Here is a 66589-nt window from a genome sequence, read left to right as displayed (position 1 = left end):
TTTCAAATCGAGGTCCACAAGTTTGAGCTCTTGCACCTCAAACCTTCATGCATCCACCATCTTGGATTGGAGTGGATGGCATCATTACTAACTACACCATTGAGGTGTCCCTGTATGTCACTCACTACAACTGTACCAAATTTGGTGCAAATCGGTTATACAGTCCTCAGCTTAGTGGACTTGTGCTATAAAAGTTCACACATCCACCATAGACTGTCCACAAGTTATTGCAATCACACCTCAAAAGTTCATGTGTCCTCCATCTTGGATTGGGGTGGATGACTTCATCACAATCTATGCCATTGAGGTGTCCCTATGTGTCCCTACAGCTCTAGCAAATTTGCTTCAGATTGGTTAAGCGTTTCCCAGGTTAGCCCACTTGCACCTCAAAAGATTACTCATGCGCCATCTTGGATCGATGTGGATGACATCATCACAAACTACGTCATTGAGGTGTCCCTCTGTGTCCCTACAACTGTACTCAACTGATTCATATTAGTCCAGGTGTTGCGAAGTTAATGGGGGGGGGGCACAGGGATGGACACACACATGCGTACAAACATGCGCACACACATAGCCCCAGTAACCCCCAGTTGCCACTTGGCATAATGCTCAATCCTCAAAGCTAGAACCAGAATTAGCAAGGCCTGCTGGAGAAGCGAATCGGGTTGCTGGTATATTACCTGCTACAGAAACTCACCATCAAGCATTATTGAGATCACTCAACTTCAAGCAAAATCCAAACATTGAAGCACGAACTGCCACTCTTCACAGCTTCACAAACCCATTGACTGAGGACAGTGATGATCTCTTCAATCTGGCCACAAAGGCAGTCCAGCCGAGAAAGTCAAAGAAGATACCTGTAAGCAAAGTGAAATTGGGAAGGAAGAAGCGACTTGAAAGTTTTGTATCTGAGTGAGTGTATGAAGCATGGAATCATCAACCTGTGGGCTCCAATGGGAAAATGGAAGCTGCAGACCTTTAAGGACATTGGCGGGCGGCGGGGGAATAAAAGTGATCGCGCTGGAGATAGCGCGATTGACCTGGAAGAAGACAAAAACCATTTTACTCGAGTGTTTTTGGTGACAAAATCCAGATCAGGAATAAATCTTGAAGAATTATGCAGCTGGATTTGAGGTGAGACTTGTAGATGGGATGACAGAACTCCAGTCACTTCATAAGTTGGACGGCATAAAAAACTTTGGCCAGCTTGCAGAACATTTTACAGATTATTTCCTATCAAAATAAAGAAACTATAATGAACGGCATGTGGTATTTGACCGCTAGGACATTGATATGTCACTCAATACAGCATCACGTGAAAGAAGACAAGGGCAACAACCGGTGATAGCTTACCACATCATGGATACATCAAACAAGCAGGGACAAATGTCCCTGGGCCCAGAGGGTCAGGGGGCCCCCAAAGGGCCTCCAAGCAGGCCACCCCACCTCTGCCTCTGTCTTGCCTACTGCCCCGCCCTGCCTCCACAGCCTCTGCCCTGCCTCTCTTTCTTATCTGTTGGCCTCCGGTGGTGTGTGTGAGCCGAGCGAGGCAGGCCACCCCCTGTGACAGCGGCAGGCACTGTGGCTGGCAGGCCTTTCTGGCCAAACTGCACTCCTGCACCATCCATATTTGAGCTGGGTGGTTGCGCAGGCTGCTCAGCTCACCCACCACCATGCAGAGGCCAAGATAAGAAGCAGTGGCAGGGTAGTGGCAGCGGCAAGGGCAGCGGTGGTGAGGGCGGGCAAGGAGGAGGTAGGAGCAGCGGCACGGAGATGCTGGTTGCCCCAGCCCTTGCACCTGATGTCAGATGCAGGGGGCGTGGCTTATGGAACTGGTGAACACGCGATCGTGAGCCCCATACCCATATTTTGTCCCCTGGCCCCTGGGGGTCTTGCTACGCCCCTGCACGGAGATGTGAATGGAGAGCCACACACAGAGAGATGAGCCATCGTCTAAGTGAGATATGAGCCATCTTCAGCACTTTACGCTTGCTTACACCAAGAAGTGGATACAAAGCTCTTGCTGCACGCTGCTGATGCAACAGATAAAGGGGCTTCCAGAATCAACATTCACTCACCAGACATTGATGTGTTTGTGCTAGCTCTTCGACGGTACCCAGAATTATGTGCTGACACAAATTTTATTCCTGGAAAAGGAGAGTTATATTGCACTGATCTTCTATTCCCCATATTTATTATTTATTTATTTGATTTATATACCGCCCTTCCAAAATGGCTCAGGGCGGCATATATGAAGCTCTTGGACCCAGCAAGGTTTCTGCTGTGCCTGGCTTACATGCTATATCAGTAGTGCAGACAATACTGGCGGTTTTGCAGGGAAAGGCAAACGAAGTTGCTGGAAAGCTTTCAAGAATGCCAGTGATCGTATTAGAAGTGCACTTGCAAGCCTGGGGAAGGATTTACTCCCCAGGGAGGGTACATTTGCTCTCCATGAGGACTGTATATGTCAGGTTTACTGGCCTCATACACAGATCTTACAGGTTGATCGGTCAAGGTGGTGGCTGTTCACCAAGAAACAAGCCCAGGGGATGGATGGCTTCCAGCGGCATCTGGTGGGCCACTTTGTGAAATAGGATGCTGGACTAGATGGGCCTTGGGCCTGATCCAGCAGGGCTGTTCTTATGTTCTTAGATGCCGCTGGAAGCCTACAGGCAGGAGTTGATAACTCCAAGTTATCCCTGCTAACTTGGCAAAGAGGCACCTTTCAATGTGGTGATTCCCTTTATTGAGCAGTGGGAGAGTAACTGGCCCTATCCACCCCCAGCACAGGACCTCCAGTGACTGTTGCTGGTGTCTATCTTGTGGGGGTTTTTTAGATTGTGATCCCTTTGGGGGCAGGGAGCCATCTTATTTATTTATTATTTCTCTGTGTAAACTGCCCTGAGCCGTTTTTGGAAGGGTGGTATAGAAATTGAATAAATAATGATGATAATAATAATAATAATGCCCCCTCTCCTGCTGTTACTTCCCTGCAACTGTTACTCAGAGGCATCCTGCCTTTAAGGCTGGAGGTGGCCTGTAGGCCTCCGACTTGTAGCCGTTGATACACCTCTCTTCCATGAAGTTATCCAAACCCCTCTTAAAGCCATCCAGGTTGTTGGCTGTCACCACACCTTGTGGCAGAGAATTCCACAAGTGGATTATGTGTTGTGTGAATAAGTACCTCCGTTTGTTGGTCCTAGATTTCCTGGCAATCAATTTCATGGGATGACCCCTGGTTCTAGTGTTATGGGAAAGAGAGAAGAATTTCTCCCAGGTTTTCCAAGGTTTCCAAAACTAGGCTTTCCAGAGTTCAATAAGACAACAATAAAACACCTATGGAACAGTGTGCAAATGCATGCTTGCATGTGTGCAAGCATATTTTAAATACAGTCCATCAGAAATGTCTAAAGGCATGGCAGAACAAATGCAACTTGGCCATTCAACAACGCACACATATCCAACTGTGTATGGCAGAAAGGGAGTCCGAGAAATTTGATGGGACCACAAACAGAGCATTGGTCTGGGTCACCATCAGTCTCAATCGCTGGAAAGAGTAATTCATGGAGCTAGACCTCATCAGGAAGTTGAGGGGATCATAGAGGAAGAGGTTTTCCCCAACTCCTTTTAAAAATCATTTTCAACATCCGCCTGCCCCACACAAGCAGTTTGATGCTGAGCCTTGAATGTTAGGCAATGGGGAAATCTAAAAATATGCTGATGAGTAATAGCTTCTATCACCACGTTTCGACATGGGGTGTCAAAACCCTAAACAGTCCCCTGAAGCAACTGTGTTCTGGCCCTTGGCTAACTTCCCAACTTACAAACTGCAACTTACAACAGAAAATGCCAAAGCCACTACAGTTTCCACTAATGCGCTTCAACAGACACCCTCCCAAAACCTAGTCTATCAAATCCTTCTATGTTTCATTCCCACTCGCACAGAACTAAATAGAGTCCAGGAGAGAGTTGCCTCCAGCTAAATGGGGATTAATAACCAAGATAGGAACATAGGAACCTGCCATATACTGAGTCAGACCATTGGTCTATCTAGCTCAGTATTGTCTTCACAGACTGGCAGCAGCTTCTCCAAGGTTGCAGGCAGGAATCTCTCAGCCCTATCTTGGAGAAGCCAGGGAGGGAACTTGAAACCTTCTGCTCTTGCCAGAGCGGCTTCATCCCCTGAGGGGAATATCTTGCAGTGCTCACACACATCACGTCTCCCATTCATATGCAACCAGGGCAGACCCTGCTTAGCTAAGCGGACAAGTCATGCTTGCTACCACAAGACCAGCTCTCCTCTCTTGAGTCTCCCTTGTGTTTCTTTTTAGATTGTGAGCCCCTTTGGGACAGACAACCATCTTATTTATTGTTCTATGGAAACCGCTTTGAGAACAGTTGAAAAGCATTGTTGATCTACAATCAGATCTACAATGGCCAATTACAGTGTAACCTTAGGCCCCCGACAAGAAGATTTCTGGCTGGCTGCAGGCACAGATACGCAGCAGGAAGAACCACCACCTCTGCTGTGGCCATGCAGATACTAACACTGCAGTTCCACACTGGTGGACAGAACTGGGGCAGATGTACAATGAAGTGCAATTCATGCCATTCTCTTCAGTTCAACAAGAAGCCAATCAAGGGTTTTATGCTGAAACCAACAAAGGCCTCGTTCCCACACTAAGAACAATCACAGTTAAAGAGTTAACTACGAATGGTGAGCCTCCCACACTCCAACAGAGCATGTCATGAGCAGTGTTCCCTGCAAGAGGGATTCCCAGATGCCGCCGACCACCATGCTTGGTGCTTGATGCTTGGTGACTCAATCAGAAGCTCACACCAGGGAAGAGTTGGATTGAAAGCACCAGGATCTCACTGCCAGGAAGTTCTGATGGGTCATCCCAGCAGGAGAGATGTGCACAAACGGCTCGTTCATGGGCTGGTGTGGCAAGGAGCGGATCCCTTAAGGAGCTGGTAAAGAGCTCCTTACCTGCTCCTCCATGCACTGCCGCTTTTCTGGGCATGGCATCTGATCCACAAATGGCCATGCAGCCTGCGGCATTGTTCCCTGCAGCCTCTGCAGCCTCAGCACACATATGGTGCAGTGCAGCATCAGCATGGCATCAGCACATGGCGTCTGCACGCACACGGCACAGTGTCAGCTTGGTGCTGCTGCACATGATTGAAACTAGGGAGCATGTCCTCCTACTGAGCATGTCCTCCTACACTGCTCATTCTATAGAGACATGTGTGCTTCTCTCGTTCTTATGCAACTTATAATTTGTACCTTATATTAGCGCTCTTAGTATCACTTTCTTTTAACTTGTAGTTTTATGCTGGTCTTTGACCGTAATAAAGGTTGATTGATTGATTGTGTTGGCACATGGCATCAGTGTCAGCACATAGTGTGGCACAGTACTGGCATGAACGTGGCCTCCACGCAGCATCACAGCTGGCCATTTGCATGCCGATGCTGCACAGAGGCTGCAGGGAACTGCGGGGACCAGGCACTGCACCCAGAAAGTGGCGGGGTGGTGAGGAGCAGAAAAGGAGCTCCTTACCAGCTCCTTAAGGGAATTGCTCCTCACCCCATTGAGCCAGCGCCCGATCCAGTTCGGCGCTTCCCAGAGGAGGCCCCAAATGAACCGGTTCGTGAGCATCCCTATCCACCAGGGATATTATCTCACCTAATGAAGCCACAGGTAGAGCCACTCCAAGGAGACTGACAAAAGGCGTGGCTGCTTCAATAGCACCATCACACTGTCTTTTGCACAATCAGAAATAGAGTGTCAACAGGAGAGATTTGGCAGTGTGTCCATGAACCTTGTGGCAGGTTTACAGATGCTACTGAGGGTGCTTTACCCAAAGCCCTTCACTTGGATCCAGCAGCATCCACTGCAACACTCTCCCGGAGCCTGCATTTGATTGCATGAATGCACCAGGGCAACACCAGTTTCCCACGAGAAAGGAGATCATGTTTCTAACATGAGGGAGCATTCAGCTATGCTATGGATTCTCCTGTAGTCTCGTTCTTTTCTCTGCATGTTTGATTTTAGAAGGCCTCTTCAACTACCAGATTTACAGTGTCTATGAAAGAGGAGCATTTCAGCACAACTCTGCACCTGTAACTTGGTGAAATTCTCTTTGCCACACGACAACCAAGCACACCCCAGGGTCCTTTGGCCATCTACGTGGGTTCTGATTCCAAGTCCTGCCTATATTACATGTCAGAAAGTAGAGAAAACATAATTTTAATCCTTTATTTTAATCCTTTATTTAAAATTGGAACATGGAAATAAACATAATACGGTTCATTCAATACTGAAAATTAAGAAGCATCAAAGGAACTTTGCTTTTGAGTCAGGAAAGGGGAGATAATTAATGCCTAAGATACCATAAAAACTTCCATTATAGATAGATACTTTATTTACGGCCAATGGCCCAAACAAAACAACAACACAAACAATAAACATCATTCCAGCATTCAACATTAACTTAATCATTAACTTTAGCATCAATCAATGAACTACGAATTCTAATTGCGATGTAACAAAATTTTACTACAACATGGGAGATGCAGAGTGCATTATCTTCAAGTAAAAATTTCACCAGCAAATCATCCGATTGATGTAGAAACCTAGAAAGAAGCGGCAGAATCAAATGACAACTAATATTACTGTAGAAACTACAGCGTCATAAAATGTGAGCAATTGATTCCAGTTCACCCAAACCACAAAGGCACAAGCGAGCCTCCAAGGGTAGATGTTGAAATCTCCCCATTAATATATCTGAAGGAAAGGCGTTAAAGCGTGCTCTTGAAAAAGCCCAGCAGAACTTTCTGACAGTAATGATGGACAAATATGAAGCCGGAAAAAACCCCACCCTGGCCTTAAACTGACTGTAAAATGCCAGCAGACAAGCCAACTCGTTCTGAAGCTCCATATCATTTAGACGTTGACCAACTAATTTTTTGGCATTTGCTAGGTCAGTTTCTAATAAAAATTCAGGATCTAGGCCAATACAGGAAAGTTTATCCATAATCATTACCAGCCAAATAGGCCGGGGTGTAGCCGAAAGAAACCCAGGCACAAGTCCCACTGGCCGGATGTGAAGCTTCAACCAGTAGAAAATAATCTGCAACCATGTCCTGGTCTCAATCCTATCAAACTATCAAAGGGGCCCAACTGAGCTCTATACAAAAGTTGAGGTACAGTTTTAGCGAGGAACAATTTACTGGCGGCAGGAATATATCCTCCACCCTGCGCATGGTGAAATCTCAGAATAGCTACCATGCTTTGTTGAGCCAAATCAGAAACCATTCTAGCACGAGCATGTTGCCTGTTGTTATATTGAAATATCACACCAAGATATTTGATTTGCTTTACTTGTTCGACTTGATGTCCTCCAACAGTCCATTTAAAACTCTTAGCTTTATTGTTAAAGCAAACTATTTTTGTTTTGGAATCATTGATGAGCAGATGTTCCTCCTGACAATGTGTTACCAAAGCCCCCAGAGCTCTCGTAAGGCCTGATCGAGTTTGGGAAATAATCACTGCATCGTCAGCATACAGCAACAGTGGCAGCCTTCTGTTTGCTAATATAGGGGCAAAAGTATCCAATTCCTGTAAACGTTTAATTATATCATTTACATGAAAATTAAACAAAAAAGGTGCAATTATACACCCTTGTCTCACACCTTTAGTAGCTGGAAATGCATTAGATAAGTGGCCAGTAGAGTTCAAACAAACACAGATAGAAGAGTTCTCATGTAATTTATAAAGTAACAGTAAAAGCCGCTTATCAATTGATGTATTAGCCAATTTTGCCCACAATAAATTTCTAGAAATAGAATCAAAGGCTGAACAAAAGTCAACAAATGTAGCAAAAAGCTATCATTTACCCAAGGAGATGTACTTTTCAATAAGATGTTGCAGGATTAAACAATTATCTATAACTGACCTGCCCTGTCTAAAGACGGCTTGCTCATCTTCTAATGAGCCTTCCAGCCAGGAACATAATTTTATGCATAGATGTTTTGCATATAATTTGCTTATTATATTTAAGAGGCTTATTGGTCTGTAGTTGGATGGATCTTCTCTTTTCCCTTTCTTGAAAATCAGAACCGCAATAGCCATACCCCAGTCCTTTGGGACGTGGGACGTCTGATCGATATAAGTGAATAAAGCAGACAGCACAGGAGCCCACCAGTCAACGTGATCCTTCAGAAGATCAGGAGGAATAAAGTCATTTCCTGGGGCTTTCCCACCTTTCAGTTGGGAAATCAGTTGCTTGATCTCTTGAGGAGATACACCAGGCCACTGAGGCAAATCTCCTGAAGGTAGATCCAAGCAAAAATGGGCACTCTGATCAGTATATAGACATGCAAAGTGAGACTCCCAAATTTCCTCTGGGATTATAGAATCCCTGCTATCACTGGGAGAATTGGCAGAAGCAGAAACTAGCCTCCAAAAATCCATTGAATCCTTATTCTTGACTGTATTAAGAAGCAATAGCCAATTTTCCTGCATGGAGGCTTTTTTCTTGCTCCTCAAGTGTGCCTTATAGGCTTTTTTCTGAAGGACATCTTCTTCCCTTTTATAACTTCCCTGACTCTATTGGTTAGTCATGCTGTCATCCTCCTGAACTTGGTGGTACCTTTCCTCCTTCTTGGTATGCATTCCAACTGAGTTTCTATTCTTGTGCTTTTAAAGGAGCTTCATGATTTCTGGAGTGATGGGACCCTCCCAACTTACCCTTTTAGCTTCCTTTGTATCAGTCCTCTCATTTTTCATGTCAACACACATCCAACAACCCTAACCCAAACTCTAACCCTAACCCACTGAAAGAATGCCGATTTTATTTTATGTATACATATATATTCCTCTCTTCCTTCAAGGATCCAAGAGCAGTGTACATGGTTATGTTTCTCCTCACAACAACTCTGTGAAGTAAGTTAAGCTGACTGACTCAGAGTAATATCATGAGTTTGATGGCTGAACAAGAATTCACACTCAGTTTGCCTAGTCCTGTAGCCAGGGTGGTATAGTGGCTAGAGTGCTGGACTAGGACCGGGGAGACCCGAGTTCAAATCCCCATTCAGCCATGAGACTAGCTGGGTGACTCTTGGCCAGTCACTTCTCTCTCAGCCTGACCTACTTCACAGGGTTGTTGTGAGGAGAAACCCAAGTATGTAGGACACCGTTCCGGGTTCCTAGGAGGAAGAGCGGGATATAAATGTAAAAAATAAAATAAAATAAAATAAATATTTCCTAGTCCAATGCTCTAGTGATTCTCATAAAAGGGGAGGCTGTGGTGCGGGGTGGGGAGGGGGAAGAGCATATCTAATTGGTAAAATAAAGAGGAAATAAACCCCAGAAGGGGGAAAGTAGAATAAAACTGACGTCCTTACAGTGCTGCTGCTTGGTGTTGTGTTCAACTCTGTGGGACTGCAGCTGTGTCTATCTCCCAAGCTGCCCTCACCCCAAGAGACAGGGGCTAAATCACAGCCTGTAGTCACACATCATAATATGTTCCTTTGGTCCACCTTATAAGGACCAAATGTGCCATCTGACTTGAATATGTAAACCAGTGAATGGCTGGATCATTTCTTGAGGTCATCATCAGGAGATTTAGACGTGCTTCTTGCTATTTACATTTGACAACAGAAACAACCAATTAGCAGCATTTGATATGTAAATCATATCAGATTTATGGAGAGATGTTTGTATTAGGCTGTATAGTAATATGATAATTAATGAATAAGATAAATAAATGAAGTGGGAGGGAAATTACAATCGGCTTCTTTTGTTGGCTTTTCAAAGAGAATTGCGGTGATAGAGCGAGCAGGGAAGAAGCTATGGTTAGATTTCATCAGTTGCCTCAAGCAATGGAACCGTTGCTCGGGCAATGTGAAAACTGGCTAATGACACAACTGACTTTGTGTCAGGGCGCCCTTCATCTGGGCAGCCGTTATTCTCTTCTCAGTGATTAGGGCTGTGCATCATCATCAGGACTGGGATCGGTATCAACCTGATATCAATAATGATCCAATTGGGCCTTCCATCACTGGGGGCCCCTGGATCACATCAAGCTGATACATCAGAATTGGCTCGAGAAGCAATGAGATGGGGGCAGGGATGGTATCTGTCTGCAGTCGTATCGGTCCAATAGAAATATCAGACCGATACTCCCAGTATCGGACCTTAACAGAAAGATTTCTAAAATGACAGCAGGGAGTCCCAAAAGTCACAACCCCAATGATCAATCAATCAATCAATCAATCAATCTGTATTACAGTCACAGACCAGCATAGGGAACTCCAGCTAAAATCCCTGTTGTCCTGCTGGCAATCTTTCTACTTCTGATATTTCTATCAGACCATAGCCAGCCTGGCAGCCAGATTGGAGAGACATTTCTGGCTCCAGGCATGGTTTTTAAGGATTGCACTCCTCAAATTGGGGGGCCCCAATGCCAATTTCAGGGGCTGCAGTCCTTACAGTCTACATGGGGAGACAGCGGGGAGAGACTTTGTCCTATGCTAGCTCCCAGGGTGTTTTTAAGTTCTGCACCTTTTAAGGATTGGGGCGGTGGGTCCTTTCTGAGATGGTTTGCCTAAAAATGCATGTCAGGAACTGGCTTGGAGAGCTCCTGACATGGATGGGGTGGATTTTAATGGCTGTACCCCTAAAATTGGGGGCTGGGCAAAGGTGACTGCCACAAAGGGCCCACTGGCATCTGGTGGGCCATGGTGTGCAACATGATGCTGGACTAGATGGGCCTTTTGCCTGATCCAGCAGCGCCGTCCTTGTGTTCTTATTGACCCGTGGATCATCCATCAGAGATTTCCTTTGCCCTACCCCCAATTTTGGGGGTCCATTCCTTAAAATAAATGGTAGTGTCTAAACTAAAGTAACTAAATGTAGCAGTGAATTTCCACTGAAGAGAGGAGATTCACAACTACAGCTCAAGAGTTCTGAAGGAACTCAAACGTGAAATTGCTGCTCTCCGAGCAAAAATATGTAACTTGTCCCAATAATCAGGCTCTGTACTGGAGGACTGCAAAGTAGCTAATACAACTCCGATTTCGAGAAAGGGATCGAAGAGGGATCCAAGAAGAATCTGGGAAATTACGTGCAAGTCAGCTTAACTTCAGTGCCAGGTAAATTGATGGAAAGCAGACTTGAGGACATAAGAACATAAGAACAGCCCTGCTGGATCAGGCCCAAGAAGGCCCATCTAGTCCAGCATCCTGTTTCGCACAGTGGCCCACAAGATGCCGCTGAAAGCCACAGGCAGGAGTTGGGGGCATGCCCTCTCTCCTGCTATTACTCCTCCGCAACTGGGACGCAGAGGCATCCTGCTTTGGAGGCTGGAGGTGGCCCACAGCCCTCCGACTAGTAGCCATTGGTAGACCTCTCCTCCATGAAGTTATCCAAACCCTTCTTAAAGCCATCCAGCTTGTTGCTTGTAACCACAACTTGTGGCAGAGAATTCCACAAGTGGATTATGCGTTGTGTGAAAAAGTACTTCCGTTTGTTGGTCCTAGAATTCCCGGCAATCAATTTCATGGCATGACCCCTGGTTCTAGTGTTATGTGAGAGGGAGAAGAATTTCTCTCTATCCACTTTTTCCACTCTTTGCATGATTTTATAGACCTCTATCATGTCTCCCCGCAGTCGTCTTTTCTCTAAACTAAAAAGCCCCAGGTGTTGTAGTCTTGCCTCATAAGAAAGGTGCTCTAGGCCCCTGATCATCTTGATTGCCATCTTCTGCACCTTTTTCAGTTCTACAATGTCCTTTTTTAGATGTGCTTACCAGAATTGTACGCAGTACTCCAAGTGTGGTGGCACCATAGTTTTGTATAAGGGCATTATAATATTAGCTGTTTTATTTTCAATCCCCTTCCTAATGATCCCTAGCATGGAATTGGCCTTTTTCACAGCTGCCACACATTCAGTTGACACTTTCAACGGGCTGTCCACCACGATCCCTCTTGATCCCTCTCTTGGTCAGTCACTGACAGCTCAGATCCCATCAGCATATACTTGAAGTTGGGGTTTTTCGTCCCAATGTGCATCACCTTGCTCTTGCCAACATTGAACTGCATTTGCTAGTTGGTTGCCCACTCCCCCCGTTTGGATAGATCCTTTAGGAGGTCCTCACAATCCATTTTGGATTTCACTACCCAAAAGAGTTTGGTATCATCTGCAAATCTGGCCATCTCACTGCTTACCCCTGCGTCAAGATCATTTACATTTATGAATAAATAAAAAAGCACCGGTCCCAGTATAGATCCCTGGGGGACTCCATTGTGAAAACTCTCCATTTATACCTACCCTCTGTTTCCTGTCTTTCAACCAGTTAGCAATCCACAGATGTACTTGTCCTCTTATCCCATGACCGCTAAGTTTCCTTAGGAGTCATTGATGAGGAACTTTGTCAAAAGCTTTTCGAAGTCCAGGTATACTATGTCAACTGGATCACCTTGATCCATACACTTGTTGACACTCTCAAAGAACTCCAAAAGTTTGGTGAGGCATGATTTACCTTTGCAGAAGCCATGCTGGTTCCATCTCGGATTGCTTTTTAAAGACCCTCAAGACACACCTGTTTTTTTCAGGCTCTTAACTGAAATTAATTTCAAACGGTTTCATTGTTTTTATCCCGTGAAACTGTTTTAACTCTTTCTACTCTGCTTTAGATTTCTTGTGCTTTAACTTGTGTACACCGCCTAGAGACACACAGATCAGGCGGTCCATCAATATGCTAAATAAATAATGAACCACAATGCTGCACTTCATGAGGTCTGAGGAGCGTAGAAGAGAGTGGAATGCTCTGGATGCCGTAAGGTCATCCACACAACCTCTGTTTCGGGGGCTGGGGAGGGTGGTGGGCGGCAGGCGGAAGGAAGGTGGAGGGAGGCAGGCTTGGTCCTACCTTCCCCGCCAGAAGATCAGAGCTCGTATTCAGACACACAGTTCGCACGCCCAGACGATGCAGACTGCAGCAAGTAGTGAGGCCATCGGGAGGCTGGGGAAACGGAGCCCGGCCTCCAGAAACCCCACAATGCACTGCCCTGCTGGGCACTCTTGCTGTCCAGCTCTATGAACGCTCGGGATGCAGGGAGTCTGACAGTAAGGACAGCCAATGAGTAGCCACTATGCCAAGCCAACATCTCTGGATTTCTGGAAGAGAGGAAGTTCTGAGAAGCCAACATATGTTCTTATGTATTTGATGGTGGGTGGCGGCGGGGGGGGGGGGGGTCGGGGAGAGATCCCTAATCCAAATCAAGTTTACTAATACATTATTTTTTAAAATGCTTTAATTGCAAGGGACAGGCTGGGATCTAATAAGCGACGTTTCTTCACTGCTGAGCAGGAAGTGTTGATGGTGACGAGAGGAGCATCAGCAGGCAGAGCAGAAGCAGGATTCCATCAGGGCTGTCGAGGGAAGGAGGATTTCCTTGATTTGCTCACACTTTCCTGTTGAGGGATGGAAACAGGCAAAAAATGCCAGAATCAGTTTGTTTTCTTAGTGTAGCCAGAGCAAAAAGAGAGCAGCTGAAATGTCAGTTATTGAGAAGGGCCACAAGGCCCTTCGATATCTGGAGACCCAAGTTGAGAAGAACCCCTGATCTATACCCTTCCTTGTGGTGGAGACACCCAAAGCCACAAACCCCAAACAAATAACACAATAAAACAATAGTCCGCCAACCTCCTGACTCTTCCTGCCCTTCCACAATGAAGAACATTGTGCTAGTCCAAAGAGATGGTGGAGCAGTGCGAAATCATGGGGATTTCCACACTTACTCTTGTGAACACTTGTGCGATGGCATTCTTGCACAAAAGTTCCCTGCCAAGCATACAAGGCATGCCACAGGCTGCTCACCTTGTTGCACAAGCGCAAACACTAGTCTGGAACACCAGCTCCAGAATTAGCACAAGCAGCAAGAGCAACAGCCGTGAGCAAGCGCAATGTCCTTGCACAAGCAGAGCATCCGTGATGGTGTCAGCCACTACCAATAGTGATGCCCGAGCTAGCAAGAAATGAGAAGCAGAATCCAGGGAGATAAATAATCCAGTGGAGGGTTATCACATAAACCAGAGAACCTAAAAAGGCTCATGGTTTCAAATGCATTTTAAAATGGCAGCACCAGAGACTGTGTTAGTAAGTAAGTAAGTAAGTAAATGAATGAATGAATGAAGAGGAGGAAGCTAAACCAGAGGTAGTCAACCTGACGTTCTCCAGCCATTGTTGGGCTACAGCTCCCCTCATCCCCAGCAGCAACAAATTGTAGCTGGGGGATGATGGGAGTTGTTGTCCATCAACAATGGGAGAGCCTCAGGTTGACTAGCCTTGAGCTACGTGATGGCATGGAGTTCCACATGTTGCATGCCACCACAGAAAAGGTCCTCAAACACGTCATTTCCAGTTTAACCTCTGAGAGTGGTGGGATACATGGAAGGACACACAAGATGAACAGTAGGGATGGACAGGCATCTATGAGGTTGGAAGAGAGTCCTTCAGGTATCCCAAACGTAAGGTGTTTAGGCTCGGGCTTCATTCATTCATTGATTCGATTTCTTTACAGCCCTTCCAAAAATGGCTCAGGGTGGTTTATATTAAAACATTTCAATGAATAGGAATATGTGACCTGATCTTACACTGATAGCAGCTCCAGCTTTTAGCTAGAAATGCAGAGATTGGACCCGAGGCCTTTGCATGCAAACTAGGTACCGTCTTCTTCCACTTGACCCAAACTCCTCACCGAGTGGATAGACAGGAGTGGTGGCTGTGAGCATGCCCAGTCTAACATAGCTGCAAGGCTCCATGTGGGACTGCAGCCAAAAACCACAATAGGCTCTGAAGCGTTTAAAATTTAGTGTGCGTGGAAGCAGCAGGAGCACATTTATTCCCATTCCTGTGAGGGCGGATAAATGTGCCAATGCTTCTTCTGCAGCCACTAGGTTTTAATTTAAATGTAATGCATTTTAAATTTAAATTAATGTTAAGTTAATGTAAATTTGATTTAAATTTAGAATTTAATGTTAACTTCATTTAAAAGCCATTGTGGCTTCTCGGGTGCCTCTACTGTAGCCCGCAAGGCTCCATTAGACTGTGAAACATGGCAGCCCTTGCCATGAATGCCTCTGGGCGAGCCCAGTAGATCCCTGACTACTGAGGGCATCTGTGTGAGCACGAAGAAGCTTAAGTGGCAGCATCTGGACTAAGTGTGCCAGGGCTCAACGGATGCTCCAGCGCCATGCTCTGCCTTTCATGCAGGAATGACACACACAGAATTGGATGAGGCCCAGTGACAATGGCATTCTGTATCTTAGAGGCTTAGAATATCAGCCAGTTAATACACGGAGGAAAGAGACTGTTAAACCTGTGCATGACAGGACTACAACTCCCAGCATCCCCAGACGCAGTGGCCTTCTGCCCTTGAAGGGCGTTGTCGTCCATCGACACCTGGGCACCCAAGATTGGGAACCCCTGGTCCATATATGACTCACACCATATTTCATTTAAACCCTGCCATGGACTTCAGAGATTACAAGTACTGGGGAAATCGCCTTGGACATGGTTACTTCAGAGTAAGGCCGATTCAGTTCAGTGGGACGTACTGGCTAGTAAAAAGTGACTACCAGTTTTAAAATCAGGACCACTTGGAAAAGCCAGAGATGGAGATGGAGAGCTGGCCTTATGATAGGCAGCACGAATGGTCCCCTTTGCTAAGCAGTGTCCACAGACATTACTGAGCTGGATGGGCCAATGGTCTGATTCAGTAGATGGCAGCTTCCTATGTTCCTATGGTGGTGGGACAGAGAAGATGCAGCTTCTCTCTGGCAGCACTTCGGATCTGTCATTGGGGGAGCTGACTTACCATCTGCGGACACAACAGTTCTTGCGACCCCCACACCGTCCATTCTGTTGGGTGTTAGGAGGACATCTCCTCCAATGGCAAGTCCCGCCAAGCCTCCTGCATCGTTGCTCATGCCATGGCTGGGCAAATCCTGCACAAAAGGGAAAGACGATTATTAATTGGGCCAGCAGCAGGCTCAAGAAGCGACAGGAAGAAGGCCGGGACAGAGTCACAGACTGGAGTCCTGGGTTTATCAATCCACAGCATATACCTAGGTCATCTAATGCTGCTGCTGCTGCTGCTGTTACTTCTTCTAACATAGTACTTTTCAGCAAAACGGTTCTCAAACTGATTTACACAGAGAAATGAATACTAATGAGGAAATGGTTCGCTGTCCCCAACAGGCTCGGAGTCTAAGGCAGAAGTCGATCCAGCATCAAGCGTGGGAGGGATGCTGTGCTGGGGTCGGATAAGGTGATGTGCTCTCCCCCTGCTGAAAACGAGGATCATTCTGTTAAAGGTCTCTAAAGACGCATCTCTTCACCCAGGCTTTTCATTAGTATGGTTTTAATGGTCTTAATGTTCTTTTAAAATGTTGTTTTAAAAATGTTCAATTGTTGTCATGTTTTAAATTATTTTGTTTTTGTTCTAACTAATGTTTTACTTTTTGTTTTTATTTTGTTGTAAACCTCCCAGAGACATAAGTTTTGGTTGCTATAAAAATATGGCTGATAGATAAATAGATAGATAGATAGATAGATAGATAGATAGATAGATAAATAAATAAATAAATGGTCTGTGTGTGGTGGGGGGGGGCGCTTTGGATAACAGGAATAGTTATGGGTGTGGCAGCTTCAACTGAGCTCAAAAAGGTGAATATATAATTGATGGCCCGTGAGGATCACCCCACGAGGGTATGAGATCTGATGTCCAGCCTGAGATACTGCACTGGCCTACAGAATCACACCATGAAAACACAATTTGGCTCGGTCCTTCCTGCACCTAGGCACAAGACCTGATCATAGTCACTAGCTTAGATAGTATCAATAGACAAATTCATTGAGAGGAACATGCCTACAGACACCTAGAAGCTAAGATGGTGACAGAGAACCTCCATGTTCAAAGGCAGTATACCTTTGAATATAGGTTGCTGAAGAAAACAGAGTCACCTGGCTGGCCACAGTGGGAAGGAGGAGGATGCTGGCCTGGAGGGACATTTGGTCTGATCCAGCCCAGCTATTTGGATGTTCGTTTGTTTTGTGAAGCGAGACTAATATAGCCAGTGCTTACATTTTCCCACTTGATTCAACTGAATTCTTTCCATTTTGAATTTATTACTGGCTTTTACAATAGCTTTACAAGCCAACTACATTCATTTATTTGATTGAGTAAATATTGACTTCCCGCTTAGCTGTCTGTGCGGTTCACATTAACTATACATATAAGCCATTGCTATAATAATTCAAAACATACATAGTCCACATTGCTACTCGATTTCACCCAACCCAACCTGCTGTTATCTATATTTCAAACCCTGCTGAAAGGACCATATTAGAAAAACAGTTCTTTAAGTAAAGTAAAAAGGGTTTCCAATCTTCTTTGAAACAATCCAAATTTCCATCCCTTATAAGTTCTGTAAGCTCTGCCATCTCAGCAATGGAGTTGCTGTGTGTGGGGGTGGGGGGTGGGGGGGGTGACATGAAAACTTTTTTTTAACTTCTCGGCTGTCTTTCGCCAATCCGCCAGCAGGGGGAGGTGCCGCTCCCAAACAGAAATCCAACTTTGTCTTGCAACTTCCCAGTTCTGTACAATCAATTACCGGGGGGGGGGGGGGGGGGGTGTGGTTAAGAAAAGAAAAGAGGGGGGAGTGGGGTGCGTGAGGAGAGCCTTTGGAATGACAAAACAAGGGAACGGCTGGGTGGGGGGAGGGAATCCTGTGGCGAGCAAGGAAGGGGGAAAGACAGGAACTGGCGTGCCTCCAAATATTATTATTGTTGTTGTTGTTGTTGTTGTTATTTTACACAGTCAGGCAGGTGTTCTTGACTGGTTTGTTTTATCCAGACATCGAGTCCTTCCCAAGGACCTGGGATGCCAGAATTTTATTGTCAATGTTGTTGCTGTTATAGATATCGTCGCAGAATATAGGCTGTTCCCAGTAAAGCTGCTTTTTGTAATTGGCTGGTGGTGATTTCTGTGGCCCCATGGTGTTGGGGTGCCCTTCAAGTTCTTTTGGAACTGCACCCAGGGCGCCAATGACCACTGGGATTATTTGGGTCTTCTTCTGCCACAGCCTTTCCATTTCAATTTGTAGATCTTTGTATTTGGTGATTTTTTTTCTATTTCTTTTTCTTCTATTCTGCTATCCCCTGGCTATCCCCTGGTATTGCTATGTCGATTATTTTAACTTGTTTTTCTTTCTTTTCGACTACAGTGATATCTGGTGTATTGTGTGGCAGATGTTTGTCTGTTTGTAAGTCAGAAGTCCCATAATATTTTTACATCTTCATTTTCTTCAACTTTTTCAATTTCCTTCTTCTTCTTTTTATTATTAATTGGATTTCTATACCTTCCAAAAATGGCTCAGGGCGGTTTAGCAAGAGAAATAACAAACAAATAAGATGGCTCCCTGTCCCCAAAGGGCTCACATTCTAAAAAGAAATATAAGACACACACCAGCAACAGTCACTGGAAGTCCTGTGCTGGGGGTAAATAGATAGATAGATAGATAGGGAGGAAGGGAGGAGGTGGAGGGGAGTTGAGCACTCCTCCAGGGAGGGCTCTGGGACAGCATAGAAGTAAATGAATCATGATTCAGTTCAATGGGCTTCCTTTTCAGCAAGGGACTGTTCTCTCGGCCTGCCCTTCGCCTTGTAGTAAGCAAGTGGGATTGCACAGGGGAAAAAATGATTTCGTTCAAAGGGCTTCCTCTGCAGTGAAAAGTGCATGAGAAAGGGTTGGATTCGGAAATCTGCTCAGCTGCGCTAGTATGAGTCTCTGGCCAAAGTAGCCAACTAAGAGGGAGGTGTCGGGTTGGGAACTGGGGGGAGGAAAGGATGGGAAAGGCGAGATTTCTCCCTGCCTGTTTCTCTCCCCATGGCGAGGGGGCGGAGGAAGCAAGCACGGGGTGGTGGTGGGAGAGAAACAGTCCATACTGCAACACGCTGCAGTGCATAAACTGCGTTGCCTTATAGGGCCCAAATGCACCATTAAAATTCGAAACCAGGAATCGGAAATATGGACGGCAGCCTGCTGACAGCACAGCGAGCGGGATGTCAAAACACTGGCAATATGGAGGGACTCATGGCAGCGGGTAACCAGGAAAATGCCCGGAGGGTGCCAAAAACTATAATAACTAAATGTTTTCGCTCAGGCAAGCAGAGGAACCAAGTGTACATTTAATTCTTTTAAAGGCAATTCTTGATTTCTTCCCCTCCCAAGAGCCTCAGCGCCAAATGCAAATCAGATGCCTTCCTATTGGCTAGTCCTCTTTTCACCCCCCCCCCACTGAGATGGTGGGGAGCTCACCAGCGCTGCAACCCTTGTTTGCAGAGGTGAGGGATGGCAGGCAGGAGCAGTCCGGGGAAGGGGTGCTTCTCCCACCCTTGAACTGATGGTGACGGACATAATCATGAGTATTAAAAAATATCCCCTGCCTCAGTGGAGAGGAGTGGGGGCTGGGAAACCGAGCCAATGAAAAGGAGTGTGAAGGAGAGGGAGAGATGCAGACATATTTCAGGGAATGCCTTCTCGAAAGGAATTTTATTCTAGCTTTACCAAACTCAAGGTGGGCTCACATAAATCACATGGAAATGGGGATTTGGGATGGAGAGGAACAAAGTCCAGGAAAGAGAAGCACTTGCACGTCTCACTGAATTAAATGGAGGAGAATCTAGGATGCTGTGAGGTTTCAAGCGGGCTTTTAATGGTGGCTCCTCCCTAGTCTAGAAAGACTGAAAGGGTGTGGCCCATGTTTTTTATTTATTATTTTATTTATTTATTTATTTATTACATTTGTACACTGCCCCAAACTTCGTCTCTGGGTCGTTAACAATAGCATAAAACAAGTTAAAATATATACAAAAACTTAAAACAAGTTCACAATTAAAAAAAATCAACCATGAATTAAAACCTTAAAATTTAAAGAACAGAAAAAGATTGGGCGAAGAGCTGGGTTTTCAAATGCTTTCTAAAAATTGTCTAAAAGGGGGAGGATCATATTTCAGCAGGGAGTGCATTCCATAGTCTCGGGGCAGCAACCGAGAAAGCCCGTCCCCGTGTGGCCACCAGCCAAGCTGGCGGCAGCTGGAGACGGACCTCTCTGGACGACCTCAATGGGCAGTGGGGATCATAATGAAGAAGACATTCTCTTAGATACCCAGGGCCTAAGCCATCTAGGGCTTTATAAGTCATAACAAGCACTTTGTATTTTGCCCGGAACCCTATTGGCAGCCAGTGTAACTCTATCAACAAAAGAGTGATGTGGTCTCTCTGAGATGACCCAGAGACGAACCTGGCCGCCGCGTTCTGTACCAACTGAAGCTTCCAGACTACATACAAAGGCAGACCCACATAGAGCGCATTGCAGAAGTCAAGTCTGGAGGTTACCAACATATGTACCACTGTTTTGAGGTCAATCATCTCAAGACATGGACGCAGCTGGCGTATCAGCCGAAGCTGATAGAAAGAACCCCTGGCCACCGCCTCAACCTGAGAAACCAGGGAGAGGTGTGGATCCAGAAGTACTCTCAGACTGCGAACCTGTTCCTTTTGGGGAAGTGTGACCCCCAGAACAGATTGATCAAAATCATCTCTAGAGTTCTGACCTCGCACAATAAGTACCTCCGTCTTATCTGGATTCACTTTCAGTTTATTCTCCCTCATCCAGCCCATTACTGCTTGCAGGCAAGCATTTAGGGAAGTTATGCCATCTCCTGAAGAAGTTGACATGGAGAAGTAGATTTGGGTGTCATCAGCATACTAATCCCCTGATGATCTCTCCCAGTGGTTTCATGTAGATGTTTAAAAGCACTGGGGAAAGTACGGAGCCTTGAGGGACACCATACTTAAGCACAGATTTTAAAGAGGAACAGTCTCCAATCGACACCATCTGGAATCGGTCCAAGAGGTAGGAGCGGAACCACTGTAAAACTGTGCCCCCCACCCCCAGCACCCTCAGACGTTCCAGAAGGATGTTTTTGGTCTCAAATCCCCACCCCACCCCACCATATTCTGCAAAAACAGCTGTGTTGGGGGTCCTTTCTGTTTAAGCACTGTGGAGAAGCCAAAGGAGAAAATTCACTGACATTTCTCCTTGGATAGACCTTTGGAATTTGGAAAGGATTGTGTCCTCTTTGACCAACTCTGAAATCCCAAGACAAGGTCAGCTTCTTCTTGGAAGGAACTCATAAAATGTGGGTCGAAACTCATCTTCTTCTAGGAGGAGCTCTGAAAGCCCCGCCAACATTTTCCCTTTGGAGAAATTCCTCCCTATCGTGGGCTTTGCTTCAAGGAAGTGTTTTGCAGCCTGCAGAACATTGGCCCTCCAGAACGTTTCTACGACTGCAGAACGTTGGTGCTCCAGCTGTTGTGGGATGACAAACCCCCTCAACCATGACTACTGGCCAGTGTGGCTGGGGATGATGGGAGTTGTAGTCCAACAGCAGCTGGAGGGCCCAAGTTGTGCAGTCCTGTTCTAGTCCATTAGGTAACATCCTTCACTAAGGTCCAAAAGGTAGAGTAATGGTCATCTCCTTTATATGGCCAGAACCCTAGTCAAGGATGTCCCACTGCCTCCCTGAACATCAGGGGTTTCCAAGCTGAGGTCCCAGTTGTCTTCGACTACAACTCCCCCCATCCCCATTCACAATGCTCAGCCATTGTGGCAGGGGGGGTGATGGGAATCGTAGTTCAAGAATGTCTGTGGACCCAAAACTGGGATTCTCTGTGCTACACCTTGAGCTAACACAGACCACTCTCTCTTCTCTCCCTTCATCCCTCCTTTTTCTTTCCCTCTATCCCTTCTTTCCCTTTTTTTTCTCAGCCTTCTCACCCTACATCCCTTCTTTTCCTTTTTCACTGTCCCTTCATCCCTCCTTTTTCTTTTCTCTCCCTTCTTTCCCTTTTTTATCAGCCTTCTTTCCCTCCATCCTTTCTTTTCCTATTTTTGCTATCCCTTCTTTTTCTTCATCCCTTTGTCCCCTTCCCTCCTCTCCCTTCTTTCCCTTTCTCCCATGTTCTCTTCTTCCTCTCCACCCCTTACCTGGAGCAGCCAGGAACACCAGACAAAGGCCAACCAGGAAAAGGTGGATGATCTTCATGACTCACTTGGGACCAACACAGCAGCGTCTCCAGCCAGAAATGCCACCCAGTGTTGCCAGGTGAGGGGGAGCTTCCCATATGTGTAGGGCTCTTGGAGGTTGTGACAGGGGACTGTTGAAACAGAGTAGAAACCAAATGCCGTTGGGAACAGGTTGCTTCAAGTGTGTCAATCGTAACCGTTTCCATGCTTGCTGCAACTCGATTATCAAACAGAAACGGTCCAGCACAATCCACCATCTCTTTAAATGTTCCTCTTGTGTAAGTTGACGGTCCTCCAGTTTTGGCCTAGATTGTCTGTGATCGGCATCCTTCTTTGGGTCACTACTGAAAGCAAGCCTGGAAATGTTAATGGCTTGATTGCAGGAAAACATATTGGGAACATATTGGTGTGTGGTGGGGGGATCTCCAGGAATAGCTCACCCCAAGGTCCTTTGGCCATGTAAGTGGGTTCCAATTCCAAGGCCTGCCGATATTATAGGTCAGAAAGTAGTGAACACATACCTTAAATCCTTTCCATTTCTCAAAATGGTCTATGGCAGTAAACATAATACAGTTGGTTCAAGACTGAAAATTAAAAAACATCAAAGGAACTTTAGTTTTGAGTCAGGAAAGGGGAGATAAATAATGCCTAAGACACCATAAAAACTTCCATTTTCTGAAGGACGTCTTCTTGCCTTTTATAACTTCCCTGACTCTATTGGTTAGTCATGCTGTCATCCTCCTGAACTTGGTGGTACATTTCCTCCTTCTTGGTATGCATTCCAACTGAGTTTCTATTCTTGTGCCTTTAAAGGAGCTCCATGATTTCTGGAGTGATTGGACCCTCCCAACTTACCCATTTAGCTTCCTTTCTATCAGTCCTCTCACTTTTGAGAAGTATCCTCTTCTGAATGGAACATCAGTCATTCAATTGCAGGACTCAGGCTGGCAGAAGGTCTCTGGCCCCGAGGGGCCCATTATACAGAAATGCCAAATTCATGTCACACACATCCAACAACCCTAAGCCTAACCCAAACTCTAACCCTAACCTGCTGAAGGAATGCCTATTTTATTTTATGTTTGCATTTATACTCCTCTCTTCCTTCAAGGATCCAAGAGCAGTGTATGTGCTTATGTTTCTCCTCACAACAACCCTGTGAAGTAAGTTAAGCTGACTGACTCATAGTCACATCATGAGTTTGATGGCTGAAAGAGAATTCAGACTCAGTTTGCCTAGTGCTGTAGCCAGTGTGGTGTAGTGGCTAGAGTGCTGGACTAGGACTGGGGAGACCCGAGTTCAAATCCCCATTAAGCCATGAAAGCTGGGTGACTCTGGGCCAGTCACTTCTCTCTCAGCCTAACCTACTTCACAGGGTTGTTGTGAAAGAGAATCTCAAGTATGTAGTATACCGTTCTGGGTTCCTAGGAGGAAGAGCGGGATATAAATGTAAAAAATAAAATAAAATAAATAGTCCTAGTCCAATGCTCTAGTGATTCTCATAAGAGGGGAGGCTGTGGTGCGGGGTGGGGAGGGGGGAGAGCATATCTAATTGGTAAAATAAAATGGAAATAAACCCCAGAAGGGGGAAAGTAGAGTAAAACTGACTTCCTTACAGTGCTGCTGCATGGTGTTGTGTGGAAGTCTGTGATACTGCAGTTGTGTCTGTCTCCCAAGCTGCCCTCACCCCAAAAGACAGGGGCTAAATCACAGCCTCTGGTCACACATTATAATTTGTTCCTTTGGTCCACCTTATAAGGACCAAATGTGCCATCTGACTTGAATATGTAAACCAATGAATGGCTGGATCATTTCTTGAGGTCATCACCTGGAGGTTTAGACATGCTTCTTGCTATTTACATTTGACAACAGAAACAACCAATTAGCAGCATTTGATATGTAAATCATGTCAGATTTACAGAGAGATGTTTGTATTAGGCGGTATAGTAATATGATAATTAATGAATAAGATAAATAAATGAAGTGGGAGGGGAATTACAATCGGCTGCTTTTGTTGGCTTTTCAAAGAGAATTGCGGTGATAGAGCGAGCAGGGCAGAAGCTATGGTTAAATTTCCTCAGTTGCCTCAAGCAATGGAACCGTTGCTTGGGCAATGTGAAAACTGGCTAATGACACAACTGACTTTGTGTCAGGGCGCCCTTCATCTGGGCAGCCGTTATTCTCTTCTCAGTGATTAGGGCTGTGCATCATCATCAGGATTGGGATCGGTATCAACCTGATACCAATAATGATCCAATTGGGCCTTCCATCACTGGGGACCCCTGGATCATGTCAAGCCGATACATCAGAATTGGCTCGAGAAGCAATGAGATGGGGGCAGGGGTGGTATCTGTCTGCAGTCGTATCGGTCCAGATGGTTATCAGACGGTATAACCATATCAGACGGTTACGCCCAGTATAGGAGCTTATCAGAAGGATTTCTAAAATGACAGCAGGGAGTCCCAATAGTCACAACTCCAATGATCGATCAATCGATCGATCAATCAATCTTCATTACGGTCGCAGACCAGCGTAGGGAACTCCAGCTAAAATCCCTGTTGTCCTGATATTTCTATCAGACCATAGCCAGCCTGGCAGTCAGGTCAGAGAAACCTTTCTGGCTCCAGCGATGGTTTTTAAGGATTGCACTCCTGAAATTGGGGGGATCCCCAATTTTAGTGGCTGCAGTCCTTACAATCTACATGGGGAGACAGCGGGGAGAGACTTTGTCCTATGCTAGCTCCCAGGGTGTTTTTAAGTTCTGCACTTTTTAAGGACTGTGGCAATGGGTCCTTTCTGAGATTAATTACCTAAAAATGCATGTCAGGAGCTAGCTTGGAGAGCGGTGGATGGGGTGGATTTTATCGGCTGTACACCTAAAATTGGGGCTGGGCAAAGGTGACTGCCACAAAGGGCCCAGTGGCATCTGGTGGGCCATGGTGTGAAACAGGATGCTGGACAAGTTCGGCCTTTTGCCTGATCCAGCAGGGCCGTCCTTATGTTCTTATGGACACATGGATCATCTCTGAGAGATTTCCTTTGCCCTACCCCCAATTTCAGGGGTGCAGTCCTTAAAAAAAAACGGTAGTGTCTAAACTTAAGTCACTAAACGTAGCAGTGAATTTCCATTGAAGAGAGGAGATTCACAACTACAGCTCAAGAGTTCTGAAGGAACTCAAACGTTAAATTGCAGATCTCTGAGCAAAAATATGTAACTTGTCCCAACAATCAGGCTCTGTACTGGAGGACTGGAAAGTAGCTAATGCAACTCCGATTTTGATAAAGGGGTCGAGGAGGAATCCAAGAAGAATCTGGGAAATTACGTGCCATTCAGCTTAACTTCAGTGCCAGGTAGATGGATGGAAAAAAGACTTGAGAACATATAAGAACATAAGAACAGCCCTGCTGGATCAGGCCCAAGAAGGTCCATCTAGTCCAGCATCCTGTTTCGCACAGTGGCCCACAAGGTGCCGCTGTAAGCCACAGGCAGGAGTTGGGGGCATGCCCTCTCTCCTACTATTGCTCCCCCGCAACTGGGACTCAGAGGCATCCTGCCTTGGAGGCTGGAGGTGGCCCACAGCCCTCTGACTAGCAGCCATTGCTAGACCTCTCCTCCATGAAGTTATCCAAACCCTTCTTAAAGCCATCCAGCTTGTTGCTTGTAACCACAACTTGTGGCAGTGAATTCCACAAGTTGATTATGCGGTGTGTGAAAAAGTACTTCCGTTTGTTGGTCCTAGAATTCCCGGCAATCAATTTCATGGCATGACCCCTGGTTCTAGTGTTATGTGAGAGGGAGAAGAATTTCTCTATATCCACTTTCTCCACTCTTTGCGTGCAGAGGCGTAACTAGGGAAAATGGTGCCCGGGGCAAGCACTGAAATGGCGCCCCCCGCGCCCCCCCGCACCACAACATACTACATTATACTTAGGTTTTTCCTCACAAGCACCCACCGCCGCCGCCAAGCCAGGCCACTGACTGGCCGCCAGGCGCCAGCAAAGCAATGGGGGGGGGGCGCGGGCGGCGCGGAAGGGACCGCTTGTGGGGGATGGGCTGCCTACGAGCTCCCTTGACTGCTGCAGCGCTGCTGTACTGAGCAGGAAACATTTGTATTAACAAATTTTTTAAAAAAAATTAAAAAAAAATTTTCCTCATGTTGGCGCCCCCCATGTGACCAGAAAAGATGGCACCCGGGGCACGTGCCCCCCCTGCCCCCCCTATAGTTACGCCTCTGTTTGCGTGATTTTATAGACCTCTATCATGTCTCCCCGCAGTCATCTTTTCTCTAAACTAAAAAGCCCCAGGTGTCGTAGTCTTGCCTCATAAGAAAGGTGCTCTAGGCCCCTGATCATCTTGGATGTCCTTTTTTAGATGTGCTGACCAGAATTGTACACAGTACTCCAAGTGTGGTCGCACCATAGTTTTGTATAAGGGCATTATAATATTAGCCGTTTTATTTTCAATCCCCTTCCTAATGATCCCTAGCATGGAATTGGCCTTTTTCACAACTGCCACACATTGAGTCGACACTTTCAACGAGCTGTCCACCACAACCCCAAGATCCCTCTCTTGGTCAGTCACCGAGAGCTCAGATCCCATCAGCATATGCTTGAATTAGGGTTTTTTCATCCCAATGTGCATCACCTTGCACTTGCCAAAATTGAACTGCATTTGCTTCTTTGTCGCCCACTCCCCCAGTTTGGAGAGATCCTTTAGGAGGTCCTCACAATCCATTTTGGATTTCACTACCCGGAAGAGTTTGGTATCATCTGCAAATCTGGCCACCTCACTGCTTAGCCCTGCGTCAAGATCATTTACATTTATGAATAAATTAAAAAGCACCGGTCCCAGTATAGATCCCTGGGGGACTCCACTTCTTAATTCCCTCCATTGTGAAAACTCTCCATTTATACCTACCCTCTGTTTCCTGTCTTTCAACCAGTTAGCAATCCACACATGTCCTTGTCCTCTTATCCCTTGACCTTTAACTTTCCTCAGGAGTCATTGATGAGGAACTTTGTCAAAAGCTTTTCGAAGTCCATGTCTACTAGGTCAACTGGATCACCTTGATCCATATACTTGTTGACACTCTCAAAGAACTCCAAAAGGTTGGTGAGGCATGATTTACCTTTGCAGAAGCCATGCTGGTTCCATCTCGGATTGCATTTTAAAGACCCTCAAGACACACCTGTTTTTTTCAGGCTCTTAACTGAAATTAATTTCAAACGGTTTCATTGTTTTTATCCCGTTAAATTGTTTTTAACTCTTTTTACTCTGCTTTAGATTTCTGGTGCTTTAACTTGTGTACACCGCCTAGAGACACACAGATCAGGCGGTACATAAATATGCTAAATAAATAATGAACCACAATGCTGCACTTCATGAGGTCTGAGGAGTGTAGAAGAGAGTGGAATGATCTGGATGCTGTAAGGTCATCCACACAACCACTGTGTGTGGGGCTGGGGAAGGCGGTGAGGGAGGCAGGCTTGGTCTTACCTTCCCCCCCCAGATCATCAGAGCTCGTATTCAGACACACAGTTCACACGCCCAGACAATGCAGACTGCAGCAAGTAGTGAGGCCATCGGGAGGCTGGGGAAACAGAGCCCGCCCTCCAGAAACCCCACAATGCACTGCCCTGCTGGGCACTCTTGCTGTCCAGCTCTATGAATGCTCGGGATGCAGGGAGTCTGACAGTAAGGACAGCCAATGAGTAGCCACTATGCCAAGCCAACATCTCTGGATTTCTGGAAGAGAGGAAGTTCTGAGAAGCGAACATATGTTCTTAGGTATTTGATGGTGGGTGGCGGGGGGAGATCCCTAATCTAAATCAAGTTTACTAATACATTCTTTTTAAAAATGCTTTAATTGCAAGGGACAGGCTGGGAGCTAATAAGCGACGTTTCTTCACTGCTGAGCAGGAAATGTTGATGGCAACGAGAAGAGGATCAGCAGGCAGAGCAGAAGCAGGGTTCCATCAGGGCTGTCGAGGGAAGGAGGATTTCCTTGATTTGCTCACACTTTGGGAGATGGTGTAGTATAAGGGACATTCCTGTTGAGGGATGGAAACAAGCAAAAAATGCAGGAGTCACTTTGTTTTCTTAGTGTAGCCAGAGCAAAAAGAGAGCAGCTCAAATGTCAGATATTGAAGGCAGCCACAAGGCCCTTTGATATCTGGAGACCCAAGTTGAGAAGAACCCCTGATCTATACCCTTCCTTGTGGTGGAGACACCCAAAGCCACAAACCCCAAACAAAGAACACAATAAAACAATAGTCCGCCAACCTCCTGACTCTTCCTGCCCTTCCACAATGAAGAACGTTGTGCTAGTCCAAAGAGATGGTGGAGAAGTGCGAAATCATGGGGATTTCCACAGTTGCTCTTGTGAACACTTGTGCGACGGCATTCTTGCACAAAAGTTCCCTGCCAAGCATATGAGTCTTGCCACAGGCTGCTCACCTTGTTGCACAAGCAGAAACACTAGTCTGGAACACCAGCTCCAGAATTAGCACAAGCAGTAAGAGCAACAGCTGTGAGCAAGCGCAATGTCCTTGCACAAGCAGAGCATCCGTGATGGTGTCAGCCACTACCAATAATGATGCCCGAGCTAGCAAGAAATGAGAAGCAGAATCCAGGGAGATAAATAATCCAGTGGAGGCTTATCACATAAACCACAGAACCAAAAAAGGCTCATGGTTTAAAATGCATTTTAAAATGGCAGCACCAGAGAGTGTGTTAGTAAGTAAGTAAGTAAGTGAATGAATGAAGAGGAGGAAGCTAAACCAGAGGTAGTCAACCTGACGTTGTCCAGCCATTGTTGGGCTACAGCTCTCCTCATCCTTAGTTGCAACAAATTGCAGCTGGGGGATGATGGGAGTTGTAGTCCATCACCAATGCAGTCCATCAACAATAGTCCATCAACAATGGGAGAGCCTCAGGTTGACTAGCCTTGAGCGGTGTGGTGGCTGTGAGCATGCCCAGTCAAACAAAGCTGTGAGGCTCCATGAGGGACTGCAGCCAGACGCCACAATAGGCTCTGAAGCGTTTAAAATTTAGCGTGTGTGGAAGCAGCATGAGCACATTTATTCCCATTCCTTTGAGTCTGGATAAATGTGCCAATGCTTCTTCTGCAGCCACTGGGTTTTAACATAAATGTAATGCATTTTAAATTTAAATTAATGTTAAGTTAATGTACATTTGATTTAAATTTAGAATTTAATGTTAACTTCATTTAGAAGCCATTGTGGCTTCTCTGGTGGTATTACCGTAGCCCGCAAGGCTCCATTAGACTGTGAATCATGGCAGCCCTTGCCATGAATGCCTCTGGGTGAGCCCCGTAGATCCCTGGGTTCCCAGCAGCCCCTGACTATTGACGGCATCTGTGTGAGCATGAAGAAGGTTAAGTGGCAGCATCTGGACTAAATGTTCCACGATGCTCCAGTGCCATGCTCTTCCTTTCATGCAGGAATGACACACACAGAATTAGATGTGTACCAGTGACACTGGCATTCTGTATCTTAGAGGCTTAGAATATCAGCCAGTTAATGCACGGAGGAAAGAGACTGTTAAACCTGTGCATGACAGAACAACAACTCCCAGCATCCCCAGACACAGTGGCCTTCTGCCCTTGAAGGGCGTTGTAGTGCGTCGACATCTGGGCACCCAAGATTGGGAACCCCTGGTCCGATAGGCTGAAGCTCTCTGTTCCTTTTGCCTTCTGAACAATCATATAGGACCCACACCATATTTCATGTCAACCCTGCCATGGACTTCAGAGATTACAAGTACTGGGGAAATGGCCTTGGACATGGTTTCTCCAGCGTAAGGCCCAATCGGTTCAGTGGGACATACTGGCTAGTAAAAAGTGACTACCAGTTTTAAAAACAGGACCACTTGGAAAAGCCAGAGATGGAGATGGAGAGCTGGCCTTGTGATAGGCAGCACGAATGGTCCCCTTTGCTAAGCAGGGTCCACAGACATTACTGAGCTGGATGGGCCAATGGTCTGACTCAGTAGAGGGCAGCTTCCTATGTTCCTATGGTGCTGGGACACAGAAGATGCAGCTTCTCTCTGGCAGCACTTCGGATCTGTCATTGGGGGAGCTGACTTACCATCTGCGGACACAACAGCGTCTGAAACGCCCACACGATCCATTCGGTTTGGTGTTAAAAGGACATCTCCTCCTCTGGCACGTCCCGCCAAGCCTCCTGCATCGTTTCTCCTTCCATGGCTGGGCAAATCCTGCACAAAAGGGAAAGACGACTATTAATTGAGCCAGCAGTAGGTTCAAGAAGGGACGGGAAGAAGGCCGGGACAGAGTCACAGACTGGAGTCCTGGGTTTATGAATCCACAGCAGATGCCAAAGTCATCTACCTCTACATCCCAGTTTTGTACAATGAATTACCAGAGGCCGGGTGGGATTAAGAAAAGAAAAGAGGGGAAGTGGGGTGCGTGAGGAGAGCCTTTGGAATGACAAAACAAGGGAACGGCTGGGCGGGGGGGGGAATCCGGTGGCGAGCCAGGAAGGGGGAAAGACAGGAACTGGCATGCCTCTAAATACATGCATGCATACATAAATTGGAGGGAGGATGTTGAGGGGAGTTGTGGAAGCTGTGAGATTGCATAGAAGTAAATGAATCATGATTCAGTTCAATGGGCTTCTCTTGATTCTCATGATTCAGTTCAATGGGCTCTTCAGTGAAAAGTGCATGAGAAAGGGTTGGATTCAGAAATCTGCTCAGCTGCGCTACTTTCAGTCTCTGGAGAAAGTGGCAAACTAAGAGGGAGGTGTGGGGTTGGGAACTGTGGGGAGGAAAGGTGGGAAAGGCGAGATTTCTCCCTGCCTGTTTCTCTCCCCATGGCGAAGGGGCGGAGGAAGCAAGCACGGGGAGTGGGGGAGAACTATCCATACTGCAACACACTGCAATGCATACACTCTGTTGCAGGCCTCCCAACCATGGAAAATTCAGCTACTTTCCTGCAACGTGATTACCACGTACTAGGGCCCAAATGCACCATTAAAATTCGAAACAAGGAATCGGAAATATGGACGGCAGCCTGCTGACAGCACAGTGAGCAGGATGTCAAAACACTGGCAATATGGAGGGACTCATGGCAGCGGGTAACCAGGAAAAAGCCCGGAGGGTGCCAAAAACTATAATAACGAAATGTTCTCACACAGGCAAGCAAAGGAACCAAGAATACATTTGATTCTTTTAAAGGCAATTCTTTATTTCTTCCCCTCCTAAGAGCCTCAGCACCAAATGCAAATCAGATGCCTTCCTATTGGCTAGTCCTCTTTTCATCCCCCCCCAACCCACTGAGATGGGGGGGAGCTCACCAGCGCTGCCACCCATGTTTGCAGAGGTGAGGGATGGCAGGCAGGAGCAGTCTGAGGAAGGGGTGCTTTGTTTAGGGCTTTATAAGTTATAACAAGCACTTTGTATTTTGCCGGAACCCTATTGGCAGCCAGTGTAACTCTATCAACAAAAGAGGGATGTGGTCTCTCCGAGATGACCCAGAGACGAACCTGGCCGCCGCGTTCTGTACCAACTGAAGCTTCCGGACTACATACAAAGGCAGCCCCACATACAGCGCATTGCAGAAGTCAAGTCTGGAGGTTACCAACATATGTACCATTGTTTTGAGGTCATTCATCTCAAGACATGGACGCAGCTGGCGTATCAGCCGAAGCTGATAGAAAGAACCCCTGGCCACCGCCTCAACCTGAGAAACCAGGGAGAGGTGTGGATCCAGAAGTACTCCCAGACTGCGAACCTGTTCCTTTTGGGGAAGTGTGACCCCCAGAACAGATTGATCAAAATTGTCTCTAGAGTTCTGACCTCGCACAATAAGTACCTCCGTCTTATCTGGATTCACTTTCAGTTTATTCTCCCTCATCCAGCCCATTATTGCTTCCAGGCAAGCATTTAGGGAAGTTATGCCATCTCCTGAAGAAGTTGACATGGAGAAGTAGATTTGGGTGTCATCAGCATACTAATCCCCTGATGATCTCTCCCAGTGGTTTCATGTAGATGTTTAAAAGCACTGGAGAAAGTACCGAGCCTTGAGGGCAGGGGCATAACAAGGCTGGAGTGGGCTCAGAGACAAAATTTTAAAATGGGCCCCTCGCTGATACACACATACTTCAAAATATATAGTGCACTAACGCCCACGTCCCCATTATGCCAGCTTCTCTAGAAAACTCCACTCCCTTGCTTTAACCCCATCCCTCCACCCTCCCATGGGGAAGAGCGCTCCCAGCTCAGAGTTGCTTCTGCAGTTAAAGACAAGGACTTTGCTGCATGCATGCCGCCTTTGCTCCGAACTTAGGGTTGACTTGCCTCTGGGGGGTGGGCCTCAAGGCGTGGGGGCCCCCCAGGATGCCGCATCCCCTTGCCTTATGGTAGTTACGCCCCTGCTTGAGGGACACCATACTTAAGCTCAGATTTTGAAGAGCAACAATCTCCAATCGACACCATCTGGAATTGGTCCGAGAGGTAGGAGCGGAACCACTGTAAAACAATGCCCCCCCCAGCACCCTCAGACATTCCAGAAGGATGTTTTTGGTCTCAAATCCCCACCCCACCCCACCATATTCTGCAAAAACAGCAGTGTTTGGGGTCCTTTCTTTTTAAGCACTGTGGAGAAACCAAAGGAGAAAATTCACTGACATTTCTCCTTGGATAGACCTTTGGAATTTGGAAAGGATTGTGTCCTCTTTGACCAACTCTGAAATCCCAAGACAAGGTCAGCTTCTTCTTGGAAGGAACTCATAAAATGTGGGTCGAAACTCATCTTCATCTAGGAGGAGCTCTGAAAGCCCTGACAACATTTTCCCTTTGGAGAAATTTCTTCCTATCCAGGGGTTTGCTTCAAGGAAGTGTTTTGCAGCCTGCAGAACGTTGGCACTCCAGAACATTTCTAGGACTGCAGAACGTTGGCGCTCCAGCTGTTGTGGGATGACAAACCCCCTCAACCATGACTACTGGCCAGTGTGGCTGGGGATGATGGGAGTTGTAGTCCAACAGCAGCTGGAGGGCCCAAGTTGTGCAGTCCTGTTCTAGTCCATTAGGTAACATCCTTCACTAAGGTCCAAAACGTTGAGTAATGGTCATCTCCTTTATATGGCCAGGACCCTAGTCAAGGATGTCCCACTGCCTCCCTGAACATCAGGGGTTTCCAAGCTTAGGTCCCAGATGTCTTCGACTACAACTCCCCCCATCCCAATTCACAATGCTCAGCCATTGTGGCAGGGGGGGTGATGGGAATCGTAGTTCAAGAATGTCTGTGGACCCAAAACTGGGATTCTCTGTGCTACACCTTGAGCTAACACAGACCACTCTCTCTTCTCTCCCTTCATCCCTCCTTTTTCTTTCCCTCTCTCCCTTCTTTCCCTTTTTTCTCAGCCTTCTTACCCTTCATCCTTTCTTTTCCTATTTTTGCTCTCCCGTCTTTTTCTTCATCCCTTTGTCCCCTTCCCTCCTCTCCCTTCTTTCCCTTTCTCCCATGTTCTCTTCTTCCCCTCCACCCCTTACCTGGAGCAGCCAGGAACACCAGACAGAGGCCAACCAGGAAAAGGTGGATGATCTTCATGACTCACTTGGGACCAACACAGCAGTGTCTCCAGCCAGAAATGCCACCCAGTGTTGCCAGGTGAGGGGGAGTTTCCCATATTTGTAGGGCTTTTGGAAGTTGTGACAGGGGGCTGTTGAAACACAGTGGAAACCAAATGCCGTTGGGAACAGGTTGCTTCAAGTGTGTCAATCGTAACCATTTCCATACTTGCTGCAACTTGATTATCAAACAGAAACGGTCCTCTTGTGTAAGTTGATGGTCCTCCAGTTTTGGCCTCGATTGTCTGGAATCGTCATCCTTCCTCGGGTCACTACTGAAAGCAAGTCTGGAAATGTTAGTGTTAATGGCTTGATTGTAGGAAGAATTATTGGGAAAATATTGGTGTGTGGTGGGGGAATCTCCAGGAATAGCTTGAGTCAGAGTTGGCAACCCTTGGCACAAAGTATAAATGTGCACTGAAACTGTCCCAAACCGAGCATATATAACTCGTGGTGGCAGAGGACAAGATGCTTTTCCAGTAAAGATTTTGAATAGCTGTCATTTCACTTTAAAAACAAAACAAAACTCAGTGGTTGTACAATAATGTGAGGATGAGGAGAAAGCTGTGGAGGAAGAAGGAAGTAGAGCAGAAGAACACAAGAACAACCCTTCTGGATCAGGCCCAAGTCCTATCTAGTCCAGCATCCTGTTGTACAGAGTGGCCCACCGGATGCCTCTGGGGAGCCCATAGGCAAAAGACAAGGGCATGTCCTCCAGTTTTCTGTGTAACAAGGATTTCCAGATGTTGTTGACGACATCTCCCAGAATCCCCCGCTGCAGTGGCCTTTGGCCAAGGATTCTGGGAATTGTAGTCAACAACATTTGGGATACCCTGTTAACACTGATGCCCTCTCTCCTGCTGTTGCTCCCCTGCAGCTGGTATTTAGAGGCCATTAGAGGTGGTCTAAAGTCATCAGACTAGTAGCCTTTGATAGATCTGTCTCCCATGAATTTGTATAAGTCCCTTTTAAAGCCATCCAAGGTGGTGACACATCCCGTGGCAGCAAATTCCATAGAATAACTATGCACTGTGTGAGAAAGTACTTCCTTTTGTTGAAAGGAAATTTTAAATTTTCTGGCAATCGGTTTCACAGGATGATCCTTGTTCTAGGATTGTGAAGGATTAAAAAACATCCTCTCTGTCCACTCTCTCTACTCTATGTATATTTTTATATACCTCTGTCATTTCTTTCCATAGTGATCTATGACTAGAGACAGGTCCTTCTTGGTTGTGGCCCCTCAGTTTTGGAATGCCATCCCTGAAGAGCTTTGCCACGCTCCCTCCCATTCCAGCGGGCATTCAAACCGGCAACATCTGGTTTGCTAGTCAATTCATTTCCCCGCTGCACCATTACGTGCTTATTTTTATCCTCACAACAGCCCTGTGAGGTAGGTTAGGCTGTCATCTGTAAATATGGCCACTTTTCCGCATACTCCAACTTCTAGATTGTTTCTGAACAGGTTAAACTCAAGAGTACTGGTCCCAGTACAGACCCCTGGGGGACACAACTTCTTACTTCCCTCCATTGTGAAAAAGGTCCATACCCTCTGTTTCCTGCCTTTCACCCATCCATACATGAACCTGTCCCCTTATCCCATGACTGCTAAGTTTCCTCAAGAGCCTTTGGTTGGGAACTTTGTCAAAAGCTTTTTGAAATTCCAAGTATACTATGTCAACTGGATCACATTAATCTATTCACCTGTTGATGCAAAACGTGCCTAGGGGTGTGCAATTTGGACTTTTGGTGTTTTGATCTGGATCTGAATCAAAACACCCCCGATTTGTTTTTGAGTCCGAATCTGACCCATCCGAATCACCCCAGATTCAATTTAGATCCAAATTAATCTGAATCTGAATTGATTTGGATCAAAACATGGGTTACAGGGCCAAAAGAGTGGGGTGGGGTGGTAGTGCCTAACAGGTGGAGGCTATCACCCAAATTGCAGAGGAACTGGGCAAAGGGCTGATTTTTGGTGAATTGTTGCAGTTTTAGTGTCTTTGGGGCAGATTTGGGGCATAAAGTGGGATCTGGGCCAGAATAATAGGGTGGGATCATAGTGCCTAATGGGTGGAGGCTACCACCCAAATTGCAGAGGGATTGGGCAAAGGGCTGATTTTTGGTGAATTGTTGAAGTTCTGAGTGTAGATTCTCTGGTAGCAAATGAGATTTTCAAAACAAACCAGGAATCCACTCTCATTTGCTATCGGAGAATCCACACTCAGAACACCTCAGAAACAACAGAACCCTGTACCCAGGGGCGTAACAAGGTTGGAGGGGGCCCAGAGACAAGATTTTAAAATGGGCCCCCCCACCTGCCACCACCGCCTACCACAAAGCGGGGACTGGGCGGACAGGCTTCACAAAGCGGGGACTGGGCGGGCGGGCAAAGCACGGGCCAGGAGGAGGAAAGCCGGCCCGGCCAGGAACCGCGGCCATGGAGAGGCAGCCATGCGGATGGGCGCGCGGGGAGAAGCGAGGACTCGGGGACCCTGCGGGCGGGGGAGGAAAGCAAGGACCATGTGGGTGGCCAGGGAGGGGAAAGGAGAACGGGGAACCATGCGGGCAGGGAGGGGGAAGGAGAGTGGGGGACCTCCATTTCCAGCGGCGACCTCCTCTTCCTTCCACGGCAGCACGCGCTAGGCAGCAGCAGCAGCTGAGCATGCGCGTTTCTCTGCACCAGCAGCAGCCAATGGGTGGGGAAAGAGGAGGAGCCCCGTTGGCCACCGAAGTAGGCAAAAGGGTGGAGGGTGGGCGGAGGCAGCAGCAAGCAGGAAATACGGCGCTCCGGAACAAAGGTGGAATTTTTAAAAAACATTTTTTAAAAAAACACTTAATCGAGGAAGCTGGGGCCAGGGCTGGGTGGTGGAGGCACGTGACATGGCTCTCGGGTGCCCCCTAAGCTGTGGGGCCCCCAGACAACTGTCTCCCCTTGCCCGATCATCGTTACGCGCCTGCCTGTACCCCATGAGTTAGAAACGCATGGGGGTGGCTGGAACCCTCTGATCACTACACCACCACTCACTCTGGGCCACCCCAGCACCCCAGCCCCCAATTGCAGTTATGGGGCTGCTGAAACCTACATGATTCCCTATGGAGAAAAACCTTAAAGATGCATAAACTTCAACAAATCACCAAAAATCAGCCTTCTGCCCAAATCCTTTGAACAAATTCTGGTAGCTTCCTTGCCCCCCTTGGGCACTACCACCAACCCCACACCACTCTAGGCCACCCCTTTCTCCTCAACATGAAGTGATACACCTCCATTATACCTTATGGGGAAAAACCTTAAGGACACGTAAACTTCAACAATTCACCAAAAATCAGTCCTTTGCCCATTGCCCCTGCAATTTGGGTGGTAGCCTCCATCCATTAGGCACTACCACCCCAGATCCCACTTTGTGCCCCAAATCTGCCCCAAAGACACTACAACTTCAAGAATTCACCAAAAATCAGCCCTTTGCCCAATTCCTCTGCAATTTGGGTGGCAGCCTCTACCCTTTAGGCACTTAACTTAAACTGAGTAGTACCCCACTGCCTTGCGAGTGGGAGTGGGGTGTAGTTGGCACATGGCAGTTGACAGTTGGCACTGTCGAAAAGACAGTCAAAATGAATAGAAGAAATGAAGGTGTGTAATCCTCCAGGCAGTCTTGGAGGAAACTGATTATCTAGATCCATTTCAAACTGGCTTTAGGGCTGGCTATGGGGTTGAGACAGCCTTGGTCGGCCTGATGGATGACCTTTACCAGGGAATCGACAGAGGGAGTGTGACTCTGCTGGTTCTTCTGGATCTCTCGGCGGCGTTTGATACCATCATGTGCATACATGCTTCAAAAAGTGTCAGTCAAAACTGCAACTTAGCCATGTAAAACACACACACACACACACACACACACACACACACACACACACACACACACACATACACCCAACTGTGTAAGGTAGAAAGGGAGTCTGAGAAACTTGATGGGACTACAGATAGAGCACTGGTGGGTCTCAGTCTCTGGAAATGAATTCATGGAGCTAGACCTCATCAGGAAGTTGAGGGGATCATAGAGGAAGAGGTTTTCCCCAACACCTTTTTGAAATCATTTTCAAAGTCCGCCCGCCCCACACAAGCAGTTTGAAGCCAAGCCTTGAAAGTTAGGCAATGGGGAAATCTAAAAAGATGCAGATGAGTGATAGCTTCTACCATCACATTTCTACATGGGGTGTCACAATCCTAAAGAGTCCCCCGAAGCAACGGTGCCCTGGCCCTTGGCTAACTTCCCAACTTACAAATTGCAACTTACAACAGAAAATGCCAAAGCCACTACAGTCTCCACCTGTTCACCACCACAGTCTCTAATGAGCTTCAACAGACACCCTCCCCAAAACCTAGTCTATCAAGTCCTTCTCTGTTCCATTCCCACTCACCCAGAACTAAACGGAGTCAACCAGAGTCCAGGAGAGAGTTGCCTCCAACTAACTGGGAATGAATAACCAAGATGCTTGGTGACTCACTCAGAAGCACACACCAGGGAAGGGTTGGATTGAAAGCACCAGGATCTCACTGCCAGGAAGTTCTGATGGGTCATCCCAGCAGGAGAGTCGTGCATGAACGGCTCGTTCATGGGCTGGCGGGGCAAGGAGCGGATCCCTTAAGGAGCTGCCTCTGCATTATCGGCACACATATGGTGCAGTGTGGCATCAGCACGGCATCAGCACATGGCGTCTGCACGCAGATGACACAGTGTCAGCCAGCTTGGTGTTGGCTCATGGCATCAGTGTCGGCACATGGTGTGGCACAGTACCGACATGCACGTGGCCTCCACGCAGCATCACAGCTGGCCATTTGCATGCCGATGCTGCGCAGAGGCTGCAGGGAACAGAGGGAACCAGGCGCTGCACCCAGAAAGTGGCGGGGTGGTGAGGAGCAGAAAAGGAACTCCTTACCAGCTCCTTAAAGGAATTGCTCCTCACCCCGTTGAGCCAGCGCCCAATCCGGTTTGGCGCTTCCCAGAGGAGGCCCCAAACGAACCGGTTCGTGCACATCCCTATCCACCAGTGATATTATCTCACCTAATGAAGCCACAGGTAGAGCCACTCCAAGGAGCCGTGAAGACTGACAAAAGGCACGGCTGCTCCAATAGCACCATCACACTGCCTTTTGCACACTCCGAAATTCAGTGTCAATAGTAGAGATTTGGCAGTGTGTCCATGTGCACACCTGCAGTGTGGCAGGTTTACAGATGCTACCAAGGGTGCTTTACCCAAAGCCCTTCCCTTGGACCCAGCAGCATCCACTGCAACACTCTCCTGGAGCCTGCATTCGATTTCATGAATGCACCAGGGCAACACTAGTTTCCCATGAGAAAGGAGATCATATTTCTAACATGAGGCAGCATTCAGCTATGCTATGGATTTTCCTGTATGGAAGAGGGGAAGAGGGAAGAAATGCAAGACTCGTGAACAAAAAACCAAAAGTGAAAAATGAATGAAAAATAACAGTCTGAGATGTCCTCAAAATGAGAAATTGAAGAGTACATACAGTAGAGGTAATGAGTCCTCAAGTCCAAAGGGAAGAAACGATGTACTCAGTGAGATGCTGTAAATGCATGTAGATCATATCATGAGTCCTTCACATGAAGAAAGCAAGCAACCTGCTCTGTAATGACTGATAATAATTGGTGATGAAAGACAAGGCACACCAGGGAAAAATCCCGACAGCCACCACAGAATAAGGAGCTGTTTCGCCAAGAGCTTCATCAGGGGCTGGTTCCCATTAGTACAGGCTGGAACAATGAAATGAGACCATAAAACAATATCTATAATGCTGTAGAATAAGAAAAAACTGAACACAAAACACTCACAAAATATAAAGTAAAGATACAATGCAATTAAGCTTATCCAAGCTTCTTAAAAGACTCAAGGTACACTTTACTAATGGAAAGCTCAACATAGGTATTAAACACAAAGAATAATTAATCAAAAGATTCTTTAGCTGTACCCAGGACCACAAACTTCCTTAAGAGATATAGTGTATAATGAATGCAAACCTCAAACAATGTCAAACCTCAAACAATGTTTTTCCTCCTTCTTGTCAAAGTTTTAATGTAAACCGCCCTGAGCCTTTTGGAAGGGTGGTATAAAAGTTTTAATAATAAATAAATAAATAAATAAATAAATGATAATAAATATCAAAAGACCCGAAACATAAGGAATAAATACTACCTGTAAATTGTCCCAGTAATTTTAGAAGGCCTCTTCAACTACCAGATTTACAGTGTCTATGAAAGAGGAGCATTTCAGCACAATTCTGCACCTGTAACTTGGTGAAATTCTCTTTGCCACAAGACCAATTGCCACAAGAGAAATTATTTTGACGTGATTTGAGAGCTAGTTATTTATCTTTTCATTATTTATTATTTTTCATGGATCTCCTGTAGTCTAGTTCTTTTCTCTGCATGCTTGATTTTAGAAGGCCTCTTCAACTACCAGATTTACAGTGTCTATGAAACAGGAGCATTTCAGCACAAATCTGCACCTGTAACTTCCATTTTCTGAAGGACGTCTTCTTGCCTTTTATAACTTCCCTGACTCTATTGGTTAGTCATGCTGTCATCCTCCTGAACTTGGTGGTACATTTCCTCCTTCTTGGTATGCATTCCAACTGAGTTTTTATTCTTGTGCTTTTAAAGGAGCTCCGTGATTTCTGGAGTGATGGGACCCTCCCAACGTACCCTTTTAGCTTCCTTTCTATCAGTCCTCTCATTTTTGAGAAGTATCCTCTTCTGAATGGAACATCAGTCCATCAATTGCAGGACTCAGGCTGGCAGTAGGTTTCCAGCCCGGAGGGGCCCATTTTACAGAAATGCCAAATTCATGTCAACACACATTCAACAACCCTAAGCCTAACGCAAACTTTAACCCTAACCCTAACCTGCTGAAGGAATGCCTATTTTATTTTATGTATACATTTATATTCCGCTTTTCCTTCAAGGAGCCAAGCGCACTCTGTACATGGTTATGTTTCTCCTCACAACAACCCTGTGAGGGAAGTTAAGCTGATTGACTCAGAGTCATATCGTGAGTTTCATGGCTGAACGAGAATTAATTCACACTCAAGTTTGCCTAGTCCTAGTCCAATGCTCTAGTGATTCTCATAAGAGGGGAGGCTGTGGTGCGGGGTGGGGAGGGCGGGGAAAGCATATCTAAATGGTAAAATAAAGAGGAAATAAACCCCAGAAGGGGGAAAGTAGAATAAAACTGACTTCCTTACAGTGCTGCTGCTTGGTGTTGTGTGGAACTCTGTGGGACTGCAGCTGTGCCTGCCTCCCAAGCTGCCCTCACCCCAAGAGACAGGGGCTAAATCACAGCCTGTAGTCACACATCATAATATATTCTGTTGGTCCACCTTATAAGGACCAAATGTGCCATCTGACTTGAATATGTAAACCAATGAATGGCTGGATCATTTCTGGAGGTCATCACCAGGAGGTTTAGACACGCTTCTTGCTATTTACATTTGACAACAGAAACAACCAATTAGCAGCATTTGATATGTAAATCATATCAGATTAACAGAGAGATCTTTGTATTAGGCGGTAAAGTAATATGATAATGAATAAATAAGATAAATACATGAAGTCTGAGGGAAATTACAGTCGGCTGCTTTTGTTGGCTTTTCAAAGAGAATTGCGGTGATAGAGCGAGCAGGGCAGAAGCTATGGTTAAATTTCATCAGTTGCCTCAAGCAATGGAACCGTTGCTCGGGCAATGTGAAAACTGGCTAATGACACAACTGACTTTGTGTCAGGGCGCCCTTCATCTGGGCAGCCGTTATTCTCTTCTCAGTGATTAGGGCTGTGCATCATCATCAGGACTGGGATCGGTATCAACCTGAAGTATCATACCAATAATGATCCAATTGGGCCTTCCATCACTGGGGACCCCTGGATCTTGTCAAGCCGATACATCAGTATTGGTTCCAAATGCAACAAGATGAGGGCAGGGGTGGTATCTGTCTGCAGTCGTATCGGTCCAATAGGAATATCAGACGGTTAAGCCCAGTATCGGACCTTATCAGAAAGATTTCTAAAATGACAACAGAGAGTCCCAATAGTCACAACTCCAATGATCAATCAATCATTCAATCAATCTGTATTAAAGTCACAGACCAGCATAGGCAACTCCAGCTAAAATCCCTGTTGTCCTGCTGGCAATCTTTCTACTTCTGATATTTCTATCAGACCATAGCCAGCCTGGCAGCTGGGTTGGAGAGACATTTCTGGCTCCAGCGATGGTTTTTAAGGATTGCACTCCTGAAATGGGGGGGGGGCATCCCCAATTTTAGGGGCTGCAGTCCTCACAAGCTACATGGGTAGACAGCTGGGAGAGACTTTGTCCTAAGCCAGCTCCCAGGGTGTTTTTAAGTTCTGCACCTTTTAAGGACTGTGGCAATGGGTCCTTTCTGAGATCAATTACCTAAAAATGCATGTCAGGAGCTAGCTTGCAGAGCTCCTGACATGGATGGTGTGGATTTTATTGGCTGTACACCTAAAATTGGGGGCTGGACAAAGGTGACTGCCACAAAGGGCCCACTGGCATCTGGTGGGCCATGGTGTGAAAGAGGATGCTGGACAAGATCGGCCTTTTGCCTGGTCCAGCAGGGCCGTCCTTGTGTTCTTATGTTCTTATGGACCCGTGGATCATCCATGAGAGATTTCCTTTGCCCTACCCCCAATTTCAGGGGTGCAGTCCTTAAAAAAAAAAATTAGTGTCTAAACTTAAGTCACTAAATGCAGTAGTGAATTTCCACTGAAGAGAGGAGATTCACCACTACAGCTCAAGAGTTCTGAAGGAACTCAAATGTGAAATTGCTGATCTCCGAGCAAAAATATGTAACTTGTCCCAACAATCAGGCTCTGTACTGGAGTACTGGAAAGTAGCGAATGCAACTCCGATTTTGAGAAAGGGGTCGAGGAGGGATCCAGGGGAGATCCGGGAAATTACAGGCCAATCAGCTTAACTTCAGTGCCAGGTAAATTGATGGAAAGCAGACTTGAGGACAAAATTGTTAAACATATAGAAGAACAGGCCTTGCTGAAGGAGAACCAGCATGGCTTCTGCCAGGGCAAGTCTTACCTCACTAACCTTTTGGAGTTCTTTCAGAGTGTCAACAGGCATATGGATAAAGGTGATCTGATTGACATATATACTTGGACTTCCAAAAAGCTTTTGACAATGTCCCCCACCAAAGGCTCTTGAGTAAAATTAGCAGTCATGCAATAAGAGGACAGGTTCATGTGTGGATTGGAAACTGGTTGAAGGAGAGGAAACAGATGCTAGGAATAAATGGACAGTTTTCCCAATGGAGGGAAGAAAGAAGCGGAGTCCTCATGGGGCCGGTACTGGGACCAGTACTCTTTAACTTGTTCATAAATGATCTAGAAGCAGCTGAATTTGCATATGACACCAAATTATTTAAGGTAGTGAAATTAAAAAAGCAACAACTTGCGATGAGTTCCAAAAAAGATATCTCCAAACTGGGCAGTGGGCAACAAAATGGCAAATGCAGTTCATTCTAAGCAAGTATAAAGTGATGCATATTGAGGCAAAAGAAACCCCCCAAAAACCCAATCTATGGCGTGGCCACATCTGGCGTACTGTGTACAATTTTGGTCACCACATCTTAAGAAGGATATTGTAGAACTGAAAAAAGTGCAGAAGAAGGCAACCAAGATGATCAGGGCCTGGAGCACCTTCCTTATGAGACTAGGCTGCAGCATCTGGGGCTCTTTGCTTTAGAAAAGAGGCACCTAAGGGGACACATGATTGAGCTGTATAAAATTATGCACAGAATGGAGAGAGTGGACAGAGATAAAGGTTTCTCCCCCTCTCTTGCAACACTAGAACCAAGGGTCTTCCCATGAAACTGAAGACTGGGGAATTTAGGACCAAAAGAGGAAGTACATTTTCACTGAACACATAATTAATCTATGGAATTCCTTGCCATGGGATGTGGTGATCGCCACCAGCTTGGGTGGCTATAAAAGGGGCTTGGACAGATTCATGGCGGACAGGTCTATCAATGGCTACTAGTCTGATGGCTGTGGGCCATCTCCAGCCTCAGAGGCACGATGCCTCTCAATACCAGTTGCAGGGTATTGGGAGAGGGCATGCACATCCCTCTTGCCTGTGGGCTCCCCAGAGGCATCTGGTGGGCCACTGTGTGAAACAGGATGCTGGACTAGAGGGGCCTTGCGCCTGATCCAGCAGGGCTGTTCTTACGTTCTTATGTTCTTATCTGGTTTGAAGTAGACCCAAATGTTGAATTTTTAAACAACCACTTGAGAATACAAGGAGTGAGATTCATTGGTATTAATGCCACTGACAAAGACTGTTCAACAGTTGAAATGCATTTGGCTCAGGACATCAAAGTGGTACCTCCTTGCGCAGTACCACACCATGGGAGGACCAGCTATATGTGGAACAGTTTATTCTACACAGTGGATACAGAAGCTTGTCAACTGGCTTGAAGCTAGGAATACCCCCTTTAGATAAAGGTATAGAACATATATCTATGTTTAGGGGGCTCTTGGTTTATCAATGACTCAATTTAAGGCAAGTTTAGGTGTGTGCTTTCCCCCACTAGGAATATCAGAAAATATGAAGTCCATTCCAACCTGATTCTGGTGGTATTGGGAAGGCCTTGTTGGCCTCTGAACACTTTTTAAAAGATCAGATCAGATCAGATGGGAATTGATCCAACATTTTTGGTACTACACAGGCTTAAGGAGGTATGGAAAATCTTTTTTCCTTGATATAGAAAATCTATTTTCCATTTTTCATTTGAATCCTTCCCGATGAAAAACTTGCCGATATGGCTTGCATCACATCACAGCCAATTACTGTTCTGACTCAATGCACATCCCTACCAGTGAGTCCCTCCCTGGAGATGTGTGATGTTCTGTAACATGCTGCACAAAGCTTCAATGGTCTATGAAGATTCAGCCTGATCTGGCCCAATCTGAACCCTCATCTAGTCTGGCAACATTATCCAAGGACATCAGGAGGGCCAGTTCTTTGTTAGGATGTTGAATTTGGACTTATGATTATTTGGCCATAGATTATGTTTTTTTCTGTCTCAGAAAATAGCATGATTCCTTCAAATTGCCATAGGAAAACAGGCCTGCATGAGCTGGTCCTGCTGTAACAAGCATGAATATTCCCCTTTGCTAAGCAGGTCTGGCTTGGTTTGCATGTGCATAGGTGACGATAAGTGAGCACTGCAAAATGTTCCTCCAAGGGGATGGGGTGTAGGCTCAGTGGCAGAGCATCTGCTTTGCATGCAAAAGGTGTGGGGTTCAATCCCTGGAAGCATCTCCAGGTAGGGCTGGGAGAGACTCTTGCCTGAAACCTTGGAGAAACTGCTGCAAGTCAGTGTAGACCAGGCATCCTCAAACTGCGGCCCTCCAGATGTTGCTGAACTACAACTCCCAGCATACCCAGCTATATCTATTGTGTCTAGGGATGCTGGGAGTTGTAGTTCAGCAACATCTGGAGGGCCGCAGTTTGAGGATGCCTGGTGTAGACGATACTGAGCTAGATGGACCAAGGGTCTGAGTTTATACAAAGGCAGCTTCCTATGTTCCTATGTAACATAGAAACATAGGAAGCTGCCATATACTGAGTCAGACCATTGGTCTTTCTAGCTCACTATTGTCTTCACAGACTGGCAGCGGCTTCTCCAAGGTTGCAGGCAGGAATCTCTCTCATCCCTATCTTGGAGAAGCCCAGGAGGGAACTTCTTGGAGAAGTTCTTCTTGGAGGGAACTTCTTGGAGAAGCCCGGGAGGGAACTTGAAACCTTCTGCTCTTCCCAGAGCGGCTTCATCCCCTGAGACATCAAGTCTCCCATTCATGTGCAACCAGGGCAGACCCTGCTTAGCTATGGGGACAAGTCATGCTTGCTACCACAAGACCAACTCTCCTCCCATATGTTACATGTTCTATGTAAACCAAGCCAACATTTATAAATTCCTGAGAGGAAGTTCTGAGAAGTGAGCATATTTTCTTAGGTGTTATTTGGTGGTTGGAGGGAAGTCCCGAATCGAAATCAAGTTTAGTCATGTGCCTTTAAAAACAGCTTTAATTCAAAGGGGGAGGCTGAGAGAAAACAAGCAAAGCTTCTTTGCTGCTGAGCAGGAAGCATTGATGGCTAAGAAAGGGCTTTTCCAGGTAGGGTTGAAGCAGGATTTCAGCACGTCTGTCGGGGAATGGAGAAATCACTCATATTCCGAGACGTCCTGGGTAGGCAGGTGGAGAGAAGTTTGGCCCATACTTTTTTCTAAAGGATGCAAATAAACCAAAATGCAACAGTCACTTCATTTCCCTAGTGAATCCACAGTGTTTAAGAATGGCTTAAGATATTTTCAAGCTAGGATGTCAAACTCCGCTCCATTTATTTATAGAATGATCTATACCCTTCGTGGTGGAGATGCCCAAAGCCACTAACCCCAAGCAAATAGCACCTGGTAACAATATCAGCCGACCTCCTGACTCTTCCTGCCCTTCCACAATGAACAACGTTGCACTAGTGCACTTTGCACTAGTGCAAAGACTATTCCGGAACACCAGCTCCCGGATTAGCAAAAGCAGCAAGAGCAACAGCCGTGAGCAAGCACAATGCCCTGAGAAGAGCATCTGGGAAGGTCACCTTCCGGCTTGCATGCAGGAGGTCTCAAGTTCCCTTCCCGGCATCTCCAGATAGGGCCTGCAGACTTGGAGAAGCTGCTGCCAGTCCGTGCAGACAATACTAGCTAGATGGACCAAGGGTCTGACTCGGTATGGAAGCCTCCTATGTTCTATGCTCTATGTTCTATGCTCTATGCTCCCCATAGAGCCAGGGTATATGTCCAGCTCTGCCATGGGTGAGGCAGTATGCAGTATTTAAAGCTGTGGAGTGTGGGAGTTCTACCACCCGGAAGCTGCATAATTCAACAGAGGCAACTTCAGACCATGAATGCAGTGTGTATTGAACAGGTTGTACAAGGGATACTTGGTACCATGCTCGCATTGTGAAACTGATCCTCTGGGTAGTTACTGGACTGCGTTAGTGGTACTTGATACAACCAGTGGCTGTGTCAGTCGTTGTGCAGATAATGTGCCGCCCATTTAATAGGCGGCGCAATTAATTAATGATTTGCAACACCAGCAGACTGTGTAAGTAACAGACTAGTTAATCAGTCCTTCCTTCACAGACTGATCACAGTATTGTACAGTTTTAATGGGGGGGAAATTGGATTATGAAGTAACAGAATGAATCAAAGTGAAAGGACAGAGGATGCAGGAGCTACAAATTCTTCAGTGTCGAAATCTTGGCATCAAAGAGAACATAAGAGCAGCCCTGCTGGATCAGGCCCGAGAAGGCCCATCTAGTCCAGCATCCTGTTTCGCACAGCGGCCCACCAGATGCCTCTGAGAAGCCCACAAGCAAGAGGTGAGGGAAAGAATTCTCTCTCTCTCTTGCTGTCGCTCCCCCGCAACTGATATTTGGTGGCCTATAGTCATCGTAGTTCATTGGGAGGAACCCCACAGAATCCCATTTTCTTCCTCTCTGCTTTCCTTGCCACCCCCTCCACATCGGCCCCCCGATTTTGTCCCCCCCTTCTCAATATGCACCTCTGTAGGGCCATGGATCTCCAAGCCCGGTAAGGTGCCCTTGCGTTAGCCCCCGGGACTGGGAGGAGCTGCAGAGTTCCCATATTGTGAGGGGAGGCAAATTTTGGGTTGGGTGGGTGGGGGAAATTCAATATTTTTTTTAAAAAAATAGCTTTTTAAACTGCTAATGTGCAGCAGGATGACAGCGGGAAGAGCTCCTTCCTTGGGCCCGCCTTCCTCCCGAATGCCAGGTTGGATCATTTTCAGGCCATTTGGGGGCATTTGGGAGGCAGGCGGCCTGTGGGAGGAGCCCTCGCCACCGTCTCCGTCACCCTCCCAGATGAATCGGGGTGGCTGCAGGCAGGGGTCTCGCTCAGCCCTACAGGAGATGCTGCCAGGGATCGAAGCTGGGACCTTCTACATGCAAAGCAGATGCTCTCCCCCTGAGCGACCGCCCCAGCCCCTCTGGGGAACATCTGATGGGGCTCCCGGATAGTCACCCATCCAAAGGCAAGCAGGGTGAAGCCGGCTTAGCAAAGATGACCATTCATGCTTGCTGCTGCTGCAAGACCAGCTCTTCTCCCCAGCGTCTTTCACACACATTTTGAGAATCCTTGGCCTGGGCCATTTCTGCCTCCCCCTGGGGGGCAAATTTGCTTACCTGCTGTTGTCACCAAAGGCTGTGCTCGTTAAAGCAGACAAGAGACTGTGCATCATGGCAAGGTCTGGATGGCCACACAGACCTGAGAAGGTTAAGTGGCAGCATCTGGAGTAAGTGTTCCAGGGTGCAACAGATGCTCCCGCGCCATACTCTTCCTTTCATGCAGGAAGGAGACCCACGGAACACTTAGTCTGGATGTGGCCCAGTGACACTGGCCTTCTGTGTATCTTAGAGGCTTAGAACAGCAGCCAGTTAATGCACGGAGGAAAGAGACTGTTAAACCTGTGCATGACAGGACTACAACTCCCAGCATCCCCAGACTCCGTGGCTTTCTGCACTTGAAGGGTGTTGTCGTCCGTCAACACCTGGGCACCCAAGGCTGGGAATCCCTTGTCTGACAGGCTGAAACTCTCCGTTCCTTTTGCCTTCTGAATATACGACCCACACCATATTTCATGTATACCCTGCCATGTACTTCAGAGATTACAAGTACTGGGGAATTGGCCTTGGAGTTTATTCCTAAATCGGGTTACTCCAGAGTAAGGCCCATTCAGTTCAGTGGGACTTACTGCCTAGTAAAAGGTGACTACCAGTGTCAAAATCAGGACCACTTGGAAAAGCCAAAGATGGAGATGGAGAGCTGGCCTTGTGATAGGCAGCATGAATGGTCCCCTTTGCTAAGCAGGATCTGGCCTGGTTTGCATTTGAATGGGAGACTACATGTGAGTGTCGTCTGCTGTAAGATATTCCCCTTAGGGGACAGGGCCATAGCTCAGTGGTAGATTATCTGCTTTGCATGCAGAAGGTCCTGGGTCAATCTCTGGCAACATTTTCCAGTAAGGCTGGGAGAGAGTCCTGCCTGAAACCCTGGAGAGCCACTGCCAGTCAGTGTAGACATGACTGAGCTAGATGGGCCAATGGTCTGACTCAGTGGAAGGCAGCTCCCTATGTTCCGATGGTGGTGGGACAGAAAAGATGCAGCTTCTCTCTGGCAGCACTTCGGATCTGTCATTGGGGGAGCGGAGTTATCACCTGGGGACACAACAGCTTCCGAGAATCCCACATGTTGCCTTAAATTTGGTGTTAGGAGGACATCCAAACAGGCATTTCCCGCCAAGCTTCCTGCATCGTTCCTTCAATGACGTGGCAAATCCTGTGCAAAAGGAAAAGACGACTATTAATTGGGCCAGCAGCAGGTTCAAGAAGGGACGGGAAGAAGGCCGGGACAGAGTCACAGACTGGAGTCCTGGGTTTATGAATCCACAGCATATGCCAAGGTCATCTACTGCTGCTGCTGCTACTACTACTACTGCTTCTAATATAGTACTTTTCAGCAAAACAGTTCTCAAATTGATTTACACAGAGAAATGAATAATAATGAGGAAATGGTTCGCTGTCCCCAACAGGTTCAGAGTCTAAGGTAGAACAGAGTCACCTGGCTGGCCACAGTGGGAAGGAGGAGGATGCTGGCCTGGAGAGACATTTGGTCTGATCCAGCCCAGCTATTTGGATGCTTGTTTGTTTTGTGACGCAAGACTAATATGGCCAGTCCTTAATTTTCCAACTAGATCCAACTGAATTCTTAACTGTTTGAATGTTTGAATTAAGACAACTTATAGTTGACTTTTGGCAAGACCTTTCAGATTCGACACATTTGCTTGAGCATTCTCCCACTCCCCTGCAGATCATTTCAGCTCAAGCAGAGACTCCATTGTGTTTTTGTTGGTTTTAACCAAGGGCCACGACCATCTTCCCATGCAGAGGGAAGGGGCTTCAGGACGCTGGTCTCTCTGTGGAGGACTGTGGCCCAGGAGTGCTGGTTTCCCACCCTCTGAGACTCGGGAGCTGGGCAGTCCTCATAGTGGGAGGTCACGGTGGCTTCATGCAAGGGTTTGTGGGGGGAAAGCCGCCATCTGCCTCCCCAGGTTGCTGTGGGACGAGAAGCTTCCTCTTGTTCATCCTTTGTAGGGAGCTGCATCAGAATCGCTCGCTGCTACGGTGTCTGTGTGTTGTGTGTTGTGTGTGTGTCTCTGTGTGCTAAGGATCTCCCCTCTGTGGGGATGCTGGCTTAGCTGGACCCTGGAGCCCTGTGGTGGCTGCATTCAGAAGTCTGTGCACACCTGCCTGGGTTTTTGTGTCATTTGGCCCTGCAGGCTAACTTGATTCCATCATAAACAGCAACCAGGGAGGCAGAGCAGGATCACAGCATGTGGGGAGGAGGTCCCCATGACTAAAAACATGCATTCAGCATAACATATAGTTCACCGCTCTGGTTTTTCTTTTTCTTGACATGCAGGATCTAAAGCAAAAGGCCAGGGTAGAAACTGCAAAGTATTGTTCTACTAAAGCTACTGTATATTTAAACCTCTCTTTCCTTGCCTGTTTATGCCTCATGGGTGTTTTCCAGACTATGTGATTTGCAACGGGTAAAGCATTGCAAAGTTAGTGCAATGGTTTAAAGCCAAGAGTAAAGAGTTTTTCAATGCTTCGTTGTAGGCTGGTGGCCATTCATATTTTCCATCCATTGCAACCTGTTTTCAAGGCAGGACTGTCCATAGTCTCCTTGAAACGTGTTTATCTGCCTCTCCTCCAACTTCATTCAGGCCAATGGAGTTTGTGTGTGTGTGTGTGTGTGGCGGGTGTGTGTGACATGAAATTTGTTTTGGTAACTTCTCGGCTGTCTTTCTCAAATCCGCCAGGAGGAGGGGAGAGTACCGCTCCCAAACAAAAATCTAACTTTGTCTCCCAACATCCCAGTTTTGTACAATGAATTACCAGAGGCCGGGTGGGATTAAGAAAAGAAAAGAGGGGAAGTTGGGTGTGTGAGGAGAGCCTTTGGAATGACAAAACAAGGGAACGGCTGGGCGGGGGGGGGGGAATCCGGTGGAGAGCCAGGAAGGGGGAAAGAAGACAGGAACTGTTATGCCTCTAAATACATACATACATGCATACATACATAAATGGGAGGGAGGATGTGGAGGGGAGTTGTGGAAGCTGTGGGATTGCATAGAAGTAAATGACTGATAGGAGAAATGCAGTGGCTGTGGTGGTTAGTGCAGAGAGACTGCCAGGGGGCAAATGGGCACAGCGGCACCTTCTCCTCACTTTCTTCCCTGCCATTGCTGCATCAGGGGTGTCGCGAGACCCCTGGGGGCCAGGAGACAAAATCTTCTTTGGGGAGCGCCTTTGCACGTGCAAAGCGTGCATGCCCCCAACACCCTAAGCCATGCTCCCTGCATCTGATGTCAGATCGTTTTCCACTAATGCACCGGTTGAAGAGATCTGCAAGGCGGCCACCTGGGCATCGCTTTCCACTTTCACCAAACTTTACAAGATCGAGGATTTCGCGTCTGCCCGGGCAACCCTTGGCAGATGGATCTTGCAACAAGTTCTTCCTCGCTAGTAGACCAGAATGCTCCCACCCGAGTTGGACAGCTGTGGTATGTCCCATGAGATGTCCCTGGCCTCAGCAACCGAGAACGGAGCATTGGTTTCACTTACCGTGAAGGCTTCTTCTGGTTGCTGGGGCCAGGGACATCTCGGCCCGCCCAGTTGTGATTTTGCGCTCTGGTCTACTTTTGTTGAAATGGTGGAGACTGACATTTAGTTTCTACAGTTGGTTGCTACATTCTGTTATTCTGGAATGTTTAAACCTGTTTATTCTGACCTGCTGTTTTCTACTGTTTTGTATTGCCTTTGTCCTCTTATGTCTCAGCCCGAAAGAACTGGGTGGGGTTATCCCCCTCAGGCTCTAGTGGGTGTGGCTTAGTTTTTTAACTATTTACTTTCTGTCCTGCCTGGAGCTCTTGAGAGAGGATAACCCATGAGATGTCCCTGGCCCCAGCAACCGGAAGAAGCCTTCACAGTAAGTGAAACCAATGCTCCGTTCTCCAAGGTCCTTCCCAGTCCTGCTGTGTAGTTGGACCTCTGAAAAGTATAAGCATGCATATGTATTCAGTACTTGGTTTGGGCCCCTTTTGCAGCAATTACTGCCTCAATGCGGCGTGGCATGGATGCTATCAGCCTGTGGCACTGATGAAGTATTATGGAAGACCAGGATGCTTCATTAGCGGCCTTCAGAAATTCTGCATTGTTTGGTCTCATGTCTCTCATCCTTCTCTTGGCAATGCCCCATAGATTCTCTATGGGGTCAGGTCAGGCGAGTTTGCCTGCCAGTCAAGCACAGTACACTGTATACTTTTCGGAGGTCCGATATTGTTCTATTCTACAATCCTTGTCTTCTTGGTTCCATGTAATATTCTAATTTTCTGGGATTGTGGATTTGGGGTTTGCATGAGCTGTACGCCATGATCATCACAATTATAACAAATTAAGGCTTGACTTATCTCGCTTTGCATGTAATGCGTCTGTCTCATATATCAGTTTCACCTTTTAATTTGCATTACTGAAATTAATGGACTTTTGCACGATAATCTAATTTTCCGAGTTTCACCTGTACATACATACATACATACATGCATACATACATAAATGGGAGGGAGGGAGGGAGGAGGTGGAGGGGAGTTGTGGAAGCTGTGGGATTGCATAGAAGTAAATGAATCATGATTCAGTTCAATGGGCTTCCTTTTCAGCAAGGGACTGTTCTCTCGGCCTGCCCTTCGCCTTGTAGTAAGCAAGTGGGATTGCACAGGGGAAAAAATGATTTTGTTCAAAAGGCTTCCTCTGCAGTGAAAAGTGCATGAGAAAGGGTTGGATTTGGAAATCTGCTCAGCTGCGCTAGTATCAGTCTCTGGCCAAAGCAGCAAACTAAGAGGGAGGTGTGGGGTTGGGAACTGTGGGGAGGAAAGGATGGGAAAGGCGAGATTTCTCCCTGCCTGTTTCTCTCCCCATGGCGAGGGGGCGGAGGAAACAAGAACGGGGTGGTGGTGGTGGGGAGAAACTGTCCATACTGCAACGCGCTGCAGTGCATAAACTTAGTTGCATTCTAGGGCCCAAATGCACCATTAAAATTCAAAACCAGGAATCGGAAATATGGACGGCAGCCTGCTGACAGCACAGCGAGCGGGATGTCAAAACACTGGCAATATGGAGGGACTCATGGCAGCGTGTAACCAGGAAAATGCTCGGACGATGCCAAAAACTATAATAACTAAATGTTCTCGCTCAGGCAAGCAAAGGAACCAAGCGTACATTTCATTCTTTTAAAGGCAATTGAAAGCTCTGAAAGCCACCAAAAGCATTCTCCCTTTGGAGAAATTTCTCCCTATCCAGGGCCTTGCTTCAAGGAAGTGTTTTCTAGCCAGGACTGCAGAAGGTTGGCCCTCCAGCTGTGGTGGGACGACAGCTCCCCCCAACCATGACTACTGGCTAGTGTGGCTGGGGATGATGGAACTTGTAGTACAACAGCAGCTGGAGGGCCCAAGTTGTGCAGTCCTGTTCTAGTCCATTAGGTAACATCCTTCACTAAGGTCCAAAAGGTAGAGTATTGGTCATCTCCTTTATATTGCCAGAACTCTAGTCAAGGATGTCCCACTGCCTCCCTGAACAAGAGGGGTACCCGAGCTTAGGTCCCAGATGTCTTTGACTATAACTCACACCACCCCCATCCACAATGCTTAGCCATTGTGGCAGGGGGGTGATTGGAATCGTAGTTCAAGAATGTCTGTGGACCTCTGTTGCCAGATTTGGCTTTTTTTAAAGCCAAATTTTGGGTTACAGCCCATTTGACTCACGAGTATACCCCTGAGGTTCTGGCCACCCTGTCCAAGACTGGGATTCCCTACCCAACACCTTGAGCTAACACAGACCACTCTCCCTTCTCTCCCTTCATCCCTCTTCTCTCTCTCTCTCTCTCTTCATCCCTTCTTTTCCGATTCTTGCTCTATCTTCTTTTTCCTCATTTCTTCTTCCCCTACTCCTCTCACCCTTCTTTCCCTTTTCCCCACTTTCCCTTCTTCCCCTCCACCCCTTACCTGGAGCAGCCAGGAACACCAGACAGAGGCCAACCAGGAAAAGGTGGAAGATCTTCATGACTCACTTGGGACCAACACAGCAGAGTCTCCAGCCAGAAATGTCACCCAGTGTTTCCAGGTGAGGGGGAGCTTCCCATATTTGTAGGGCTCTTGGAAGTTGTGACAGGGGGCTGTTGAAACACAGGGGAAAGCAAATGCCGTTGGGAACAGGTTGCTTCAAGTGTGTCAATTGTAACCCATCCATACTTGCTGCAACTTGATTATCAAACAGAAACGGTCCAGCACAATCCGTCATCTCTTTAAATGTTGCTCTTGTGCAACAGTCCTCCAATTTTGGCCCGGATTCTCTGGAATTATCATCCTTCTTTGGGTCACTACTGAAAGAAGCCTGGAAATGTTAATGGCTTGATTGCAGGAAACCATATTGGGAACAAATTGGTGTGTGGTGGGGGAATCTCCAGGAATAGCTTGAGTCAGAGTTGGCAACCCTTGGCACAAAGTACAAATGTGCACTGAAGCCGTCCCAAACCGAGCATATATAACTCGTGGTGGCAGAGGACAAGATGCTTTTCCAGTAAAGATTTCGAATAGCTGCCATTTCACTTTAAAAACAAAACTCAGCGGTTGTACAATAATGTGAGGAGGAAGCTGTGGAGGAAGAAGGAAATGGCGTGGAAGAACACAAAAACAGCCCTGCTGGATCAGGCCCAAGTCCTATCTAGTCCAGCATCCTTTTGTACACAGTGGCCCACCGGATGCTTCTGGGGAGCCCATAGGCAAAAGACGAGGGCATGTCCTCCAGTTTTCCGTGTAACAAGGATTTCCAGATGTTGTTGACTACATCTCCCAGAATTCCCTGCTGCAATGGCCTTTCGCCAAGGATTCTGGGAATTGTAGTCAACAACATTTGGGAATCCCTGTTAACACTCATGCCCTCTCTCCTGCTGTTGCTCCCCTGCAGCTGGTATTTAGAGGCAATTAGAGGTGGCCTATAGTCATTAGACTAGTAGGCATTGATAGATCTGTCTCCAATGAATTTGTATAAGTCCCTTTTAAAGCCATCCAAGGTGGTGCCACATCCCGTGGCAGCAAATTCCACAGATTAACTCTGCACTGTGTGAAGAAGTACTTCCTTTTGTTGATCTGAAATTTTCTGGCCATCGGTTTCACAGGATGATCCTTGTATAACTGAGGAAGTATCAAATAATGGTAAAATACAAAAAGGAACTAGACAAGGTTGCCCACTCTCCCCATTACTTCTTATATTAGTTCTGGAAGTGCTTTGTAGAAACATCAGAGAAGATGACCAAATACAAGGCCCGAAGGTAGGGAAACAGGAGTATAAACTCAGAGCCTTTGCAGATGATGTGGTGTTTTTTCTAGAAAATCCATTAGGGAAGATCGGAAGCCTCTTGGAAAAAAATACAACAATTTGGCCAATTGCCTGGGTTTTATATAAATAAGAGTAAAACGAAGGTGTTGACAAAAAATATGGACCAGAAATCCAATGACAGACTTTATGAAACAAGCGAATTGGAAGTGGAGAAGAAAATCAAATATTTGGGCATTTGGCTGAAAAAACAAAAACTCTTTGTTGTTCTCAAATAATTATATCAAAATATGGAACACAGTAAAAATTGATTTGCAAAGATGGACTAAGATGAACTTATCTTAAATGGGAAGAATTTCAGTTGTGAAGATGAATGTTTTACCTAAAATGTTGTTTCTTTTTCAGACTATTCCTATAATTAATACGTTAACCTGTTTCAAGCAATGGCAAAAGGACATAACCAAATTTTTTTGGCAAGGGAAAAAACCGAGAATTAAATTTAAAAATTTAACAGATGCTAAAGAAAGAGGTGGTCTTACCCTGCCTGATTTAAGGTTGTATTTCGATGCTATTTGTTTGATGTGGTTAAAGGAATGGATAACATTAAGAAATCCCAGAATACTTGATCTGGAAGAATTTGATAGAAGGTTTGGCTGGCTCTCATATCTGTGGTATGATAAAAGCAAAGCACATAAAAACTTTCTTAATCACTATGTAAGAAGGAGTCTAATGGGAGTGTGGGTAAAATATAAAAAATGGCTGGAATGTAAAACTCCATTATGGGTACCCCCGATTGAAGCTTTGGCACGTAAAGAGATAAATATGCAATCTGAACGGGGTACCTATAGGGATTTGTTATGTTTTCAAGAGAGTAAATTAAAAAACCTAAATGAAGTACAAAATCTGGTTAGTAACTGGTTCCAGTATCATCAGCTAAATGAAATTTATAAGAAGGATCGTAAAGTAGGATTTGAGGATCAAATGTCGAGATTCGAGAAGAAGTTGTGTGAAAATGATGAAAGATTAGTCTCTAAGATGTATAAGTTGCTGCTTTTGGAGGAGATAAGAGATGAAGTGGTTAAAATGACTATGATAAAATGGGCTCAAGATGTGGGTCATAATATAGATATGGCTGCTTGGGAAAAATGATGGAAAACTGATTTAAAGTTTACTGCATGTTATACTTTAAAAGAAAATCATTATAAGATGATGTATAGGTGGTATCTGACACCGAAAAAAATTAGCATTAATGTATAAAAAATGTTTCAAATAAATGTTGGAAATGTGGACAATGTGAAGGAACTTTTTTTTCATATGTGGTGGTCTTGTGGGAAGGCAAAGGCTTTTTGGGATATGTTATATAATGAGCTGAATAAAATTTTTAAAATGACATTTCCTAAGAGGGCAGAATCCTTCCTGCTGGGAATAACTCAAGGAGAGTTTTCCAGAAGAAATTTAACATTTTTTATGTATGCAACCACGGTGGCTAGAATAGTATATGCGCAGAAATGGAAAGACAATAAAATGCCCTCAAAAGAAGACTGGTTGATAAAAATGTTGGAATATGCTGAGATGGCAAAGTTTACAGCACTTATAAGGGATGAAAATTTGGAATGTTTCAAAGTAGATTGGGAACCATTTTTACTTTACTTAAAGAACTATTTTTCTAATATGGACCTTTTAGCAGGGTTTGAAATACAGTAATAACAGCAGGTTGGGTTGGGTAAAATCGAGTAGTAATGTAGAGTATGTATGTTTTGAATTATTATAGCAATGGTTTATATGTATAGTTAATGTGAACCGCGCAGAGAGGTAAGTGGGAAGTCAATATTTACCTAATCAAATAAATGAATGATGTTGGATTGTAAAGCTATTGTAAAAACCAATAAAATTTTAAAATGCAAGGCGGTGCCACATCCCGTGGCAGCAAATTCCATAGATTAATTATGCACTGTGTGAAAAAGTACTTCCTTTTGTTGATCTTAAATTTTCTGGCAATCGATTTCACATGATGATCCTTGTTCCAGGATTGTGAAGGATAAAAATATCCTCTCTGTCCACTCTCTCTACTCTATGCATACTTTTATACACCTCTGTCATTTCTTTCCATAGTGATCTATGACTAGAGACAGGTCCTTCTCGGTTGTGGCCCCTCGGTTTTGGAATGCCATCCCTGAAGAGCTTTGCCACGCTCCCTCCCTTAGTGTTTTTAAAAAACAACTTAAACAACTTCAGACCTATCTTTTTAAAGAGGCTTTTTAATGCTCCATCTGTGGTTATATCTGGTAGTTTCTTTAGTTCTTAGTTTTTATAAGTCTCAATTTTTAGCTTTTAAAATAACTTTCAATTTGAAATTTAATATTGTGGGTTTTTACCTGACTTTTACCTTGTTTACTGAATTTGGTCAATTTTATTACTTGTATTATATATTGTATCTATTCTATTGTTGTGAGGCACCCTGAGCAGTAGTGTACTGGAGGGGCGGGGTATAAATGTTTTAAATAAAATAAAATAAAATAAAATAAAATAAAATAAAATAAATAGTGATCCAATTTGGTCCCAGCTTCTCCCAGTAGGATACGCCATGGTGGTGCAGGTGGTAGGATGTGGGTGGGGAAGTGGGGTGGCTGTGGTCTATAAGAATACCATCTCCCTTACCAAGATTCCCTGTCAGGGAATTGGCCTATATTGAATGTGTGTACCTAAGCATAGGGGCCAATGATAGACTGGGACTTCTGTTGGTGTACCAATCACCCTGCTGCCCAACGGATTCCCTTGAGCTGATGGATCTGGTTGCGGAGTGACCTTCAAAACGTTCACTTCGGGATTGGGTTGTCCAGAACTGCTCAGAAGTTCATCGTGGCCATGACAACTATGGGCCTTTCGCAAGTGGTTTCTGGACTGATGCATGATGCTGGTCACATGCTCAGTTTGGACTTTTGCTCTGATCAGGGTAGTCTTCCATGAGTGGGAGCTCCTGTCATCTCCCCATTATCACGGACAGACAACCATCTTGTTGAATTAGGAGAATCTCCTTTATCACGAACTCTGATGCCTATTAAGATCATCTGGTGAAGTCCAGGTGGGGTTGCCACCGGCTCATTTCGTTGTGACTAGGGACTAGTCCTTCTCTGTGGCTGCCCTGGGATTTGGAATATGTTCCCTGTCAAAATAAGAGCATAATTTATTTATTTATTCTTTATTTATTACATTTATAACCAGCTCTTCCTCCAAGGAGCTCAGAGCAGTGTAAAGTAAAGTAAAGTAAAGTGTGCCGTTGAGTCAGTGTTGACTCCTGGCACCCACAGAGCCCTGTGGGTTTCTTTGACAGAATACAGGAGGGATTTACCATTGCCTCCTCCCACGCAGTATGAGATGCTGCCTTTCAGCATCTTCCTATATCGCTGCTGCCTGATATAGGTGTTTCCCATAGTCTGGCAAACATACCAGCGGGGATTTGAACCAAATAACATCTGGTTTGCTAGTCAAGTCATTTCCCCACTGCACCATTACATGCTTATTTTTATCCTCACAACAGCCCTGTGAGGTAGGTTAGGCTGAGAGATACATGACTGGCCCAGAGTCACCCAGTAAGTTTCATGGCTGAATGGGAATTTGAACTCGGGTCTTCCCGATCCTAGTCCAACACTCTAACCACTATGAGACACACCTGTTTTCTCAGGCTTTTGTTTTTAATTTTATGATTTTTTTAAACTTTCTATTCTGTGAAATTGTTTTGTTTTTACTGTTTTAAATGTGTTGTGTTTTAAACTGGGTACACTGCCTAGAGATATACAGTACATATCAGGTGATATATAAATATGATAGGTAGGTAGGTAGGTAGGTAGGTAGGTAGGTAGGTAGGTAGGTAGGTAGGTGATTCCTAGCATGGAATTTGCCATTTTTCACAGCTGGCATACACTGAGTTGACACTTTTAACGAGCTGTCTGCCATGACCTCAATATCTCTTTCCTGGTCAGTCACCAGCAGCTTAGACCCCTTCAGTGTATATGTGAAGTTGGGTGGTTTTTTTGTCCCAATATGCATCACTTTACACTTGCTTACACTGAACCACATTTTCCATATTGTCTCCCACTCACCCAGTTTGGAGACATCCTTTTGAAGTTTCTCACGATCTATTGTGGATTTCACTACCCTAAATAGTTTAGTGTCATCTGCAAATATGGCCACTATTCTGCTTACTCTAACTTCTAGATTGTTTATGAACAGGCTAAAGAGCACTGGTCCCAGTACCGATTGCTGGGGGGACCCCACGTCTTACTTCCCTCCATTGTGAAAAAGGTCCCTACCCTCTGGTTCCTGCCCTTCATCCAGTTACCAATCCACACATGAACCTGTCCCTTTATCCCATGACTGCTAGGTTTCCTCAGGAGCCTTTGGTGAGGAACTTTGTCAAAAGCTTTTTGAAATTCCAAGCATACTATGTCAACTGGATCACATTTGTTTGTTTGTTTATTATTAGATTTATATACTGCCCTTCCAAAATGGCTCAGGGTGGTTTACAGCATGATAAAAACAATGACAACAAATTAACAATTAAAATCAAACTATTAAAACACAATAAAACCAATTCAACAGCTAAAAAACCCTGGAAATCAGGACAACAATTTAAAACAATTTAAAACAGTTTGTTAATCATTTAAAACCCTGGAAGGCCAGGCCAAACAGATCGGTTTTAAGGGCTCTCCTGAAGGACAGTAATGATCTCAAATTACAAACTTCTGCCAGGAGTGCATTCCACAGGCCAGGAGCAGCTACAGAGAAGGCCCGCCTCTGCTTCGCCGCCAGACTGGAGACGGACCTCCTCAGATGACCTTAATTTATCTACTTGCCTGTTGACATTCTCAAAGAACTCCAAGAGGTTAGTGAGGCAAGACCTGCCCTTGCAGAAGCCATGCTGCTTCTCCTTCAGCAAGCCCTGTTCTTCTATATGTTGAACAATTTTTTCCTGAATTATGCTTGCTATTAATTTGCCTGGCGCCAAAGTTAAGCTAACTGGCCTGTAGTTTCCCAGATCCTGCCTGGATCCCTTTTTGAAAATCCTAATTACATTAGCTACTTTCCAATCCTCATATACCTGTGATTACTGATCTCTGCCTCATGTTTGGACAGGCTGTTTGGACAGTTCAATAGCTGACCTTTACACCTATCCTTCTAATAAACTAAATACTGTAAACTGCCAACAAAACCAGTATGAAGACAGAAAGTCAGCATGGGAGGGGGCACTTCCCAGTGTATTGCAGAGAGTGCCACATTGTATGACTATTTGCTCTATGGGCAAAAGTCATGGGTGTGTGCTCAGTGCAAGAAGCTCCTGGCTCTCAGGGAACAAGCTCGTTCCCTCGAGACCAAAGTGGCAGATCTGGAGAAGCTCAGAGAGACAGAGAGGCATGTGGACGAGACCTTCAGGGACGTGGTAGAGGCATCCCACTCCAGGGCTGGTAGCTCCTCTGCTGTCAGGGAGAATGAAGGGCTCAGGGAAGGAGCTTAACGTCCATTCCAGGCAAATCAATGGAAAGCATCCTCAAGGACAAAATTGTAAAACTCATAGAAGAAGTGAAGGCGCCCTCAGTAGCATCTGTAAACCTGCCACAAGTTTCATGGACACACTGCCAAATCTCTCCTGTTGACACGGAATTTCGGAGTGTGCAAAAGACAGTGTGATGGTGCTATTGGAGCAGCCGTGCCTTTTGTCAGTCTCCTTGGAGTGGCTCTACCTGTGGATTCATAGGTGAGATAATATCACTGGTGGATAGGGATGCGCAAGAACCGGTTCGTTTTGGGCCTCCTCTGGGAAGCGCCGAACTGGATCGGGCGCTGGCTCAACGGGGTGAGGAGCAATTCCTTTAAGGAGCTGGTAAGGAGCTCCTTACCTGCTCCTCACCACCCCGCCACTTTCTGGGTGCAGCGCCTGGTTCCCCAAAGGCTACGCACCCTGCAGCCTCCGCATAGCATCAGCATGCAAATGGCTGGCCATGTGCGTGCTGATGCCACGTGGAGGCCATGTGTGTGCCCACACTGCACTGCGCGATGTGCCGACACCACCAATACTATGTTCCAACACCGAGCCAACGCTGTGCCATGTGCATGCTGGCACCATGTGCTGATGCCACGCTGACACCACAGACAAGTAGACTAGTGGATTTCCTGAGCCCTGCTCATTGATTTAATTTTTCTGTCATATGTTCCAGTATCTATATGGATCCACACTAATTTTGCTTGGAGCTCTGATAAGAACATGATCCAAGGTAGTTTGAATTTCTATTTCAGGGAAAATGGTGAAATGGAAACTCATTTGAAAACTTCCTGCCATTTGGACCACAACTATTTTTCCCTGACTTTTCTGTCTTCTAAATACGGTAACCACTGCAGGAAATGTGAGGAAGGGACTTCCCCCAACATTAACAACTCAAACGTTGGAGCAGTGTGGCCGCTAAGAACGGAAGCTGGCACAGCTCCCTTTAAATATTACTTGAAGCCACAAAGCCACTGGGGGGCCTCAACAAACTGCCTCTCTCCTGCAAATGTACAAGAGAATGTTGCAAGCTTTTCCTAGTAGCAAAATGACAATGTTTGCACATAATAGGCTTGTAATATGACCTTTCACTGCTTATCATGCTTGTTTTTATTTCTGCCCAGCATCATTACCCTGTAAATGTTATTCGATTTGCAATGGCAAGATGTAATTTGAACATCTTAAGATTAAGGAGAAGAATACGGTGGCTGGCGTGTAACCAGACCCCAAAGAGAATGAGGCAATGCAAAGGAAGACACCATGAGGTCATTCATACAATCAAAAACTGTGTTCTGCCCAGGATTGAGAGCTTTGTGTGCTCGTAGTATTTGGTTGTGTGGAAGCAAGGAAGGAGTGATTGTGTGTAAGCAAGGGAGGAGGAAAAGCTACCCAGGTTTTTCTCCTTCCTTGTTTCCACACAACTGTAAACTGGGAGCACACACAGCTCACAAACCCAGGTAGAACACAGTTTTTTTATTGTGTGAATAACCTCACCATCTTCTTCCCAGGATTGAGTTCAGTGTTAGTTTGGGGCAGAAGTTGACTGTGCACTGCACTGATTGGCTAGGGCCTGTGACATAAATAGAGGGTTGCCATCTCGAGGATTTGGCCTGGGGTTTCCAGGATTCGGCATCAATCTCCAGATGATGACTGCAAACAATCCTGGAGATTTTAATGGCTTGATATTATGAAAAAATATTGGGGGGGGGAGACCTCTGGGAATACATTTACTGCATTCAGATGTAATGCAAAACTGGAGGTTGCCGGACCCACCATTAACTTTTGAAACTGTGGATCACATCACACGTGTTGGTCCAACCGCTACCTGTATCTCTGCCAAAAGCAGATAGACAAACAAAAAAATTGTGGCTGACACACAGAGCAAGAAAGCATCAGTGCGGCAAGAGCATCAGGATAACAGCCTAAGTGTAGCCCAACTAGCTGCATCTGTGCATCATGAGCTTTTCTGAATGACGGTTGAATGCACCTCCGCTACACTTAGGCTGGGGGCAGCTCATATGAGGAACTGTTTACAGCAATGCCAGGATGGTGACAGAAGGTGCCGTCCATACAGCCAATGGCATCATTCAGCGTTCACCCTGAATATTCATTCTGAATATTCATCCAGGTGATTCACAGTTACTGTGCCTTATATGCGTCCTAAAAAGGTAAAACTTTGGATAAGTGCTGGATCAGGCCTAAGGAAGCCCATCTAGCCAAGCATCCTGTTTCACACAGTGGCCCACCAGATGCCACTGGAAGCCACAGGCAAGAGGTGTGTGCATGCCCTCTCTCCTGCTGTTACTCCCCTGCAACTGGTACTCAGAGGCATCCTGCCTTGGAGGCTGGAGGTGGCCTGGAGTCCTCTGACTAGTAGCTGTTGATAGACCTCTCCTCCATGAAGTTATCCAAACCTCTCTTGAAGCCATCCAGGTTGTTGGCTGTCACCACATCTCGTGGCAGAGAATTCCACAAGTTGATTATGTGTTGTGTGAAAAAGTACTTCCGTTTGTTGGTCCTAGATTTCCCGGCAATCAATTTCATGGGATGACCCCTGGTTCTAGTGTTATGTGAGAGGGAGAAGAATTTCTCTCTATCCACTTTTTCCACTCTTTGCATGATTTTATAGACCTCTATCATGTCTCCCCACAGTCGCAGTTTTTCTAAACTAAATAGACAAGTAGCCTTGTCTCATAAGAAAGTTGTTCTAGGCCCCTGCAGGGGAGTGACAGCAGGAGAGAGGGCACACCCTCAACTCCTCCCTGTAGGCTTCCAGTGGCATCTGGTGGGCCACTGTGTGAAACTGGATGCTGGACTAGATGGGCTGCCTTGGGCCTGATCCAGCAGGGCTGTTCTTACGTTATCATCTTGGTTGCCCTCCCTTGCACCTTTTCCAGTTCTACAATGTCCTTTTTTAGATGTGGGGTCCAGAATTGTACACAGTACTCCAGGTGTGGCCGCACCATCGTTTTGAACAAGGACATTATAATATGAGCAGTTTTATTTTCAATCCCCTTCCCATGGTGTTGTAAGCTGCCCAGAGAACAATTTGTTATGCAGCGGCTATAACAAACTGGCAGTGATCTGGACTGGATGCCATAGTATAAGAATGTAAGAACAGCCCTGCTGGATCAGGCCCAAGGCCCATCTAGTCCAGCATCCTGTTTCACATAGTGGCCCACCAGAAGCCCCTGGGAAACCCACAGGCAGGAGTTGAGGGCATGCCCCCTCTCCTGCTGTTACTCCCCTGCAACTGGTAATCAGAGGCATCCTGCCTCTGAGGCTGGAGGTGGCCTATAGCCCTCCAACTAGTAGCTGTTGCAGGAATCTCTCTCTTATCTTAGAGATGCCAGGGAGGGAACTTGGAACCTCGATGCTCTTCCCAGAGTGGCAGCTCCATCCCCTGAGGGGAATCTCTTCCAGTGCTCACACTTCTAGTCTCCCATTCTTATGCAACCAGGGCCGACCCTGCTTAGCTAAGGGGACAAGTCATGCTTGCTACCACCAGACCAGCTCTCCTCTCTGCACAGCCCCTTTGAGCGGCCTCGAGGAATTCCTGCAGAAGGCGAGATGGATAAAAATTTCTAGTGTAGTTAGAGGGGAAGTGCTCCTGGCTTGCTCCTCTTGCTGTACTGGTGCTTTCTTGCTTGGTGTGTCAGCCTGCATACTCAAATTGCAGAATTCCTCCCCCTCTGTAAGAAACGGATGCAATCATAGTTTAAATTACAGTGAATACTGACAAACCTTATGAAGCTGCCTTGTCTGAGTCAGAGCTTTGCTTCCTGTAGCTCACTACTCTTTATTCTGAGTGATGGTAGCTCCCCCTGGTCTCTGTCCTTTCCCAGAACCCAGGATAGGAAAATAGGGAGCTGCCATATACTGAGTCAGACCATTGGTCCATCTAACTCAGTATTGTCTACACAGACTGGCAGCGGCTTCTCCAAGGTGCTCACACCTCAAGTCTCCCATTCATATGCAGCCAGGGCAGACCCTGCTGAGCTAAGGGGACAAGTCATGCTTGCTACCACCAGACCAGCTCTCCTCTCTTAGACCAGCTATTTTTCTCTGTAACCCCCTTTGTGATCTTTGGTTGAAGAGTGGTATGTAAATGTTCATAGTAATCTGTCACTGCATTATGACCCCTGATTTGGACAGGCAAGCTTGGACACCAACATAGGCAAGCTCCTTGAACACCGGACAGAGGATGAGGTCCAGAACTTGAGGCAGAAGAATCCAGAGTCCTTGCAAAGGGCACAGCATGAGAAGCCTGTGCACCAGTTCCAAGTGTGAGGTTGCTCACCCTCCATGCACTCCTGTGGGGTTTTGTCTCCCTCCCCAGGAGGTTTTACAGACATTCCCCCGAATCCACTCCTGACTGAAGTTTGCCAGTCCATATATTCGCTGGATTTAACCCAACCTCCTTGCGGGCTATCAGGGACCAGGACAGACACGGCTTTGTTTTTCTCCAAAGGGAGGCTGTGAATTCCGGCGTTAAAAAATCCTCCATTTCCAGCAGCTTTTGAAAAAAAACCTCCGAGGCTTCTTCTTTCTCCAAAGGTGTTGATAGAGGTGCTGATGTCTATGCAAATGGTGGTGCATCTAATCCCTCAAATTAAAATGCCTCGAATCTGCTGCAATGCAGATTCGCTCTTCAGATACCCCGAGGCATAGAGCCATGGGTGGCAAACCTCCAGGGGGAAATCATGCTCCCTTCAGATGCAGAACAGAAAAATCCTCAAGTGATTGTTGCAGTGCCACCTGCTGGCCAATCCCGGCTTTACAAGAAGAACCGATCACTCCTTTTGCGAGAAATGGGGAAAGGGGGTTGCTTCTGCTTCGAAAGCAAGAGCTGGCGGGCAGGGGGTACTGCCAACATTTCACAGGGACCCTGGCCCTGCGCTGTATATGAACAGAGTGTGGATTCATTCGGGAAAGGAGGACAGAAACCTGTGAGAGTATGAGCAAGTGTCAAACATACAAACCCATCTTTGGAATGTGCATGCCTGCTTCTCATACTGAAAAGCCTATTGCCATCTGGAAGGAGACCTAGAAAAAGAGAGAAGGGGATCCAGAGATGGGAAGGCACCAAACAATGACAAAGAAGACGGTCTGCAAGAGCTAAGCAACGGAAAGGCTCTTCCGTCGACCCACACTTCTACATGCAAGGTAGCTGAACAACTGTATGCTTGAGCAGCTGCTGCTGCTAATATCGAGCATTATCCATCTGTCTATCATATTTATATACTGCCATCTATAACATAAGAACAGCCCTGCTGGATCAGGCCCAAGGAAGTCCATCTAGTCCAGCATTCTGTTTCACACAGTGGCCCACCAGATGCCTCTGAGAAGCCCACAGGCAGGAGCTGGATGAGGGCATGCCCTCTTTCCAGCTGTTACTCCCCTGCAACTGGTACTCAGAGGCATCCTGCCTCTGAGGCTGGAAGTGGCCTGTAGTCCTCCAACTAGTAGCCGTTGATAGACCTCTCCTCCATGAAGTTATCCAAACCCCTCTTAAAGCCATCCAGGTTGTTGGCTGTCACCACATCTCATGGCAGAGAATCCCACACGTTGATTATGTGTTATCTTATCTGAAAAAGTACCTCCGTTTGTTGGTCCTAAATTTCCTGGCAATCAATTTCATGGGATGACCCCTGGTTCTAGTGTTATGTGAAAGGGAGAAGAATTTCTCTCTATCCACTTCCTCCACGC

The 66589-nt window shown here is 46.3% G+C and overlaps 1 long non-coding RNA gene across 1 annotated transcript; it reads right to left on the bottom strand.

The window, feature by feature from the left end:
* Positions 1 to 45891: 45891 nt before the first annotated feature.
* LOC128340842 (uncharacterized) lies at positions 45892 to 51809 on the bottom strand. The gene is made up of 3 exons (XR_008314015.1): positions 51583 to 51809; positions 49114 to 49234; positions 45892 to 46107 (listed from the first exon to the last, which is right to left on the bottom strand). It is a non-coding gene; the product is annotated as an uncharacterized LOC128340842 (long non-coding RNA).
* Positions 51810 to 66589: the final 14780 nt, after the last annotated feature.

This window comes from Hemicordylus capensis, chromosome 1 (assembly GCF_027244095.1).
Source record: "Hemicordylus capensis ecotype Gifberg chromosome 1, rHemCap1.1.pri, whole genome shotgun sequence".
Classification (NCBI taxonomy): domain Eukaryota; kingdom Metazoa; phylum Chordata; class Lepidosauria; order Squamata; family Cordylidae; genus Hemicordylus; species Hemicordylus capensis.
The sequence above is the reverse complement of the archived record's forward strand: the minus strand, read 5'-3'. Positions and strand labels throughout refer to the sequence as shown.